Source organism: Eutrema salsugineum, unplaced genomic scaffold (genome assembly GCF_000478725.1).
Source record: "Eutrema salsugineum unplaced genomic scaffold, Eutsalg1_0 scaffold_9, whole genome shotgun sequence".
Classification (NCBI taxonomy): domain Eukaryota; kingdom Viridiplantae; phylum Streptophyta; class Magnoliopsida; order Brassicales; family Brassicaceae; genus Eutrema; species Eutrema salsugineum.
In genome coordinates, this window is record NW_006256342.1 from 9,328,222 (window position 1) to 9,399,981 (window position 71,760).

A 71,760-nucleotide genomic window follows, 5' to 3' on the forward strand; every position below is an offset into this window, starting at 1 on the left:
CAAATTTATTATGGGTTTCCAATCCTTGAATAAGTGCCTTAATACGCAAATTGATATACATGTTCAAACTTGTACAGATCGACCGGAAATCTCATGTCTGGCAATTGCAAAACATTCAGATGCGCTTAGCCCTAAGACACAACATTCTCTTGACCCCTTGCCAGAACAATTTAACACATAAAAATATCATCGTACAAATTTAATGCATGCTTAACGTAAGATCAAAAGTAAACTTACCTGATAGGCGACAATGCAGACCCAGAGGTAACATGTGGATACGAAAAATCATGTCTTTAAAGGTAAATGCCTCCTGCTATGTTCGCGAAAGCATGTGAATATTTCAGAGATAAACACTCAGTGCCTGAAATGCATGACTCCGTTTGCATCCAGGCTTGGAGTGTAGCTACGAAGTACTCACATGCTTTCACAAACAAGCCAGGAGTGATTAAAACATATCTTCTCCATCCAGAAATCTCATCATGCAAAATACTTTCTCTTGAGTTCTTTAATGTTGTCGCAGACTTGTGGTATTTGCATCTTAAAAACCAACAACAAATGACAAATCCCAGAACTCGCAAACAAACATTTTCACCAATAAAAATGATTCTGATTTCAGAAACATAAAAGCTGGGTAACAGAAATTCATATTAATGGGAAAAGGACGAGCAAACAATGGCATTATTATTTAGTAAAAGAAAGAAGCACTAATGAGCAATTGAGCATTAACTTTCCATATAGTTCACTACTTAAAACTGGAAAACAGGTAAATCCTAAAGAGGCCAATACTATTAAATCTACAACAAAGCAATAGTTTGTAGAAGAGCTTGATAACTAGAAGAGGAAATCTAACTCTAAAGTTTACGGCATTCTCTAATACTATAATAGGAAAACTATGATTCAATTCTGAGTAATAGAGCATGCATCTACACATGAAGCTCTCTTGTACAACTCTTGTGTGACTCAATCTTTAGAAAGAGCACATCTTCGAGATGTAAGGATGCAGCTCACAACCGATATAATAAATTACAACCAGCCCAAGATAGCATAAAGTAAATGATTTACCATTATTGAAGATTCATAGTGTACGTAGCCCAAAGATGTTCGACAAACTTCATTAATCTTGTCAGTTGAACACTGCTTTCAAAAACAATACTGTTTGTAATGCACGGGCTTAGCCACAACATATCTTGCAAATCCTAAAAAGAACTCATCACGTAAAATTATCATCCAGACACTATTACGGAATTCTCAATGTGATTTCACCGGGTAAGATCAAAGGCAAGCTAACTGAGAGAGTACAGGATACAGAGCAGTCTCAGAGGTACCATGTCAAAAATAAGAAAATCACAAGTGTTTCAGTAAAAAAAAAGTCCTCCTGATGTGTTCTCAAAAGCTTGTGAATTCTCTAAAGCTAGCCATAAGTATAGAACATACTCATCTCACCAACAGTTTAGGGATCTAAGAAGTAATAATAATCCAAGGCTCAAGTATACACACTTACACAGACAACAAGGATCAAATGGAAGCATTTACGTCCGATGTAAACTGGACAATAACACAAAGCTTCACTTATCAGGGTTAGGCCAAACCAAGCCAGCAAAGACCGTTAAGATTTACTACGAACGCTAGCTTCTGTGTGAGGTTGCTTCTAAGTTTTATAACGCATTAGTTTGTTCATTTCATATCCAATGTGGAGTTCTTATCACATCCACATTACGTTATGAGAACCATAGAGGTTGCACTGAGGCAGGAGATTCTATGTTAGAGATAGAACTACGTTTAAGCAATAATTATCATTTAGAGCAGGTGTTAATGATCATTAAATTTCCAGTAAACTCACTACTTAAAGAAGGAAAGAATTTTTCTTTTGAGATCAGATATTAAGTCCAAGACAAAGCTATAACTCGTGAAAGCCGCACATTTCGTAGAAGAACATGCAAACGAAAAGTGAATACTATAATAGGAAAACGAATCTAACTCTACGTAGTGGAGCATCCACTAGCAAAACCTTCCAAGTTCCAAATGTGAAATTAAGTTCAGGAGACCATAAAGATGATAACATCGTGGGTACAGTCAAAATGAAACACGGTAAGTTCAGGAGACCATAATTCCGATGCATATAGGTAAAAAGAGTTACTCATGTAGGGTAAACATAGTTGTTAGAATCCTGCACTAAAGCAAGAGCAACAAAATGCACACAAGATTCTTCTTTTTGGTTTTACCTTTTACTTGAATCTACAGGGAAATTCTCAGCAAAGACTCTCCTAATCTGAGGCAGTGGTGATATGCAATCCGTACCATAGAAAAAACGTTTTCTAAACTAAAAGATGGTCAAACTGTCATTTAATTTACTCTCATTGAACAAGGTTGTTAAGGCATGACATTTACTTTCTCGTATCCAAATAGTATACTGATTTCAAAAACAGGCGATATCTTGGTAATGTTACCAGTTAATACTACTTTAGTAACCAAATTCAACTAACAGAGAAAAGCTACTCTAAATGAAAGGCAAACAAGGCTGACAACTCGATCTTGTTAGTCTTGACGATTCATAACACATGCACATTCTATGAGTTAGAATATGTTTGTCATACAGTAGGAAGTAACTAGTGGCAACTTCTATTCACAAACTCGTCAAGAAATAGTTTTCTGCAGAGAAACCACAATTAAACTCAAAACTACAACTCATACTACCAAAAAGCCAAGAAATTTAATAAGTGATTGAAATAAAGTTGCAAAGATTTGAATAAAGTAAAAAGCTTTCACATTTTGTTGAATCTAAAAATCCATTTTCAGGTTCTCTCCTGCTTTATCCAAAAGATATATAAACAACATATCCGAAGAATTAACATCTCAAGAGTATAGAAAGAAACGAGAAGCAAACATTTTTCTTCATTCTCCTTTCATATCCAACCCTAATTATATTCCTATAATCGTATCAACCATTATTTAACATCGTTTCCATCCTTATTCCTATTGCAAATACGTTTCTTCATTCAATTACCCAGAAAAAAAAGAAAAAAAATTGACGATATTTATAAGGTATCAGATCTGTACAAACCGCTAATTATTATTACCCTTTTGGGACCTTTTGTTCTTCGCAGATCAGCGAGTGAGAAGAAGCATCCTCTCTTGATCGGTGAGTGAGTGACGGAAATGGCAACGGTGGCCGTAAGGACACGTGGCTCCGGTGACGATCATCCTGCAGACCTCGGTTTTGTAGCGTGGATGCCTTATCACCGGACGGAGCTCGTCGATCCCGTGAGCGAATTGACAGTTATCGCCGTAAGGACAAGCTCCGGTCTCTTGCCATTTGTTGCATAGCTCCGTCTTCATCATCCCTTGACGATAAACCTCAAGCTCCAATGCATCTCTCTCTCCTTTTGTTGGTACACACACTTTCTGCGATACCTTCACATAGAGATTTAAGAGGCTTTTTATAAATAAAACCAAAAAGTCGAAATTGGCTGAAATTGCAATTATAGGGAAGTTCGATGCTGAAAGTGAAAAAATATAATAATAATACTAATAAATACCGATTCGGAGCCGAGTTGACTCGTGAAGCTGAACTGACTCGCTTGACGATCCGAACCGCCACATCCTCCATGGCTTCCCTGGTTAATCATCTTGAGATATCCCGGCGAGCGGACGGAGATGCTCTTAGGCAACGAGTTTCTCTCCGGATTGGTCTTCCTCACGGGACGATGATGCTTATTATCCCCAGCCTGGCTACCGAAATCGGAGATCTGACGACGGTTTAGGTTACGGTTATGGTTATTTCCGACCGGCGGAGAGACGGAGGAGGAAGATGAAGTAGAGATGTGAATAAGCTTGAGGAGATCGACGTTTTCCTGGCGGAGACCGTCGTTTTCGCGGCGGAGCGACTCGAGTTCCGTCATGAGGGACTGAAGACGGGAGAGGCAAAGATCGTAATGCTCGTTGAGCTCGTCGTACTCGAGGATGAGCCGCGCTTGGCGGAGACGGTGCTCCGTGGTGGTGTCGACGCGAGGTGGAGGAGATGAGGAGGACGGAGGTGACGGAGAGAGGGATAAAGAGCTCGGGAACTGAGATTCCGGCGAGAAAATCGAGTTGTAAAGCGACGCGAAGCTTGCGGCGAATTCTTCCTGGTGTTGTTTGTTGTTGTTGTTGTTGTTGTTGTTGTTGCTATTGTCAGATTGCGGTGATAACGGAGGCGGCGGCGAGTTTAGCGCCGTCACGCATGCCAGATCCGTTACTGTAGACGCGACTTTCTCCATTTTTGCGATCTCGGAAAAATGCTTCCTGGAGAAGATTTGTTTCAGAAATTTGATAAATCAAATCCAGAAGAGAGAACGAACCGAAGCAAATTTCTGATCAAACTATGAAATTAAAGCGTTCGAAACTCGATTGAAACACATATATGCCGATAGATCCACAAAATCTTCAGAGAAATCAAACTAAGAAGCTAAAGAATGGATAATCTCGATGAAATCTCGTATAATTACGCTTTGGTTTGATCGGAGAAGACAAATGAAGTAAATAACAAAACAGAACGAGAAAAAAACTAGAGAGAAGGAGAAAAAGTGAGAGAGAGAGTACCTGAATATCGCTGAAGTTTTGAGGAGCGAAGAGAAAGAGCGGTGAAAAAAAAGATGAAGAATGATTTATATATATACAAACTGTCAAATACAGAACCAGAGAAGTGAGAAAGAAGAAGAATTATAGATCATATGCGGGAGAGACCACGATAAGCTTATTCCATTGCTTAATCTACACCGTACGATGAGACGATATAAGGATCTGCTTGTATATAATTGGTTAGCGAATGGTTAAGTAAAGCACAGAAGAGTATTCTACCTACTTCACTTTCCCGCCTACTCCAGAACCGTTAGAGATGTCTGTAACCGAATATTTTTTTTTTTAATTAATAGAAAAACGTTGATAACTTCAACAACAAAATTTGTGTTTGCAAATCGCATACACAAGTCACAAACAGTGAGAAATTTTATTATTATATTCGTTTTGGTGTACAATTTTTAAACGTAAGATTGTAACAATATTAACCATAAAATGTTAGCTACTTGTATATCGGTCTATAATTATAGACTATGACTTTAGAATTTAAAAATGTGACCTATATGTTTGATTGGGAAGGACTGTGATTTTAGATTTTAATTTTACACTGTAACTATTAAAATTTTGGTGGTAAAAGAAATGGTTGCGACAAAAAAAATAAAAGCCACAAATTTGGGCTTTTAAAAAAAAAGTGTCGATCATGTGAAAAATAGAGAGAGAAGGCTGTGAAAAAATTTAGGAGCAGTTTTATAACTTTAAAAACTTTTAAACCAATAAACTCTGATTGGTTGATTAATGGTTTTTAGGACTTTAATTTTTTCTAAAGCCTCTACAATTTTAAAAGTTTTTTTACTAATCAGAGTATATATAATCACCAGTATGAATAAAATTTCTGGTCACTACAAATTTTGCATTGACAATAGTAGCTTCGGTATCAGGCTCGATTATACACAAAACTAGTTTAAAATTTTACTAATACTTGTTTTGATAAATATGATGTTTAATTTAGCTAAAAACTACGGAGATTAAAAAGGTATAGTATTGCTTTAAAAGAAAAGCATCATTTAATTGCAAATAAAACTCAAAAATAGTACAAGATTAATAGCCAGTTTGATGATTGTCTTGGACCTCTCGGTCAATTTGGAGCTCATAATAGTGAATTGCAATTGATACTTGCCCTTAGAAGTTTTTTTTATATATATATGAGTTAAAGCTCGCACAATCAAAATTTATTAAAAAATTAAGAAAAAATTGACATGTCAAAGATTTATCACAAGAATACAAAATTAGAGGATGTTTTTATTGCTAGAAAAGTATTAAGTATATATCCTTAGGATTGCCAAAGATACATTATGAATGATATTCATTGACTATTATATAAGTTTTATAAACCGCCTAGCCGAAAATCTCGGAAAAATTCTTAGAAAATTTCCTAATCTCTTTACGTGATCGCTGCCTTAGACTTTTACCTAGCCGAGGATATCTCACTTGCTTTGATGGGCTTCGCATCTTCTCAGTTCATTGGCTCGGCCCACGCGATTTTATTGGGCCTGGACTCGGTCCAATCCTCCTCTTAGTGCGACTCGGCCCAATTCCTCTCTTGGCGCAGCTCGGCCCAATTCCTCTCTCGACACAGCTCGGCCCAACTTCCGCTTGATGTAGCTCGGCCGAACCGAGCCATAGCCTGGACAGAATCCTTTGTTGGGCTCGGTTCGCTTAAAATAAGGCTTGGTGAAGCCTATTTCTGATACTTAGTCGATTTTCGAGAGTTAAGCTCGAAGAAATGGAATCCGACCCCAACATTATATATATATATATATTTTTTTTTAATATTGTGAAATTAAAAATAAAATATAAGTTTCAAAAATAAATTTGAAAAAAAAACCAAATCTCTAAAACAACTTATGAAACGGGTGAAATATAAAAAAAACTTCACTTTGATGAAGTTTTCCTTGTCACTAAAGTGATTTGTAGTTCAAATAATAAAGAAATATGAAATATTTTGTAGGAAAAAACAGAGAAAAGGATTAATAATCGGAAATTCATTTTTAATGTTTGGTTGAACCAATGATGAATAAGAGAATAGTTAATTAACTGATGAATAAAAATAATCATAAATTAGATGTTTTTGTTTAGTTTCACGTTGCAAAAACGACCGTAGTAAGGTAAGGAATAGTTTGCTTCAAGAGCACAGCTTTAACTAACTTATATGGTCCCTCTTCTTCCTATGTGTATATACTTCAATCAAAATCTTTCGTTGTTGCTAACTAACTTGAAGATGTTTCCTTCCTTCTAACCCAACAACCTTGTCGAATTTACTTTCGTACCCTTTTCTCTTCAATATTATTATTATTATTTATTTTTTGATAAAGCTCTTCAATATTATTTAGCCGTTTCTTATATTAACTAATTATCACTATAAAGTTTCTTTCTCGATGTCGTTATTGCATCTGTTAATTATAAATTTTGAAGGAGTTTTGTTCCCTTTAAATTCAAAGTACCGGTTCACAAGTGTTTTTGGTAAAGTCAGTTCAGAAGTTTATGAAAAGAAAACAGTTGAAAACGTTTAACTAGGTTTTCCTCACTTGTATAAATTTTTTTTTTCTAGAAACTAATAGACTACCAACTACACATGGATTTGAATCAATAGGCAATAGCCAATTACAAAATTGGAAATGATATTATTAAATTTAGCATTATTAAGAGTAGATTTTTAAACACTAGAAAAATACAAACTATTCATCACGTACAAAGAAGGTGTAATATACTAAGTTATAGTTTATCTCTTGCGTCTTGAGTCTTGACCGTAAAATCCATTGAACTGATCAAAGAATTTGATCTCATGGTCTCTCATTTTTTTTCATCTAATGAATGGACTGAGCAAACTTAAATGGGCCACTTAAGCTAGTTTTAAGCCCAATACATCCGTAAATAACTATCCACACTCCCACAGGTGTATTATACGTACTACGTAGATCTATAATTATTCTCAATCTTATCTGGTTTTCTCACTCATATAAATTCACAATCATAAAACCATGAGATCAGATAACCTCTGGACGCGGAAACCAGAAATCAAAACCGGGAAATCCGAGTTTCCGGTTATCAGATTCCTCCGTGGGCACATCGAGAAAATCAAGGACCAAACCGGAGGTCCCGGAATCGGCGGCGGTTTAGGTTGCGGAGCTGGAATCGGCTTCGGCTTCACCGGCGGGCTCGGGTTAGTCGCTTCTGAAGGGATTAACCATTCTAATGTGGTGTTTGGCATCGGAATGGGTTGCGGTATCGGGTTCGGGTTCGGGTACGGGTTTGGAGTTGGCGGCGGATTCAATTTCGACGACATTGGTGATAAATTGACCTATGGGAAAAGCTCCGGTTAATAATCCCGGTCGGGTAATTGGATTTTTAATGGATTATTGAGACATTTTGTGTTAATTATTCATTTTCAATCAAAATACTCTTCCTTTTTGTCTTTATTAGTTCTTTAATTGCTTGAACGTTCTTACAAAACTCAACAAATCATGAAAGATAAACGTAAATGTAGTATATTACATAAATGTATAATTTACTTATTTTAAATCGAAGATACGAGCTTCTCGAAGCTCTCGAAAACATTTCTCATTATTGGTCTTTTATCTGGGCTCTTCTGTACACAAGCTAAACCGATTTTGATCACTTGAACCATACTTTCTTCCATATCTCTGTCTCGAGCTAAAACCGGGTCTAGAACATACCAAACCGGTTTATTTTTCTCGCTAGCCGATTCAACCCACATAACCAAATCCGTCTCTGAACTTTTCGTCTGCATAACCGGGGATTTTCCGGTTACCAATTCGAGTACCACTAAACCGAATGAATACACGTCCCATTTCTGAGACGGTTTAGTCATCTTGGAAGCTTCAGGAGCTTGGTAATATGATTCTCTTGAGACGATTGGTGAGCTTGCTGTCTCCATAGGAGAGATTTGATCTGGTCTGATCTCTGAAGAAGACATGTCGACGATACGTCCCAGACCAAAACCCGAAATCTTCGGTTCAAGATTCGGTCCGAGAAGTATGTTGCTGGAGTTTATATGTCCATGGACGTATCTTTTGGGACTAAACTCGTGAATATAAGTCAACCCTTTTGAGATTCCTCTCAATATTCTTAACCGGACTGGCCAAGATAGTTGCTTGCAGGACAAGCTACCAGCTCTACCTGTTATAAAGTGAAAACGCTCATCAATGTATGAAACAAACTTGAATAAAGTTCCTAACTTTATGAATATGGTCTTAATTCGTAACATTCGTTAATTTACCTTGAATTGCTGAACCAAGGTCACCATTTGGTATATAATCATAGATTAGGAGCTTCTCTTCTGGAGACCAGCAACAAGCTTGGAGATTCAAGACATTTTGGTGCTTGATTTTCGCCATTGCTTCGACATCAGCAAGAAACTCTTTGAGTCTTAACCAACCTTTATCTTCCAATCTTCTAACGGCTAACATTAACCCGTTCTCAAGAACAACTTTGTAGACAAGCCCGATCCTGCTCTTCCCTAGAAGAAAAGCTGAGGCTTTTAGAAGCTGGTCGAGGTTAAATTGGATTTCCGGATCCATTGGCATGAAAACCTGTTGAGTTTTGTTCCCATCTTGCGTTTCGGGGTCCGAGTTACCTGTCTTGAAACAGAGAAACTCCTGCTTTGTCTTCTTCTCTAAATGACATGCTTGGTTGTTTTGATCTTTGTGTGCACGTCGGAGATAGTAGATGAATAATAAAGCAAGAAAAAAGATTCCAACGACTGTGCCTCCAGTGGCTATAAGGATGATGCAAAAACTAGAACGGTGTTTGGTTTTTCTTGAATATAGTTGAGAAGGAACTATACGTGTGTTTCTTGTGGTGCAAGAAACCTTAATGGGTAATCCACAAAGGAAAGGATTCCCTTGGAAAGCATTTGGACCAGCATTCAACAAAACGTTGGATTTTGGTATCGGGCCGCTTAGATTGTTGTAAGAAAGATCGACATAAAGAAGCTCTGGGAGATCTCCAAGACTTGTTGGAATCATACCTGAGAAGAAGTTATGAGAAAGATCAAGAGTACCTTTTAAATCTCTCAGACTTCCTATATCTTCGGGGATCGATCCAGTCAAGCGGTTTAAAGAAAGATTCATCGTCCGAAGATGAACCAAGTTCGAACCAAACCCGGTTGGAAGATCACCAGAGAAACCATTGTTGCTAAGAACGAGTGTTTTCAGCTTCTTGCATCGAGTTAGCGAAAAAGGGATCGAACCGTTGAGAGAATTCTCCGAAAGATCCAAAGCCATTAGGCTCTTCAATGTCCCTATCTCTTTTGGAACTAACCCGGAAAACGAATTCCGAGAAAGTACCAAGCTTTGAAGCCCTTTTGGTCCAAAGAGTTCCACAGGCAACTTCCCTTGAAGTTCATTGTCTCTGAGGTTAATATGACGAAGGGACAAGAGGGTTCCAATGGAGGGATTAAGCGAACCCGAAAGGCGTTTGTTTGGGAGACGGATCGAGACAACTCTCAGATCATCATTACATGTAATACCTTGCCAAAAACACGGGTTTGAATCTGAGGAGTTCCAATTGGTAAAAACAGAATCTTTCTGGTTTTGAAAGGATTGCTTAAAGGAGAGAAGAGCAAGACCTTGATCGTTTAGAGAAGTAGATATGGCAAAGAAATGGGTAAGAACGAAGAAGAGGATTGGAAATAATTGAGCCATCTCCAAAGAGAAACAATTCTGATTTGAGTAAAGTTTGGCTTCTAAACATCTAAAATATGAAGAAGTGGCAAGCTTTAATCAATAGTGTTGCTAGTTCCTGGACTGGCCTAGTTTTTCCAAGTCAACAGTTGTAACTTATTTTCAATTCTAAAATTTAAAGATTTTTGTTTTCTTGTTGAAGAAAGTTACATATTAGTCGTGCATCAAAGAAAAAGATATAAAATAGAATTTCAGAGAATTGTATTGAAATGGATGGAATTAGCGGCGATTGAGGCGATGATTGGAACAGTAGGGGCACGTAATGTAATGAGGAACAGCTTTCTAGTTTCTAGTTGTTTAGTGGTGGGGAAGTGTGTTGACACTTTGCTTCCTGGTCCTAAAGTCAATTGTCCACCAGAGAAAAATAGGTGCATTTAAATGCGTTTTACCAACTTCATACTTTTTGTTTTTACCATCACGTACTTGTTTAGAGAGACAGAATAACAAAAAAAGTTATTCGTAACACTATTTATATTATCGACAAAGAAGCTGCAGCAAAGAAGCCTCATGTTTTGAGGCGGAGAAGGAAACGAGCTCGCTTGAGCAGAACATACAAGTAACCTTAAAATATTATTTTATTATTTTTTCAATAGACTAATAAAACCAACATCGTGAGACTTCATGACCCAAAAACTCATAAAACTAATTAAAAAACAAACGTCATGGTTAAATTAAAACTACTTAACTAAATAAATATTAAAAAATCTCTAAGATACTTGAAAAAAATAAAAAAAAATAAATTAGCTAAATAATACGCTGTAAATAGAATCTGCTAGAGCTACTAACCCAACAAAGTCCAATTAGATCGTTTGTTTGGAAACCATTAGTTTTGACGAGTGCAGGCCATCCTGCGCTAAGCATATAACTTCTATTGGACTTCCTTTTTAAGGTTACAATGTATTCTTCTTCGTAAATAAGAACTTTCACTTTAACACCGTTTCCCAAATTCTGGATTATATCACCTGCCATCTCTGGAATTATAAAATTTTCAAAATCCTGTCTCGGTAAATTAAGCTTACCTTGTTGGGAAACATCAGTGTCACTTAACGTCTTCTTTATGACCCGTGGATCATATGGAGTTAAATCTAATTCTAGGTTGAGTTCTTGATCTTGAGCCATAGTTTCTAACTTGTAAACACTATGAATTTTTTTTTTTTTAAATGTGAAAGATGAAAGTAAGATTGAAAAATAAAAAAAGCTCATCGCTATGTTCATATATATAGTTTTTTGATCAAAACAATTTTCCCTTTTTTTGTTTGTTTAAAAAAGCATTTTTCCTTACTGCATTTTTCTATTACATTAAAGATTCTTAATATGCTGACAAACTTTTAAGAAGTTTTCATTTTTTTTTCTTCTGTTACTCTATAAGTATTTTGTCGAAATTTACAATTCTTTTTTTTTATTAGAAAGTTAAGTTTATATGTACAAAAATCATTTGGGATATTTTACGAGTTTTACATTTTCTAGTTGTGATCACTGATTTTTTTTCCTTTTTAACAATTCTAATATATATATATATATATGTATAAGAAAGAAAGTTTACATTTAAATATTTGAAATTATTCTTATATCACGTCTAAAAATGCTTTGTACGATTCTTGTGGAAGTTTTACATTTCCTTTACGAAGGTTTTTCAAAAATTAACGCTTAAATAATTTCTCATAAGATCGGGTAACACATATCATAATAGGCTAGATGTTCACTTCTTCTTTTTTTTTTTTTTTGATGTTCACTTATTTTGTTGCTCTTCGTTGTGGAATTTGTTTAAGATTGATGATGATTTAATTTATAGTCTTTGATGGTTTAGGGTTCGTGATTTGTGGTTTCCAAAAGTTATGTGGAAATGGCTTTCTGCAAAAATCTCGGTGGTCTACTGAGACAATGGGTTGTTTCTCAGACCAGAAATGTTCCGGTTTAATTTATGCTTGGTTCTCTCTGGTACATGTCTACCAAGCTTTTCTCGGAGGTAAATAAGTCTTGTTCAAAAATGAATCTTTGAGAAATAGCTAATTGGCTACTTAGCGTTGACCACCTTTCTCTCACTCTCTTTTGTATGCATTTCCTCTTGATCTCTTTGATGCTAATGTGGGCTATCATCCATTGGACATTGCCACGAAGGCTGAATTCAAGTTCATACCGGAAGGGGTTTACAAGCAGATTTTGAAAGCTAGTGGCCTCAAGGGTAAGAGATTGGGGATTGTAATGAAGCATTAATTCTGATTCCGATCATGCTCATCTTGATCATCACATCGACATTGATGTCAAATTTCGTTATTATCTTGATTCGACCTATTTAGTAAACCGTATATCTGCGACGAAAAAAAAGAAAAAAAAAAGTAAACCATATATCTGATTATAGCTCTGTTTTCCTTGGATGGAGACGAGAAGGCCTGACCGTCATTGACAATCTATCGATACCAAACATGGAAGTCACTAGGGTTAGGACTGAGTTCAAGATGTCACTCAACACATATCTTACAGATCTTGTGGAATCACCAGTCCGGTCCTTAAGCAGATGCAATTGCCTTCTACAAGGAACTCGAGGCACGTACTTACAAAGTTTTGAAAACGAATTCGCCTTTTCGAGATCTGAAGAAATGTGATCATTGAACTGAAAAACAAAAAAAAGTACTCAGGAAAAGGTAGAAGAAACAGAGGTAAAGGTGAAAGATTGGGTACATGTTCCTTGCAGCACAAGCCACCAATGGAATGGGTGAGAAAGAAAAAGCAGCGATGCAGAATTTGGAAGAACTTTCGAGGAATGGAATTAGAGAAGCTGATGGAAGAAGAGGAGTTAGATGCAATAGTGACACAACATTTCAACTTTGCCATCCGGTTGTTTATTTGTATTTCAATCGTATTTAAAGCTTTTAACTATACTGAGTAACATGTATTTAGCCAGAATCAAATATTGTCAAATTAAACCCAATAAAGTTAGAAAATACGTATTACACATAGTAGAAAATGTTGTGGTCATGATTTGTTAGATCCACTTCAATTGTGTTTTTCATGTATTGAATTTTTTTTTTCCCTACGTCAAGTGTTAGCTTTTACATTTACATTTAGATTTTTTTTTTTATTTGAAACAATCAAGCTAATTACAGAAAATAATTACTTCCAGAAAGAGAACCTGTGGAAAACTTAATTTTCTAGAGACAAAAACCCTATGAAAAAAAGAGACAAAAGAAACTAGAATTACACAAATAACTTAGACCCAGCATAAGAAAATTGAGGATCGATGGAAAAAGACAAATAAATTATAAGCACTAAAGCTACGCTAGATCAAAAACCGTTTCCACGAGTAAATCTAAAGAAACTGAAAACGCCGAAGCTAACACTCCGATACATGAAAAACACACTTGAAGTGAATCTCACAAGTCATGACCCCAACATTTCTACTATGAGTAATACATAATTTTCTACTTTATTAGGTTTAGTCTAACAACATTTGATTCTGACTAAATGCATATTCTGTTGAGTTAAAAGCTCTAATTAAAATTGACATACAAATAAACAAAACCGGATTTTTTTTTTTATCATGATTAATATACACTTAAGTATACATAAATACATCAAGACGTAAAACAAATAAACCAATCACAAATTACAACAATGTGAAACACTGAAACTTAAAACGCAAGCAAAAAACTCAGTCGTCACTACAACAAGATAACTAACTTCTCATTGTTCTAAAGAGCTCTTATCTCTTTTCCGGCTAAAAAATTTGACCAAGTTCGGAACTTTCTTCTTCTTCTTGATTACAAAGTAATTGGGAGTCCCTCTGTTTCCCGATGAGTATCTTCTCGCCTTACCTCCATGAACCGGAGTGAATTTCCCGCTCAGCCTCATCGATTTTCTTACCGGTTTAGGAGAAATCAAGCTTTTGTTGTCTTCTGAACTCTCCTTGAACTTCTGAATCTCGTTCTGGACCAGTCTTTTTATCGATAGCGACCTCTGCATCCTAAACGATTCCCTCTCTTCTTCCACTATTGTTTTCCCACTCTCTCTCTTCAAAGTTTCCGTCTTTATCAAAATCTCCTTAGTGCTTGCCTTGAGTGCTTCCACCCACGCCAATGCCGCTTCCACTTTCTTCTCTGCGGTTTCTTCAGCGTGACAAGCTTGTCCACTCAAATACTCATACTCAAATCTTGAGATTGTGATGGTTGAACATCGCAGCGAATTCATTTCTCGTGTTTCCATTGTTTTCTCAACCATTGATTCAAGCTTCTCGAGGGCTAAAGCCTCTGATTGCTTCACTTTCTCAAGCTCATCTAACTTGGAAAGCAACTCTTTCTCCTTCCCGCTAAATCCCATTTCTGTTTTCTCTATCTCACTCTTGATGACTCTTGCTTCTTCTTTAAGGTTAAGCTCCTCTTTCTTTGCAGCTTCTTTATCGTTCTTTAGTTTCTCGAACGAACAAGTTAAATTGTCAGCGAGTGAGCTGATTCTTTCTTCAGCTGCAGATACTGCTTCTAATCTACCTTTCGCCATAAGCAGCTTCGCGTTGAGTTTCTCAATCACCACATCATCCTTTTGTATCATCTTATTAAACCGCTCTGTTTCTTGTTTGGTTTCTTCAAGTTCTTGCCTCAACGCATCCATTATATTAACGAGACAAAAGATCTCTGCGTTAATACAACCTAGCTCCTCTTTCTTCGCTTCTGTTGCTTCAGTAACTTCTTTCAAAACCGACAAATTATCTTTTCCTCTTTCGAAAAAACGATTTTTCGATCTCGACATACTGTCATTCCTCTGAACTTTCCTCTCCATGTCCTTAACAAGCTTTAACTGAGTTTCTAACATCTCTATATCTGATAAAGTCTCAGATAACACATTCTCAGTCTCCTTTGATTTCTCAATCTCTCTCACCATTTCTCTTATTCTCTTTCTCCTTTCCTCCAATGAATCAAACACTTCCTTCCTTTCCTTCTCTCTCTCCTCTTCGACCTCTTTACGTTCCTTCAAGGCCTCGATCTTCGCTAATTCAACTAAAACATGTTCTTCGTTCGCTACATCGACCTCTAACTTTAGACTCTCTAACAACTTCAGATTCTCTTCCGTTCTAATCCCTAACTCTATCACTTCCTTCTCCGCAGCAGCTTTCTCTCTCGAAACATATGCTACATCAAGCTTCAGCTTACTCAGCTCTTGCTTCACATCCTCTAATTCTCTCATGATTTGAGCGTACTGATCATTCCCATCGATCTTTAACTTCTTCACAGCTTCAACATCGATTTTCTGGGACTTTAATCTGCGATTTGACTCCTGTATCAGTAAAGTGAGCTCCTGCACCGTCTTCTTGGCCTTGAAGAGTTCAGCTTCTGCTTTTGCCTTTGCAGACTCAGAAGCTCTTCTGCTCTCTCTGTACATTCCAAGCTCTCTCCCTGACTTATGCAAGTCCTCAGCAACCGAAGGAGAAGAAGACTTTTAAACGAAAAAAATAAAAAACAGAGAACACAAAAATCATCGCCAAGAAGTTCACTGTATACTAATTATAATCTCAAAAATCAAAACTTTAGCAAACTAACAGCATTCTTGACACAAACTATAAAAGAAATTACACAACTTTTATCTAAAGATTTGTTCTTTGGTCTCACCTTAACGACCGGCAAATCAAGCTGAGGAAAGACGCTTCGAGTAGCTTTTTGTCCGTACATGTTAATGGCGGCTTTCACTGATCCGATTTTTCTTTCTCCGCCTAAATTCTCTTCGGCCATTGATCTGTTCCTTTTGTGTTTCTACTGAAACATAGAAGAATTCAGACAAAGAATCTCAAACTCGAAGACATACCCAGAAAAACAAAAACCCTAAAACTGGCAAACAAAATTCAATCTTTCCTTAGAAAATAAGAATTACAGATACAGAGTGAGTGATTCAAAATAGACCAAGAAATTTCTAGTTCAGAATTGAGTTTCTGCGTTGAACTTACAGGTGAATGAGGAAGACAAAGATTGTTGTTATGTGTAGCAGAGAATAAACGGAAGAGAAGGAGATGACTGGCTCACATCGTGTCTGCTTTCTTATCATTTTTGTTTTTTTTGTTCTCTCTGGAAAAATTAGAGAGCGAATTTATGAAAGTTTGTTTCTTCTGGCATTGATCTGAGGCCAAGGATATACCACAAGTAGCAGAAACATATATGACATGTGAAATAGCCTAAATAATTAAAAATAAGAAAAATATTGAAAACACGCAAATATGGTTAAATATGTAGGCCTACTTGCTGGAAAAAGGTCATTTAAATCCTCAACCTCCAAGTATCAAAATATGGCCAAAAATTACATAAACGTTTTTATTCTCCAAACAAACCTTCAAGTTTGAATTGACTGAGCCATATCATATATAGTAAATGCAATGGAAAAATTTTGTTTAAAGCTCTCTCATTCAATCTTAAGGTGACTAATTACACTTTACCCCTTCTTTAATTTAAAATAAAAAATCATATATATTAAATCTAAAATCTAAAATCATATATATTAAATCTAAAATCTAAAATCATATATATTAAAATATCAATTGTATTATAAAAAAAATTATAAATTGACGTTAAAAAAAATTATAAATTCACTTAGGTTTTACATTAGCCTATACCATATATATTGACAATAATCTCCTACTTTTTTCCTGAGTATTAACGATTAGGTTTCACTCTTCTTCTTCCTTTTTGCGCTTCCTTTTGTTTCTCATTGCTTATTGCTTTTTTTAAAAGGTCTTACTTCCCTTATTGCTTCTTGCTTTTTTAAAAGGTCTTACTTCCTTTAGTTGTGAGTCGCTGGTGGTTGAGTTCTACAATGGCGTTGACAGGTAAAATTATTTATTTCTATGTTTTTCTTTATTTGGTTGTGATTTCTATGTTTTTCTTTATTTGGTTGTGATCGTGTGGGTTTAATCCAATTTTTGTGTAGTCATAGTGGGTAATTGGAGAAAACAAAACACGAGAAACAATATAACACACAACCTAAATCATTCTTGAATGTGTGTTTACCATATTATAATATCATTCTTGAATGTGTTTTCAGATGACGATGACAGACCCAAATCAAATTCAAGGTATGTTAAAAATTATACTCTCTTTCATTATATTATATATGATTTAGATTTACAACATATTTGCTAACACTTATCACTTAAACATAGGCATATATCAGCAAGTGAATCAACATGGAGGGCTGTGCAATTCCCTTTTTTGAAGAAAAGCAAATTTGAAGCGTGGTTGGAATGCAATCAGCAAAGTCCCGAGGAAAGGACATTGACTTATCGTGAAATTCCTTTAAATTGGGTTTGGGATCCTCAGCAAAGGAAAATGGAGACCCGAAACCATTTAATTTTTTCTTAAACATTCCCTTAGACCATAAATGTCATTGACTCTTCTTTGTTTTCTGCTTTTTAATTATTTCTGGTTTTTCTATGTCTCTTCTTCTAACAATGGTTTTGGTCTAATAAAAGGATTCATTTTAAAAAGATATGTATTCAATACTAAATCATCGCATCGGCAAAACATAAAAACAAAACCAGACTTCTTTTCTTAATAGCTGGTGCTTTTCTTCTTTCTTATTCAGTTATGTGCAAAAAAAAGCGTACGTAAAATATGTTCTCCTAATGTCCACCACACAACCGATAATATCAACCACTAATTTAGGCGCATTATTAAAAGCGTAACCTTAATAGGAAATCCTTTGCAGATAGTATCAAAATCTTAATGGTATAATATCAACCAAAAATTTAGCCGCATTATTAGCCTGTATTAAGTTTTCAGAAGAAAAAAGGAAAAGAAAAACAATCCTTATTAGGCGATTGCTTTGCAGATAGAATCAAATCCTAATGGTATAATACAAGTTTAAATCAAATCTATATTTACGATTTTAGCTGAATTAGTTTGTATTATCTTTATAAAACCCAAAAAAGGGGCATAGCCGCATTCTAAAGTGTTCCAATTAAATAAACAAAAACCTAAACCCTCACTATACCTACCTACACTATATATATCCCATATAAAATTGGGTTCTCTTCATTCTACGAAAATGGCTAACAGAGGTAACGTCTTCCTAATTATTATATCCAAACCTAAAACAAAAAACCGAATTTTAATGTCGCCCGATAATTTGTGTTGACCTTTTTAGGTATCAATTATTTGCCTGTGCATCTCCCTTCATCGGGAGTTTCCTTCTCTGACATGCCTGACTCGAAGAAGAAAACCAAATTAGAAGCTTGGATGGAATGCAATCAGCTTTACCCCGAGGCAAGGACATTGACGTATCCAGAATTTCCGTCAAAGTGGGTTTGGGATCCTAAGCAAAGGAAGTGGAAACCCCGTCTCTGTCATACGGGTATCGGTGTATTAGAATATTGTTCACATACATCTGGTGAGCTCTACTATCTGCGACTTCTGTTGCTTGTGAGAAAAGGAGCGTTTAGTTATTCGGATATTAGGACCGTCAACAATCATCTTCATCCTACCTTCAAAAGTGCATGCTATGCTATAGGATTGATTTCTGAAGATGATGATGAGTATATTGCTGCGTTCTTAGAAGCCAGTAAGTGGTCTTCGTCTCATCATTTGCGTTTCATGTTTGCTGTTCTGAGCCACAATGAATTATTGGTGAATCCTGGGCATGTTTGGAACAGCATTTATCATCTACTGAATCCTTCCGGAGATGCTTAAATTCTATCTTATTTAGTGTTATATTTGCAACTTTCGTTTTAGGTGTTTCACATGTGTTCTTTTTAGGTTATTCTTCTTTTGTTCTGATTTCTAAATGCACGTTTTACTTTCAAGTTGACATTTATTTCATGACTTAAGTCATTCTACATTTTATATAAACCATTTGGTATGTTATTATGTTAGATGCTCCTTATGTTAGTATCTACTTGCATGTTACTTCCTCGATGATATTGTAAACAATCTAAAATGTTAGTATCTATATTACGTATAATATGTAATATTTTCCAACAATATAAATATTGTTATCGATATATATATATATATACATGTGTTCAACACCCAAAAAAAAGTAAAAACAGTAGTAATTAGTAATTACATATTCTCGTGTTTTGAAAAGAGAATTCGATATTAATTTATTAATGATAAAATAGAATATAATATCAAAAACCTTATCATTCATATAAGTGTTTATATCTGATTTGATTTCATGTTAGACGAGGAAAAATATATAAATTAGCTAAATTTACTTATATTGATTTACCTTAATAAATAAATAAAGCCAAAAAGTAAAATATATGATATATATAATCAAATCAATCAAAACATAATAAAAAGAATTAACATATATGTTACTATAGAGATAACAACGTACAGAATCTATTCTATATATTTTATTGTTAGGGGTTATTATATAGATAACGACGCTTTAAAAAAAAACAACCCAAGTAACATAAAAGGGAAAATCTTGCATAATCGTTTCAATTAAAAACCCTAATGCAATTTAGTATATAAAATCATGACTTATTCTAGATTGTAATGCGCCTAAGATTTAGCTATACAACATGGTTCTCTCTCTCTACGTCAATGGCGACGCTTCAAATATTCCATCAAGATATTCGTTTACTATATCAGACGTAAACTGTTGTATCGTGCAGACTATACCAACTTCGAAGAAAAACATGGGTCGCCACTTCTCTGATCTTATGCGTTCATACAATGTCATGTATCGCTTTCGTGAGGCAAAAGGTTTGACTATTTCAATATTCCTTTCCTTTCAAAAATATATATCAATATTTACAAAAGGTGTCAGTGTCGTCTTCCATTAGGGTGTTCTTAGTACTTTGCTTATAAGAGATTACAGAGTTTTTTAATTAAATAGATTCATGGATTGTCCAGTTTTATATACCCTTCAATCCTTCATTAATCCTTGAAATAACTTAATTTTGGATAGGACAAATGATTAAGCAATCGATATTTTGGGCCAACTATTTCTGAGATTATTATATTCTCTTGTTACGTATGTGGTGGTTTACATCTAATCTTTGAGTATAATGACTTTTTGCATATATAAGTACAAGTACTTTGGGAAAATTTAACTTACGTCACCACCACGAAAACATTATATGCTAATAGCTTTAAGCATAACTCTCACCTTTTAATTGCTTTTAAAAATAAATTCTTTAACATTTAGGTTTTAGATGTTACTAATGTTCATATTATTATGTCAATTTGCATCAATCACTTATGAGATTATTATATCTCTTATTACGAATGTGGTCGTTAACATATAATCTAAGAGTAAGATGACTTTTTCCATATTAAAGTAGCTGTAGTTTGGGTAATTTCAACATACGTAACCACCACATGCACGGAAACATTATATGCTAACGAAGTCTTTTTTTTAAAAAAAAAATAAACACACAGGTTTTGAAATGAGCGAAGCACAGAGGAAGAATCTTGGATTATTGGAAATAGAGAAGTACTTGCGCAAAAATGGAAATTCGCTGGCTAATTTTAAGAAGTCAATGCCACAACCAGACGATATTGAAGAGTACACAGATACAAATCACCTAATACTTGATGAGTTGAATTATGACTGTGATAAGCTGGCCAAAGAGCATGAGAGGTTGCTATCAACAATAACAGATGAACAGAAACATATTTACGATTCCGTAATGGATGCTGTGAATGCTAATGCAGGTGGTATGTTTTTTGTTTATGGTTATGGGGGCACAGGTAAGACGTTTTTGTGGAATGTCTTAGGGGCAGCAATTCGATCTAGAGGTCAGATAGTTCTAAATGTAGCATCGAGTGGAATAGTTGCATTGCTATTACAAGGGGGTCGAACTGCTCATTCTAGGTTTGGGATACCAATGGCGGTGAACGAATCTACATACTGTTCGATAAGTGCAGGATCACATCAGGCAGAATTACTTGAACGAGCTAGCCTTATAATATGGAACGAAGCTCCAATGATGAGTAGACATTGTTTCGAAACGCTGGACCGAACAATGCGACATATACTTAGGTGTGATAAAATTTTTGGTGGTAAAGTCGTTGTTCTAGGTGGGGATTTCAGACAAATTTTACCTGTCATACCAGGTGGCAGTAAGATAGAAACAGTGATGGCAAGTCTGAATTCATCTCCTTTATGGTTAGAATGCAAGGTGATGGAACTAACAACAAACATGAGGCTTCTTTGTGGGTCGGGAGGTGTTGAAAACCAAGAGATGGCAGATTTCGCTAAATGGATATTGGATATCGGTAATGGGAAGATAAATGAGCCAAATACAGGAGAAGTTGAAATTGATATTCCATCATATTTATTGATTACCGGTGAAGGAAATCCACTAGAAAAAATTGTCTCTGAAATTTATGGCACATCGTATAAAACCACAAGAGATGCAAATTTTTTTCAAGAGAGAGCTATATTGAGTCCCCGGAACCAAGACGTCGATGTAATAAATGAGTTTATGTTGTCGAAGCTCACAGGTAACTGTTAATACAACATTTGAATTCGAATTTTGCTGACTATATTGCTGTAAATTAAATCGCTCTTTTTATACAGGTGATGCACAAGAGTATTTAAGCTCAGACAGTATTGATACTTCATACACAAGTAAGAATGATGATATGGTTTATACTCAGGAATATCTTAACAGTATTAGAATATCTGGGTTGCCAAATCATTGTCTTAAGTTGAAGATTGGTGCTCCTATCATGCTACTTAGAAATATTGATCCTAGAGGCGGTTTGTGCAATTGAACGAGGTTATTGGTGACCAGATTGGCTAAACATGTGATTGAGGCTAGCCATTTAAGTAGTGATAGAATTGGCAAAACAGTTTTGATTCCTAGGATGTTTGTTTCCCCACCAGAAGCAAGGTTCCCTTTCAGAATGCGTCGTAAGCAATTTCCTATTGCAATCGCATTTGCTATGACGGTAAATAAAAGCCAATGTCAAACTTTGCAAAAGGTTGGTTTATTTTTACCTAAACCAGTCTTCTCTCATGGTCAGTTTTATGTTGCTGTGTCTAGGGTAACATCGAGGAAAGGACTACGTATTTTGATAACTGATAAGAAAGGAAACCCACAACAGAAGACAATGAATGTGGTTTACAAAGATATTTTTCAAAAGATATATCTAAGCACACGTTAAGTGTTATGACATTTAGTGATGTTTTTTTTTAGATTTTTAATTGGTTTGTTCAGTTATTTTAAACAATCGAATTTCCTTCTGTAAGTACAACCCTCTTATATTGCATTGCATGTTATAAAAAAATAGTAGAAACGCAGCCGATTATTCAAGTGTAAAGCGTCAGTAATGTTTTTTTTTTAAAAAAGGTCTTCGAACTAATAATCCAATGAGTCACTAATAGATAATACATATTTACATTGCATGTTATAGAAAATATAGTAACTTGAGTAAAGCTTCTCTGGATCCCAGATCTAATTTAGTATATTGTATATGAAATGTCTATGTTCTAAAAGATAAAAACTAATTTAGTACATATTTAATTTAAAGAAAACTCTCCGCCCACGCGAGTCGCGGGCTTCCCACCTAGTTTTACCCTGAAAATAGTCAATGTTATTTTACTATTAAATATTTTAAAATTACATTTAAATCGAATTTTAATTTAAAATTTATCTCAACAAAATTACTCGAAATCCGAAGAACCAAATAAACAAAGCTGAAAACAAATTGAATTAAATAATAATAAATATCTAAATAATTTTTAAAAAAATATTTTAGATTCCCGAACTAAACCAATACCCAAAATACAATTATATATGCAAAAAATTAAATATATTTATAGTTGAAATCACAAAAATATTTAAAGTTACAACTCGAAATCTATTTTTTTTTGTTTTTTAAGTTTTCAGGTAAAATTAGATTAAATAAGTTATTATTTTTTTTTTAATTCTAGGTAGTTCAAATGGTTTCACGTAAGTTGGATAGAAAAATCTGACATGAATCAGATCCGAATTAAACCTAAATATATTTTACTATTTTAGATTCAAAGCAGTTCTTTAATTCGTTATCCATACTGACCCAAACCAAAAGTTACCTAAACTGGAACCAAACCATTTTTTGCTGTTCCAGTTTCTAAACTTCTATATCTGAACTATCGAGAAGTTGAAAACCAAAGTGAACACAACTAAATATTAGAATGCCTAGTCCTAGACTTTAGCCAAGTAGAAAAGTTAAAGAATCTTTGAGTTATAAACAATTATATTTCAAGACATTAGACAAAAAAACGTGCAATTTTTTTTAATTATTTAAACATTGTTCTTTACATCAGGTGATGCCGTGTGGTGTGCACATGAGAAGTAATCTAACATTGAACTTGAGATTAATTAGTTTAGGAATAAAGATTTCACAAATCCAATACAGCCAAACAAGTGAGCTTTCATTGTTTAATTAATATGGGATATGGGATATGAGATTGCTTCAGACTTCTTCAAACGAAAATGTTCAGACTTCTTCACAAGACTATTCATAATCCATATGGGATCTGAATCAGTTTACATGCCATTATATCTAGACTAGTGGTTCTAAAAATTACCGTCTGAAAACGGTACCGGTTATAGCAGAATAAATTCAAGGCGTAAGCGGCTAAAAACTGTACTTTCCATCTCTCTGACTCTTCTACTTCTATTAATTGTAACAAATGACTCTAAAAAAAAAAGTCTGAACCGCTGATAGAACCCCTCCTTCGAATCTGATGCAGCTGCATCTATCAATACTTTGCCGACTGTGTCACACACGTCGAGACCTATGTTACACACCTTTAAACACCTTGATATGATTAAATCGTCTTATTTCCTTTTATTGGCTTTGGGGTTTTATGTTAATTTTTTATTTTTTAATTATCGCAACTAGGTTTAGCTTCTACTATTTAAACGAATGTTTTGCTTCTTTGACATTCAGTTTTGAGATTTATTAATAAAGGACTTACGATTCTTCCTTGTTTGAGAACTCTCTTTGAGTTTTGGAGTTTCGATAATGAGAAGCGGCTCTCAAATAATTATTTGCGTGAATTACACAGTTTGAACTAGGTTTCATTTTGGTATCCACTCTTCCCACTCTTCGATTTCATCCATATCTGTAATCGCTTCTTCTTCTTCTTTCTCAAACTTTTGCATCAAACCTTGAAATTATTAATCAGGGTCTTCTAGGCCTTGAGGAGTCCAGACTTGTCTAAGTGTGAAGCCCATATCTAGTTGTCCAAGGGCCAAGAGAGATTATCTCGGCAAAGATGGAGGAATAAGCTTCTGTCCGTACAATGGTCCCGGACCCATGACTAAGGAGCAGCCGATCGTTAGAGCTGTCACTATCCTTCTTGGATCCAGCATTGCGTCTACAGACTTGACTCACGTGTTTTATATGTGTGTCTAACCACTTTTATTTGTCTGTACTCTAGCTAAACCTAGTTTCCCTCTTGTAGCTCTATAAAGAGCATTTTACCGTTAATGAGAATACATACATTTCTGGAAACTATTTTCTCTTCATGTTTATTCTCTTTGTTCTTTATTCTTCTTCTCATTAATCTCTCTTATTCTGCATTTATTCTAACATGGTATCAGAGCTTCTGGTTTCGATTTCCTGAGTTTTGATTCTTTATTCTCTATTCTTAAACAAATTCTACTCTCTAAATCATCAAACTCTTTCATCTATTATCTCTTCTTCATCTCACAGTTTGTCTCTATATTCTTCTTGACTTCTGTTCTTGTTTTTAAACAAAATGAGTTCGACTGATGCTGTGACTGAGAACTCAAAGCCTGTTGTTGTTCTTGTCATCCCCAAAGGAGGAAACTACTTGCTGTGGTCAAGAACCACAAGAATCGCTTTGTGTGGATGAGGGCTCTGGAATCATGTCTTGGAAGACAAAACTCCAGCAGAAGACGACGCCAAAGAGGAAGAGAAGGATGCAGATGCCAAAGCCGCTGAGTCTAAGTGGTTCCAAGAAGATCAAACCGTTCTTGGTGTAATCTAAAACTCCCTTGAGCCGAGCATTCTTGAGGCTTACTCTTACTGTGAGACCGCCAAATCTCTTTGGGAGACCCTCAAGAATGTCTTTGGAAATGACTTGAATCTGAGCCGAGTCTTTGAGGTCAAGAAGGCGATAAACAACTTGAGCCAAGAAGACATGGAGTTCAAAATGCACTTTGGGAAGTTTAGATCGCTTTGGGCTGAGCTGGAGATGCTGAGGCCGAGCACTGTGGATCCCAAGGCGCTAAATGAAAGGCGTGAACAAGACAAGGTGTTTGCTCTCTTTCTTACATTAAATCCGATCGTTAATGATCTCATCAAATACATATTGAGGGAATACAAGCTCCCAAGCCTTGAAGAGGTGTGTTCACGGATTCAAAAGGAACAAAGGTCCATGGGTCTCTTTAGAAAGCAAGATCTCATCTCAGCTAACAAAGGTGTGTACAAAGCCGATGAGAAGAAGCCTTGGGTGTGTGACCATTGCAAAAAGAAGGGCCACATCAAAGACAAGTGCTGGATCCTCCACCCACATCTCAAGCCGAATAAGTTCAAAGATCAGAGGTCCAACCTTGCTCGTGAGGATGCCAGTACATCTGCATCAGGAGGAGAGGTGGCTATGACTGCATCAGCCGCGTATGTGAGGAAGAGTGATCTAGAGGCTCTCATCAAAGCTTTTGCCTCAAAGCACTCTGGTATCAATTTCTTATCTCATAAGCCTAGTAACTCTCTTGTTGTAGATTCAGGTGCTTCTCATCATATGATTAGTAATCCTAAGCTTCTAAACAACATAGAATCGGCTATAGGGACAATAAATATTGCTAATGGTGATGGAATTCCCATAGAAGGAACCGGTAAACTAAAACTGTTTAACAAAGATAGTGATGCCTTCTTTGTGCCTAAGTTTACTTCCAATCTGTTATCTGTTAAAAGAGCCACTAAAGACCTTAACTGTTATGCAATTTTTGGTCCTAATGATGTTTGTTTTCAGGATATTGATAATGGAAAGTTGCTTGGAAAAGGTGGAACCAGAGATGAGCTTTATGTTCTTGAGGATACTACACCAAGCAAATCTGATAATTTCTCGTTTAAGTCTTGTTATTCAGCTAGTTTAAGTTCCATTTGGCACGCTAGATTAGGACACCCACATGCTCGTGCTCTTGAATTAATGTTGCCTGATGTTTCATTTGATCACACTAGTTGTGAATCTTGTATTCTCGGTAAACATTGTAGAACCGTGTTCCCTAAATCATCTACTCTTTATGAAAAATGCTTTGATCTTGTGCACTCTGATGTTTGGACCTCACCTTCCATGTCTAGAGATAGTAACAAGTATTTTGTGACATTTATAGATGAAAAATCGAAATACACTTTAGATCACATTAATGCCATCAAAGGACCGTATATTTGAAGCTTTCACTAATTTTCAAAACTATGTCACTAACCAATTTAATGCCAAGATCAAAGTGTTTAGATCAGATAGTGGTAGGGAATACACAAGTCAAAGATTCAAAGAGAACTTATCAAAGCATGGCATTCTTCATCAAACTAGCTGTCCTTACACTCCTCAACATAATGGAGTAGCTGAGAGGAAGAACCGGCATCTAATGAAGGTGGCCAGGTCGATGATGTTCCATACAAATGTAACAAAAAGATTTTGGGGGAAGTGCTGTGCTTGCGGCTCGCTATCTCATCAATCGGATCCCAACAAAAGTCTTACAAGACTTATCACCATTTGAGGTACTTAACAAAACCAAACCCTCCCTTGATCACTTACATGTGTTTGGGTCTGTGTGTTGTGTTTTTGTACCAGGTGAGCAAAGGAATAAGCTGTAGGCTAAGAGTGTTAGATGCATGTTCCTTGGCTATTCAACAATTCAAAAGGGCTATAAATGCTATGATCCGGTCAACAGCCGCACTTATGTGTCCAGGAAGGTCAAGTTCATCGAGGGCCAAGGTACTATGACAAGAAATATTGGGAGAGTTTAAAGGATCTGTCTAGTTATCCTTCGGATCTTGCCACCAGCTTGAGATTTCTTCTTGATCATCACGGGAATCAAGACACAAAAAGACCTGTTTCAGTTCAAGCTCCTAATCCTGTTCAAGAAGAGGCAAGCTCAGAGTCACAAACTACTCAACAAGACACGACAAACGCTGAAGAGGAGGACCCGATTCAAGATCAACATCAAAACTTGAATGATGAATAAGAGGAGCCAGTTACTTTAGCCGAAGAAGGATCGGTCATTGAAGAAGCGACTCAACCGCTAAGAAGAAGCTCTCGCATCAGAAAAGATCCTTCTAATTGGGTAAATACAAGAGTCTACTACAACAGTCAAGCTGTTGCTCATCCTATTCAGGTCATGTGTTCTCTTGCCCTTTTGCCAGCCGATCATCAAGCGTTTCTTGGCAAAGTGGATCAACACTATGTTCCTAGAAGCTATGACAAGGCCAAAGATAAGAAAGAGTGGGTTAATGCCATTGGGGATGAGAATGGGGCTATGGAAAGAAACCACACTTGGGATATATCTGAGTTACCACCAGGGAAGAAAGCCGTGAGCTCCAGGTGGATATTCACAATCAAGTACAAGAGCAATGGAGACATTGAGAGGTATAAAGCTTGCTTAGTTGCCAGAGGTTTCACTCAAACTTATGGGGAAGACTACACTGATACTTTTGCTCCAGTTGTCAAGCTCCACACCGTGAGAGTGGTGCTCTCATTGGCCACCAATTTATCGTGGGACTTGTGGCAAATGGATGTCAAAACGCTTTCCTTCAGGGGGAGATTCAAGAGGAAGTGTACATGACTCCACCACCTGGTCTTGAAGACACAATTGAGCCTGGGAAAGTTCTAAGATTTTGGAAAGCCATCTATGGCTTAAAGCAATCACCAAGAACTTGGTATCACAAGCTCAGCTCAACTCTTATGGAACATGGCTTTAAAAAGTCTCACTCAGACCACACCTTGTTTACGCTTAAGGGCCATCAGGGCATTGTTGTGGTGCTTGTTTATGTCGACGATCTTATCATCTCAGGCGATGACTACAAAAGCCTTTCTTAATGCCAAATTCAACATTAAAGACCTTGGCAAGTTGAAATACTTCCTTGGCATTGAAGTTTGGAGGTCTCCAGAGGGCCTTTTCTTGTCTCAAAGGAAGTACACTGTCGATCTTCTAAGTGAGACTGGAAAACTTGGAGCTAAACCTGCTAAGACACCGCTTGAAGAAGGCTACAAGGTCAATCGAAAGGGGGAGAAGACAGATGAGATTTTCAAAGATGTATCTCGATATTGAAGGATAGTGGGTAAACTGCGGTGAATCAAGTCAGCCAACACATGCAAGCACCAACAGTGTATCATTGGAGCATGGTAGAAAGAATACTGAGGTATCTCAAAGGCACCCCGGGTCAAGGTATCTGGATGGGAAAGAACATCAGCACTGAAATCCTGGGACACTGTGACTCAGATTGGGCTGGAGATAGAGTGGATAGAAAGTCTACAACAGGATATTGCACCTTTATTGGAGGAAATTTAGTAACCTGGAAGATTAAGAAGCAAAAAGTGGTCTCATTTTCAACTGCAGAAGCCGAATATAGAGCCATGAGAAAGCTTACCAGTGAACTTACATGGCTTAAGGCTCTTTTGAAGGATCTCGGCATTGAACAAGAAGGTCCTATTACTATGCATTGTGACAATCAGGCAGCTATTCATATAGCCACCAACTCGGTTTTTCATGAGAGGACTAAGTCCATTGAGATAGATTGTCACAAGGTGCGTGAGAAGATTGAGGAAGGAACGGTTCTGTCGTGTTACACAAGAAGTGAGGTCAGCTGGCAGATATCTTCACCAAGGCCGCAAGTCTCAAGGTTTGCAACAATCTATTCAGCAAACTTAGGCTTGTGGACCTTACTCATCCTTGATCCCTGATCCATGCCCTTCATACTCTTTTTCCCTCAACAAAGTTTTGTCCCATGAAGTTTTCTTTGTTGAGGTTTTTAATGAGGTGAAGTACATGGGTCTTCAAGCTTAGTCTTCACATGTTCTACGACTAAGCTTGAGGGGGAGTATTAATCAGGGTGTTCTAGGCATTGAGGAGTCCAGACTTGTCTAAGTGTGAAGCCCATGTCTAGTTGTCCAAGGCCCCAGAGAGATTGTCTCGGAAAAGTTGGAGGAATAAGCTTCTGTCCATACAATGGTCCCCACAGTGAGTTTTGGACCCGTGACTAAGGAGCAGCCGACCGTTGGAGCTGTCACTGTCCTTCTTGGATCCAGCATTGCGTCTACAGACTTGAATCACGTGTTTTATATGTGTGTCTAACCACTTTTATTTGTCTGTACTCTAGCTAAACCTAGTTTCCCTCTTGTAGCTCTATAAAGAGCATTTTACCGCTAATGAGAATACATACATTTCTGGACACTCTTTTCTCTTCATGTTTATTCTCTTTGTTCTTTATTCTTCTTCTCATTAATCTCTCTTATTCCGCATTTATTCTAACAGAAATGTGATTTGAATAAAAAGAAGAACTTGTGATTTATCCATTGTGAGGTTTGGTATTCTACTGAAGGAGGCTGGAAACTTTTAAAGAGATAAATAATATTCACAAAAATGGATTCAAAAACAAGGATTTTTTATCTAACTGAACTTTGTTTATCCACTTAATAAGATTTAATTTTTTAGAAAAACCAAAAAAATCAAGAAATCAGAAAAAGAACGTAACAAAAATTAAACTTGTAAGTGGATTTGATCTCCTTGAAATCCTTCTCCTGTCCCTTGTGCACATCTGGATGATACTGCAATAACTATTTTTTAATGTGATCAGTTATGTTGTTTTCTTGACTAAGTTTGACAAAAATATAATAAAGTTTGGAAGTTTCTTCTCTAAAAAAAAAAAAACAAACAAAAAATACGACACAGAAAAGGGATAATTTTTTAACCTTAGGAGCAAGACGTATGAAGTCGCGTTTGACTTCAGCTTGGGAGGGTAAAATGGGTTAAACCAAGAATCGAATGGCTGAGATCTGGTGGTGAGCATCTCGTCGGAACCGAATTAACCGGTTCCTATGGTTGGTTTGGATGGCGAAACCGGGGTGATTCATCGTCGGAGCTCTAAACCATAAGTACAAATTGGGTCTTTGTGTGTACATGAATTCATTATTTATTGGCATAAAAAAACTAAGCAGTAGAAGTTTCAAAAAAAAAGAAGAGGGTAAAACATTGTCGTATAGTGAAAGAAAGGGATAAAATTATTTTTTTTTTTTAAAACACAAAATGATAATTAAAATTTTAAAATGGACATGGTAAGTAGTAAGACCGTCTCCATTAGTGAGATCCATGTTAGGGTTCTTAGGAGCTTTTTAGTATATTTTTTTGGTTTAAGAATAGTTAAGAATTTTTAATATTTTCTTCTCTATTAGTGAACACTATTTAGAAGTTCTTAAAATTAAAATAATATTAATTTTATAAAATATTTATTTTCACTTTAATTTTTTTTCAAATGTTAAAACATAAACTTAATGACCCCATTTGAAATAGATTGTATAAAAGTTTGCGTGTGCAATACGGCATAAAATATGATTAGTTATTAATAGCAAATATGCATCATCAAGCACGTTCCTTCAGTCTCAAGCTAATGATATCATCATCATAAGATGCATATATAATGTATGATATGAAGTAGATAGTTTGAAACCAGTTTCAAATTCAATGTAATAGAATTTGTTTGGTGACATCAATAGGTACCTCTTTTTCTTAATGATGTTCTCTCTATATGGATGTAGTCGAACCACCATTTTACTTTCGGAGATTGACACAGAAATTTCAGAGATTTTCTAACTCCTTACAATGGTGATCAAACACAACTAAGAAACCAGAGCAGATGATGGTTTTCATAAATCTGATGTATATTAGACCGTTTTGAAAGAGAGATATATAATCAAGCAACAAAGTCCTTTGGCCAATTTCCTTATTCTCTCTTTCTATTTCTTATCAAAATATTTATAAAAAAAAATAATACATATAATATTACTTATGTTACTAAATATTCTTGATCTCATCTTTCTGTGATTTTAATTTTGTTAAAAAATAATCACATAATCTATTTGATAATAAGAAAATCTAAAATTTTTCATACATATTATAATTTAATTTTTTTTTATATCAAAAACAAAGTATCTTAGTCTGATGTTAGACTGGTTAGATAGAGCATATTAATCCAATTTAATATATTTAATATGTAATTTCATTTATATAAAAAATACTATTAAAATTAATTATAAAACTAATATCTAGCATTTATGCAATTGTATAACAAAATAAATATAACTTTAATTATTATTTATAGGGGTTTTCGCTAAAAATGACCTAAAATTTGATTTTGAATACAAAAATAGACTCCTGATACAACATTTGACAAAAATAACCTAAATGGGTAGTGAAAAGACAATATAATCCTGTATGACCAAACAAAAAACGGATGTCCTAATTATGATTTAAACCCTGACGAAGTCTACTTAAGCTTTTAGACTTCTAACAAAGCCTATGAAGTCTACTATATAATTAAATCATAAAATTTAATTTTAAAAATAATAAAAAATAATTTTGGTTTCAAAATTGCAATCATAAATTAGATATAGTTATTTATAATGTTTATAAATTATTATTTCACATTCATAAGTTTTAATTTATAATCTCAATTAATAAGAATAAAATATTTGATTTAGGGTTTAAATTTAGTAGACTTCTAAACCGAATAAAAGAATTTAACCAATAACTAAACCAAAAAAAAATAATTTAACCAAATTTTTTATCTCACTGTATAATGAAATTAACCCTAATTTTGTCAAAAACATGAAACCCTTTCTCTTTCTAAAGGCGCTGTACTTCATCTCTCTCTGGCTTCTCTCGCTGCTTCGTCATTCCCGTCTGTCTCCGCCGCTCTATCAAGAAATATCTTCGCTGTCACTCTTAACCTTCCCTTTTTTAGTTTCTTCGATCTATTTTCAAAGGAATTCCATATTGAAAAGGTTTGCCAATTGTTTCTTGTGTTTGGTCTCTATAGTGTTCATTTGTTAGATCTGTTTATGATTTTCTTTTGGATATTGCAGGGAAAAGGAACCCCTCTCAAAGATATCCCTAATGGTATGTTCTTATTCTAAATAGCTAGAGCACATATTTCGTTCCTAATAGTAGATTTCCCTGTGTGAATCTCTTTTCTTTTTTAATAAAGTTTATGCAAGTAGACTGGTTACTTAATTAGTTCACCAGATATGTCCATAATTAAAATATCAGTTAATAATTGTCTTCGTCTTAGAGATTCCACTAGTAAGAACAGCAATGTTTTAGTGAAATTTTAGTGGGTTTGATTATAAAGTTTGTTTTTTGAAACAGCAAAAAAAAAATGAGAAGCTAATAAATTAGCGGCAGATTTCACTCTAGTAGTGTATAAACTGATTCCAAAGAACCATCTGTTTGTTTGGCGATGTATTCAAAATCAATTTGAAATTAGGCTTCTTTGAAATCTGGGTTTGTAGTTGATTTGATTTGTATTTTTATTTATGAATTAGTTATGAAAAATATTTGTTTTTCTTTGTTTTCATTCTTTTTTTTTTGCGTTAGAGAACCTAAATTCATAAATGGTCATGCTTGCATGCATGATGATCATCTATCGTTCTTGTGAATGTTTTTCTAATAATGCTTGTTGTTCGTTGCTGTTTTTGTCTTATATAGTAGTGAGTAATCTTCTATATGCAATTGATTTACAAAGGATTTATACTCTTGTGTGGTTGAAGAGTTTATATGGATTATGCTAATGCAGGATCCAATCTTTATATAGCGATCATTCCGAGAACTGTAAGAACTATTTCTCCATTGTATATTTCTCTTTCTCTTTGGATATTTGAGTCTCTTATCATTTATCAGTTGCGCTTTGGTTTGCATCTTCTTCTTCTTTTTTCAACAGCTTGTTCTTCTCGTTGGTGCCAAGTTGCAACATGTAATCGTAACTTTAGCATTGGAGAAGGCTGGGATAACAGAATATGCCTCTGGTGTAAAATTGAGACCTCTGGTTTTTTTTTGGATAATGATCATCAAGTGTAATGGTATTTATTGGTCATCAATTGTAATAAGCATAAGTGTATTGGTCATGTTATGTATTTTTATCAAGTGTGATGCTATTTTATGCATAATGTCTTGTTGTTTTTCCTGATTACAGTCATAATCAATATTTCAAATGAAGACAAGAATATCATAGTTCAGAAGAATAGTTTCATAAACTGATTAAAAAAAAACTTTTGAATCCAACAAAACTTAAATTTTTAAAATGATAAAGAAATAAAATAACTAATCTCGTGTTTATAATACATCTCATCATTCCACCTAAGGCAACACACATTATATCTAAAGCCACAATGCCATCACCTAAGACAACACATTATATCTAAAGCCACATAAGAAGCACATTAGTAGACTTCAAGATTTCATTTGAAGTCTAATCAAAAAGTTAACTCCACCAACTCATTTTTCTTGTTCAGATTATAATCATTTTGTGTCATTAAATAAGTTCCTCAAAGGTACAACCATCACTCAAAAAAGAACATTCTTCCTCCATAATCATCTTGTGTCATTTCTATATAGGAGACTTCATCTGTAGACTGGAGATGAAGTCTATTCTTCCAAGCTAACTAGCTATTAAATCAACAAATTCGATTCCACAATATATATCGACTTAAAGCAAATGATACTCATTGAGTAATTAGACCAGTTGGTAACACACATTCCAAAACCTAAAAATACAAAAAAGAATTTATATATATTCTGTAATTTTGTTTTTAAAATAATGTTACCGAGCAGACTTCGTGTGCAGACTTCATCCGTAGACTGCTGGAGAAGTCTACTTTGATAAACTAAGTAGCTTAAAAATAAAAAAAATCTGATTCCCCAATAAATATCGACTTAAATGAAATGAAAATCATTGAAGTCTACTGGAGAAGTCTACTTCATCCGTAGACTGCTGGAGAAGTCTACTTCAAACGTAGACTGGAGGAGAAGTCTACTTTTTCATAGTGAAGTCTACTAAAGAAGTCTACTAAAAAACAAGTTATTTTTGCAATTGACCAATCCGTTGACTTTTCCTTCAGTAGACTTCAGAAGTAGACTTCCGGCCAAAAATGTTACTTTAGCATTTGACCGATGCATTGACTAACAAAGTAGACTTCTATTGTAGACTTCATGTAAGAGTAGACTTCTCTGACAGTCTTTCAAGTCTACTTTTTCAATAGAAGTCTACGGAAAAAAATAGGTTATTTTTGCAATTAAATTTTTTGAGTAGACTTCACTGTGAAGTTTACTAAAAAAAAGATTCCTTCTAAGTTTGACCGAAAAATATAAGTAGACTTCCCAAAGAAGTCTACAGTTTTTAGACTTCTTTCTGAAGTGTACTGCAGCTTTCCGGAGTTTTCTGAATTTTTTATTTTTTAAAAAACTTTAGTCAAACACTAAAATGACCTATACGTTTTTGGTCAAACTACAAAAGTAACTTAAAAGTAGACTTCTTGTGCAGACGTAAACAGTAGACTTTAGAAAGAAGTCTACATTAAAAAGTCAAAATACGGTTGATAACACCGTATTTTGACCACTTTTATGGATCGTTTTGAAATACTTTTTCTATGTTTTAATTGCTTTTAAGTACTTTTATCACGTTTTTCTAGTATTTGTAGTTCCAAGACTCTTTTCAGGTAACTTAGGGAAAAGCTTAACAAAACGGATAGAAAACCAGATTTCAGCTCAGAGTCAAACCGTCAGAAGTTCACCCCTGATTGAAGGCCTTCTCACCGTCTGATCCAGCTCAAATTTGGAGACCTTAAAGATGGAAGTATCAGCTTTCCAGTGCACTTTACAGCTTGGAAATCCAACGGTTCAATCAAAAGATACGCGAAGAGCAAGATGTCCCGTAAACCAGCCGGCAAGCACTTCCACCCGCGGCCAACAAGCAATTTCCCGTGGTCAGGAGCATCCCGACCGCGGCAAACCACTCATTCCCCGCGGTCACACTTGTCCCGACCGCGGCCATCAACCTCTGAGCCCAAAAAGCCCATTTCTGAAGCCCACATTTGGAGAAACCCTAAGTGACGTCCAGAGAGGTCTTGAGCACTATAAATACATGTCTTAGGAACCCTAAATGAGAGGAACCTCAAAGAACCAAAGTATTACTTCATACTTTTATTGTTTTCGCTTTAGCTTTTAGGGAGAGAGAGATTTGTTCTCTTGAACCCTTGTTCTTTCTTTTTGAATTTCGGTTTCTATTCTACTTATTAATACTATGCTTTGATTTCATTCATTATGTCTGAGTAGTTTTATTGTTGGGATTAAGGGATTTTCGATGGGGATTTATATGTTCGATGAGGATTCCATGAGCTTTTGAGCCGAATCTTAGAACTTTTTCTTCTGAATTCGTTTTTACTGCATGAGAGTAGCGTCATGAACTACAATCTGATCCAGATGCTTGGTGACAAGAAAGTGTTCATCAGGTATCAGATCTAGTTTGGGAGAGCAAAACAAACATAGGAGTGGAAACCTACCTATGGGCGATTTGTGAATTAGGACGAGTCTTAAACATAATGCATCTCTTCTCTTCCAGGGCCAGAGTGGAAACCTACTGGTCAGGGTTGAGAGAGATAGATTTCTATGATCACGACAGTGGCGTATTCATACGTCCGTGACTCCAGTTCGAAAAGTTTAAGCTAAGATCTTATCAATTTTACTCTCTAGCAATGTTTTGAATCGTTCGTACCCCTGAGAAAACTTCCCTGAACCCCAACGCCTTCTTTCTTATTGATTTACACCGATTTTCTTTCAAGCTTTAGTTCAATATTGTCTTTCCTTTTTAGTTCATTTTCATTTAAGCAATTAGATATCCGTTTTTTACATTTTTAGTCATTTTCGTTAAGTTTAGTTATTACATCATTTAATTCCCGTATTCTCTTTAAATATTTCGTTTTTACATTTTAAACACACTACCAAACCCCCACTAAACCGTTTTTGTTCTAGACTTCCTTACTTTAATCTTATTTCAAAGGCTTTTTGCAGGAAAAGATCCTCCTTCCCTGTGGATTCGATCCCTAAGTACTACAATCGATCAGCTGTGCACTTGCGGCTATTGATTTCAATTAGGGTAAAACTTGACAACCCTCGACACCACACATCAAACCACAACATCAAGTTTTTGGCGCCGTTGCCGGAGAAGGCACGCATTTTCTTTTCTGCAAAACCCCGAGAAAGGTTAGTAAATCGACTCTAGAACCCCCTTTTCTGCAACTTTCCATTTTTCGGTTATTTTGTTTCCATTTCAGAAGATATGGATCCTATAAATCTAAATATACACTATGAGGAAGGTTTCTATAACACTCCTCAAGCCACAAGACGCAGAGAGAAACATCTACGCGATCTCTACGAAAAAAACTCAAAGCGAAGACTACAGAATGTCCCAGAAGGAACCCTACGCACCTCAAATGGCCAACCCTGAACAACCTGCTCGTCGTTTGCCTCACAAGAATGAAAACGTCCAACCCATTCACCGATTGGAACTACTAGAATTGGCGGTCTCGCACTTACTCGACGTTCAAGCAAGATCCACAGTCGACGAGAAAACTGACGACTTGTCAATGCGCTTTAACAGAAAGCTTTAAGATCTTTCAGCTCAAGTCAAGACCATCGAAAGCCAACTAACGAAGGTGCTGAAACCGTCCAGGAGAGGATGGAAGCAATCGAAGAACGAGTTGGAGCACACGAAGTTCGCATTCGCAAAGCCGGTTGGAGCATCCACACCTTAAAGATCAAACTTGGTGAAGCAGAAGAGACTATTAACTACCACAACAGCCAAACCTATTCTTGCGTGGAAGAGATTTGGGATAGAGTACAGAAGGTTCAAGAGAAAAGCAGAGGCAATAGACTCAACCGTGGACAAAGTAGTCTATACCCTCGATGAAATCGAAGAGAAGGTTGAAAAGCTTATGCAAAGACGTGAAACGAATGGTTCCACGCTTCTCATCGAAGATCTTAGCCTAAAAAAGGAGAAGACAGAGTTAGAAGGTGCAGAAATCAGTTCAGATGGCAAAGGAGCAGACGAAACGGAGGAAACAGCTCGGAGCCTCATTCCCGCGGTCGGAACTCTCGTGACCGCAGCCAACAAGCTTCCAGCCGCGGTCGTGAGCATCCTGACCGCGGCAAAACCCTCCTCACCTGCGGTCGTGAAGCCTCTACCCGCGGCAAATGCTCCGTCAGATACCTTTCAGCCCTTTTTCACTTCTACAGGTCAATGCTTATTTGATACATCTGCTGGGATGGTCCAAGCCCCCCTTCATGAGCAAACGGTGTATGCTATCAGCTCCAAAACATCTCAAGAAGAAAATGAGGTACTCCCTTGCAACATAGTTTTAGCATATGAGGATGAATATGAAAGGCACTACCTCGAAGATAAAGATTATCGTCTGTTCATAGAAGGAGGCAATCCAGACAAAATGGTGGAATTAGGAGCACCAATCTCCAGAGAAAGGCTCATTGAATTCAACAAGTTTGTGAAATCGATCCCTCTTTACACAGGTTTCGATGATATATGTCATCTTGGTTGTTTGCAAGTTTTCTTTAGGTACAGCAAAGAGACAAAGGAGGATATCCGAACCTATTTTGGGAGGGCCAGACGTATGACTTTTCCCAGAACATCACCTGATGCTGCAATCTATTCAATCCACCTTAAAAGACCTGAAAACTGCAGCCACTACACCAACAAAATCAGCAAAGAGAAGCTTGACGAATTCAATGATGTGGTTTGAAATTTGCCTGAAGGAATCACGTTTGCCAGAGCTTGCAAGGAATTCATGATAGGCCACTACTTCTGTGAGAGCAAAGAATCAATCCCTGAGATAGAAGACTTGTTCAACCATGCCAGAAGAGGTAAACCTGTTCGAACACTTCATTAAATCGAAGGTGTAGGTCAGTTTCTTATCTCTTGTTCTATTAGAGGAGAAATGTTTAAAAACGTGCTATGTGATTCTGGAGCTTGTCTTAACATGATGTCCAAGGCAATTGCTTTGAGAATTGGTATTAAACACCTGAGCAGGACTAGAGCAAAGATTAGTCTAGCTGATGATTCTAATGCAACACCTCAAGGAATAGCTCATGAAATTCCTTTGAGAATAGGAGATTGCATAGTGCCTGTCGACTTCTACATTGTCGAAACGAGAGATGCAACATATCCAGTGATTCTGGGATGGTTTTTTCTAGCAACTTCCAGAGCTATAATGGACTGGCCAAACCGGAGGATTTCATTTGCTAATATCGACAAAGATGTCTTCACAGAAGCTGTCCCATACAACAGCAAAGCAGGAAAACGTTTTGCAGCAGAAGAGTTTGAAGAAGAACTTTGGAGTGACGAAGAACCTGCTAAGCACAGAAAGGAGATGTCGAAAAAGACTTGTCTCAGGACAATGGTCTTCTTCATTGGAATAAGTCACGTCCAACACCAAAAGTCGAGCTAAACGACTTAAAACAAAAGCGCTTAATGGGAGGCAACCCATTTAAGTATTGTTTTCTTTAGAATTTTTCTTTCTTTTTCTTTTGATCTTTTTTCTTTTTCTTAGTTTCAGGTGTTTCTTATAAAACAAAAAAGCCAAAAAAATAAAAAAACCAGAAAAAACCAAAAAGAAGGATGGTACCTGACTGCTCGGCCCAGCAGGAACCAAGGAGAAGCACGAAGAGGCCGCGATATAAGCCCCCGCGGTCGCAGACGTTATGACCACGGGAAACCCATCATCGACCGCGGTCGCGTAGTCCTGACCGCGGCCAAGCGCTTGGTTGCCGCGGTCGTATGGCCCCTGACCGCGGCACCTGGTCGTTGACATCAAAACCCGACCCAAACCATCCCTTTCACCTCATTTCACCTCACCAATCACACTCCACCTCATTCATCACCCTCCACCACCTTCATCACCACCTAATCACCTTCCCAAACCTCTTCGAATGAATCCGGTTCATCTCCACCAGCATCCCGGATCCAGGTAAGTTCTCTTTGTCCTTACCAATTCGATTATCTAAGCATTTTTCTCATCCAATCTCGACTTGTTTCACACTGAGGACAGTGTTAAGTCTGGGGGAGGATTTCATCCCTTTCTAACCACTTTTCTTTCATGAGTCTTGCATTATCTACACTTTTTGCATTTTCCTTAAAGTTTTTCAAAACCGGTTTTCAAAACAAAATACGTTTTAAAAGGGAATGGTGAACATGAATCAATGATAGTTGACTGTATGCTTTTAGACTGTTCCTAGTGACATGCTCATTCATGATTTAGGACTAAACTAGGCGGTAGCTAAGCACATTTGAAACGAAGTACCCCAGAGGAATTTGAATAATTTTGATTTAGATGAAGGGATACACTTGTTCTATTTTATTTGGACTTAATTTGGACTTAATTTTCTCATTGAAGCATTAGACCAGGGAAACGAATCATATATTCAGGATTCCTTTATCCTTTTACCACTCTCTGTTGATCCTGAATGGCTAGTTCATCTTTAGCTAGTTCCCCACCTTAACCAATCCTCTTTCAAACCACATGCACTCTTGTTTTCTATTGTCTTATATGCAGATAAGTGCAAAAACGTTGGAGAGAAAGAGGAACGACGCAGTTTTCAGTCACCAAGGACAGAGACCTGCGATTTGCCGGAAAAGTTCCCTGAAGGATTCAACACAAGAGGAAGCTCAGTTTGCCTTAGAAAAATCTCAAATTTTGGTACAATCTCGTCCTCTAGTCTCTCTCTCTTTAAAAGGCATTTCCGTTCAAAAAAAAAAAATCCAAAAATAAGAAAAGAAAGGAAATAAAAGATTTGTGCGTTCCCTATTTTTGTTGTCACTTAACCAGTTTATGCTTTTGCTTTGTTTGAGGACAAACAAAGGTTTAAGTCTGGGGGAGTTGATAACACCGTATTTTAATCACTTTTATGGATCGTTTTGAAATACTTTTTCTATGTTTTTAATTGCTTTTAAGTACTTTTATCACGTTTTTCTAGTATTTGTAGTTCCAAGACTCTTTTCAGGTAACTTAGGGAAAAGCTTAACAAAACGGATAGAAAACCAGATTTCAGCTCAGAGTCAAACCGTCAGTAGTTCACCCCTGATTGAAGGCCTTCTCACCGTCTGATCCAGCTTAAATTTGGAGACCTTAAATATGGAAGTATCAGCTTTCCAGTGCACTTTACAGCTTGGCAATCCAACGGTTCAATCAAAAGATATGCGAAGAGCAAGATGTCCCGTAAACCAGCTGGCAAACACATCCACCCGCAGCCAACAAGCAATTTTCCGCGGTCAGGAGCATCCCGACCGCGGCAAACCACTCATTCCCCACGGTCACACTTGTCCCGACCGCGGCCATCAACCTCCGAGCCCAAAATGCCAATTTCTGAAGCCCACATTTGGAGAAACCCTAAGTGACGTCCAGAGAGGTCCTGAGCACTATAAATACATGTCTTAGGAACCCTAAATGAGAGGAACCTCAGAGAACCGAATTATTACTTCATACTTTTATTGTTTTCGCTTTAGCTTTTAGGGAGAGAGAGATTTGTTCTCTTGAACCCTTGTTCTTTCTTTTTCAATTTCGGTTTCTATTCTACTTATTAATACTATGCTTTTGATTTCGTTCATTATGTCTGAGTAGTTTTATTATTGGGATTAAGGGATTTTCGATGGGGATTTATATGTTCGATGAGGATTCCATGAGCTTTTGAGCCGAATCTTAGAACTTTTTCTTCTGAATTCGTTTTTACTGCATGAGAGTAGCGTCATGAACTACAATCTGATCCAGATGCTTGGTGACACGAAAGTGTTCATCAGATATCAGATCTAGTTTGGGAGAGCAAAACAAACATAGGAGTGGAAACCTACCTATGAGCGATTTGTGAATTAGGACGAGTCTTAAACATAATGCATCTCTTCTCTTCCAGGGCCAGAGTGGAAACCTACTGGTCAGGGTTGAGAGAGATAGTTGTCTATGATCACGACAGTGGCGTATTCATACGTCCGTGACTCCAGTTCGAAAAGTTTAAGCTAAGATCTTATCAATTTTACTCTCTAGCAATGTTTTGAATCGTTGTACCCCTGAGAAAACTTCCCTGAACCCCAACGCCTTCTTTCTTATTGATTTACACCGATTTTCTTTCAAGCTTTAGTTCAATATTGTCTTTCCCTTTTAGTTCATTTTCATTTAAGCAATTAGATATCCGTTTTTTATATTTTTAGTCATTTTCGTTAAGTTTAGTTATTACGTCATTTAATTCCCGTATTCTCTTTTAATATTTCGTTTTTACATTTTAAACACACTACCAAACCCCCACTAAACCGTTTTTGTTCTAGACTTCCTTACTTTAATCTTATTTCAAAGACTTTTTGCAGGAAAAGATCCTCCTTCCCTGTGGATTCGATCCCTAAGTACTACAATCGATCAGCTGTGCACTTGCGGCTATTGATTTCAATTAGGGTAAAACTTGACAACCCTCAACACCACACATCAAGTCACACATCAACGGTCAACTACAAAAATAACCTCTTTTCTTTCGTAGACTTCTTAAGCCTTCAAATGAAGTCTACTATGTTTTTTTTTGTTTTCAAAGGATATCGAGTAGACTTCTCGTGAGGTTTAATGAAGTCTACTTTTAAAAAGTCAATTGCAAAAATAACCTTATGTTGACTAGTAGACTTCAGTATACTTCACGAGAAGTCTACTTTCGCGATATGAAAAATGAAATATGGAGAAATTGAAGTGCGACGATTACCTTTAACAAAATTGAGCTCGGCTACAGTTCTTTTAAGCACCCAGAACTCAGGATTTCATCAAAAATAAGCAACCCAAATGTCAAGTAACCAGAAATCACCCAAAATGCATGACTTTTGGCATTGTAACTTAGCCCAGATGTTTTGGAGAAGAAATTATGAAAGAATGAGGAAGGTTATGAGTGAATGAGCTCAAATATTTACTTATTACAGCTTTGAAATTGGTTGAGAAGCATTTATTCTATTTTCATGGTTGTTCATGGTGGTTGAAGAAATTGAAGAAGATGGCATTCTCGTAATTAAAAGGTCTTTAGGTCCAAGGAGACTTTAGCCAAATTAAAGAAAATCGAAATAATAGATGTATAATGGCATTTTCGTTAATATTTTAAGTGGAAAGGATAAAATTGTGAGAAAATGACAAAAGTTGGAGAGAAAAAAAAAGAGATTAGTTTGGTGTTTGACTTTGAAATATGGGTTAAATCTGAAACTCTCCCTTATTTATAATTGCATAATCAGCACATATATTTACAATTGAAAATATCAGCGAACATTTTTATAGTTTTATTTATATATATTATATTTGCATTTTCGAATAAAAGAATTATGGTTAATATTTTCTCCGCATATAGTGCGGGTATTTACCTAATACTTTTCCTAAAGTAATAGATGTGCTCTGTTTAATAATTTTGAATTTTGGTAATAAAACCAAAACCATTAATAATTTCAGTCAAACAGTTTATGGTGTAAACATTGAAATATTTTTCTTATGGTAAATTTTTTTCTGGTCAACACTTTAGAAATTTTGTTTTATAAAATTAATATTGTTACTATACGAACAGGCGTTATAAACAATAAAATATTTACAAGTTCAACGGTTAGCTCAAACTGACATACTAATTAATCACACTTATTATAAACTTTACTAATTTTCTTTTTCCTATTTGTTTTGTAAACAAAATTAAAGTATTAAAATATCACTTTTTGTCTTAAGAAAATTTATAAAGTGTTATTATCTATAAAATTCTGAAAGCATTTATTTAAGAATCTGACTTCACATAAATTATTGGTTTTTTTTTATAAAGACCAAAAGGTATCACATCTCTCTTGTCATATGAATACTGAGAAGTATAAATACATAACTACATAAAACTGTAAATGTATTATGCCTCTAATATCATTTTAATTTCACAAAATTTAATCTAAGATTGATTCTTAGACAACATTAAAGAAAGGGAACAAGAACTTACGTCTCGAACATGTCAGGCCCCTCAAATCTTCGCTCTCAATCCAAACCACGATGATCTGTGGTAGATCCCAAACTTGCTATGTGAGGCAAAAATATCTCATAGTTAATTCCCATTTTTTTGTTTATATATATATATATTGTTAATTGGGTTAATTTGGGGAGACTTATTGTTGTTTCCAGGGAATAATATGATTTTCAATTGTTGTAATATATTCTAGATTATAGACCCATCAATGGATGATGATATATCTTGTATATGTTATCACATACTAATCAAACTTATCTTTTGATTTCAAAGCAAAGATGATATGCGTATGTATTAGAATCAAAATTATCATTTGATTCCTAAAAAAAGCTAGATGATGTGAAAATATATTTGGGGTGGGCATAGTGATTGGAAACATGAACACTTGTAGTATATACCTCAGTAGATGTAGACCAAGCATGACCAATTTAGAGCTTTGTAGAGTTGACATCTCAGCATGGCAGACATGTAAATAACACATGAGATAAATGTTGTTTTTAAAATGTTCTTTTCAATTCGAGTTCAATGATTGGTTCAACAAACGCTCAAATTGGTCATGCTCTCTCTACATCTATTGAGGTGTATACTTCTATGTTATAATTTTTTTTATCTATCTTTCTCTTCTGGCTTTCGTATTAATGATAAATACAATGAACGTTCACACTAGCTAGTATTATACAATATATATAATATATGTTTATGTTAGCTTGGATGTGTGAGTGTAAGTGAGCTCATTTGTACTGAAAAATCCACCCATCTAACCATCTTCTGCAAACAATATAGTGCGTTACAAATTTAAATCTCTTATTTATCCATGAATGCATAAAGTGTATGCCTGCATGAGCATTCACGCACGTATCTATCCACTTATTCTAAATATCTTCTTGATAAAAATTATGTTTGTTGAAGTAAATATGAGAGTTTTATAAAACTCTCTAAATTTATAAAACAATTCTTTTAATTAATTGTAGCAAAAATATATTTTAAATCTATTGTTCTCACCAGTTCCATCAGTTTCAGTATCACACTCTAAATTAATAATTTCGGCTTCCTGTACAGTAAAAGATTAAAATTATACATATGTATGCGTGTTAACATATATAATTATGTATTATTTTTGTCTTTTTCTGTACAGGAAGTCGAAGTTATTAATTTAGAGAGTGATACTGAAATTGATGGAACTGGTGAAAACAATAGATTTAAAATATATTTTTGTTACAATTAATTAGAAGAAGTGTTTTATAAATTTGGAGAGTTTTATAAAACTCTCATATTTACTTTTACAAACATAAACTCTAATTTTTATCAAGAAGATATTTAGAATAAGTGGATAGCTACATGCGTGAATGCTCATGCAGACATACACTTTGTGCATTCATGGATAAATAAGAGATTTAAATTTGTAATGCACCATATTGTTTGCAGAAGATGGTTGGATGGGCGGATTTTCCTGTACAAATGAGCTCACTTACACTCACACATCCAAGCTAACATAAACATATATTATATATATTGTGTAATACTAGCTAGTGTGAACGTTCATTGCATTTATCATTAATATGAAAAAATAGAAGAGAAAGATAGAAAAAAGTTATAACATAGAAGTATATACCTCAATAGATGTAGAGCGAGCATGACCAATTTGAGCGTTTGTTGAACCAATCATGGAACTCAAATTGAGAAGAACATTTTAAAAACAAAATTTGTCTCATGTGTGACTGTCATGCTGAGGTGTCAACTCTTCAAGCTCCTAATTGGTCATGCTCGCTCTACATCTACTGAGGTATATACTACAAGTCTTCTTGTTTCCGATCACTATGCCCACACCAAATATATTATCACATCATCTATCTTTTTTCAGGAATCAAATGATAATTTTGATTCTAATACATACACATATCATCTTTGCTTTGAAATCAAAAGATAATTTTGATCAGTATGTGATAACATATATAAGATATATCATCATCCATTGATGGATCTATAATCTAGAATATAGTACAACAATTCAAAATCATATTCCCTGGAAACAACAATAAGGTCTCCCCAAACAATATATATATATATATATATATATATATACACAAAAAAATGGGAATTAACTATGAGATATTTTTGCATTAATAGCAAAGTTTGGGACCTATTACAGATCATCGTGGTTTGGATTGAGAGCGAAGATTTGAGGGGCCTGACATGTTCGAGACTTAAGTTCTTGTTCCCTTTCTTTAATGTTGTCTGAGAATCAATCTTAGATGAAATTTTATGAAATCAAAATGATATTAGAAGCATAATACATTTACAGTTTTATGTAGTAATGTATTTATACTTCTCATTATTCTTATGAAAAGCGAGATGAGATACCTTTTGGTCTTTATAAAAAAACCAATAATTTATGTGAAGTTAGATTCTTAAATAAATGCTTTCAGAATTTTATAGATAATAACACTATATAAATTTTCTTAAGAAAAAGTGATATTTTAATACTTTAATTTGTTTATAAAACAAATAGGAAAAGGAAAATCAGTAAAGTTTATAATATGTTTGATTAATTAGTATGCCAGTTTGAGCTAAGCATTGAACTTGTAAATCTTTTATTGTTTGTAACGCTTGTTCGTATAGTAAACAATATTAATTTTCTAAAACAAATTTTCTAAAGTGTTGACCAGAAAAAAATTTACTATAAGAAAGTAATTCCAATGTTTACACCATAAACTGTTTGACTGAAACTATTAATGGTTTTGGTTTGAAATCCAAAATTCAAAATTATTAAACAGAGCAAATATATTACTTTAGGAAAATTACTAGGTGATTATCTGCATAATTCTTTTATTCAAAAATGCAAATATAATGTATATAAATAAAAATATAAAATGTTCGCTGATATTTTTAATTGCAAATATATGTGCTGATTATGAAATTATATATAATGATTAAAGTTATATTTATTTTGTAATACAATTGCATAAATGCTAGATATTAGTTTTATAATTGATTTTAATAATATTTTTATATGAATAAGTTACATATTAAATATATTAAATTGGATTAATATGTTCTATCTAACCTTTTTCGTGCTTTTAATCAGTTCTTGGATTTGCTCTTCGTTGGTCTCCACTAAATCTGGTGGGACACTGATCTTGAATTTTGCAAAAGGTCTTGGCTGGTGACCTTGCTTTTCCTTATCCTTCTCCTTTGGCCAATTACCCTTTGTCTAATCCTTGCAAAATATTTGAGTTTTACAGATTAAATGTTTGAGTTTTAAATATATAATTGATATAAACTAATCTCTAACAAATTGATGTTAATGGCATATGATGTAATTAATCTAATAAGTTGAACATACTTTCAAAAAATCTCTAAGAATCTTTCTGAGATTGACAACTCAACATTGCATTCATGTAAATAATACATGGGACAAAGGTTTTTGTAAGCGTCCTTATCAATTAATAATATAAGACTTGTCAATTAATAATATAAGATTACTGACCGTTTGAAAATTAGTCGACTTATTTTGTGAGTTTGTTTGACAATGATAATTAGTTGACTATGAACGCTTAATCTGATATTAGCTTATTATGAGAAATAAATGTAGGTTTTAGTTAGCTACAAATATATTGGGTATTGTAAATGAATTTGAACCTGATCCGGGCCCATGGGATCCCACCGAGTCTGCATCGTTAACATGCCTGCAGTGGAAAGAGAAGACATAATCAATAATGGAGGATAAAGAGGATTTGTTAGTCGGAGGAGGCGGTGGTGTACTACTGGTAGCTAGCTTGAAAACTGGCGAAATTACTGGTTCGAATCGTGACTTGCTTGCTCTACCATCTTCCATGAACTAACGTCATTAAGTCTCTCCCTCTCCTAATATCACTCGCTTCGGTTTTTATATTCGTCGATGGATTTTAAATGGACTTACATTTACTTGTTTTTTTTTTTACTTTCTTCTTAGTTCCCTCGATCATTTTTGAAAATCCGGTGAATATGAATCTGGTTAAGAATGAACAATTCTGAAAAATGCTCCTTTATTTAGAATCTCTCAAACAATCTCACAAGATCTGTTTGATCAATATTACACGCAGTCAACCCTGACTCGACCCTGACTGATTCTTAACTACCCGAATTTCTCTCTCAAGTGTTCTGATTACAACCTTATGCCAGTTCTCCTCACTCACCCAATTCACCTTTTTTTTTCTTAAGGCTTGATCTAAAGTGATACGACCCGCTCCTTTAAAAAAGCTCTCGCATATTCTTCAAAGATCTCTTTCCTTAGTTAGATATTCTCCAGATCTTCTTCAAAGATCTCTTTCTTTTTCTTCTGGTCCACGTCACATTCTTATTAATCTGAACGATTATGCCACATCACTCCTGATTACCTTGTTACACGAACAGAACTTCAAACTCCTTGTGCTAACAATCTCCCCTTTTTTATCTGAATGTACTCTCTCAAGCCTCCTCTTCAATACCTGTTACTCAAGCACACTAAAACCACAAGACATAGCAATATGCAGCAAGGCATAACACACTCATACGACCAAAAACAGTAACTCAATATAGATAGATAAAATATGCCTTAGGGGATAATAAGGTCTGTTACAAAAACCACAAATAAGTAAAATAAAACTGAATAAAACTCCTGAAACTCAAGCACTATTAGATGATAAAGATCGTAAAAACTTCAAAATTCCAAACACTAATAGAAAACTCCCCCTAAGTCCTTGATCACTAGTGCAGCCACAAACTTGACTCTGTGAGGAGACAGGTTCACACGGTCTGTGGTGGGAATCCAGTTAGCACAGCACAGTCTGTACACCAACTTCATCAGAGGACTGAATGCGGGCTGTTCCAGGTCATTCCAGCAATCAACTTTTCCACTAGACAGAAGAGCCGCAGCAGCATCCAACGAATAATTGTCCAGGACTTCAGAGTATTGAGGTGACTCCCGAGAAGGATTCTCCAACAGGTTGTTGATCACATAGGGTGAGAACTCGAACATTTGACCCCGGACATAAAAATAGTTGACTCCCTCACGACATACCATATCACCCAAGTTGGCGTGGAATTCACGGACGATATAAAGGATGTATCGTTGGACATCAATCACTGAGTAGATCAGACCAGTTCGCCGAAAAAAATCTTCAAGTTCCTTGAACTGAGATGCCCCTGGTGACAGAAAGATTTGGTCATGAAACCCTCGAAGTTCCAGCTGAGCATGTCTTTGCTGTCCTTCCACAGTGTAAAAGTGATGATTGAGGGGGCGACACGGCGGCAACATCAAGTGAGGATAGTTATAATCCTTGATGAGCTGCAGCTGGCGATGGATCTCGTATCAAGCAGAGAAATCAGTGTATGGAAACACTTCTTCACAATCAGAGCTGCTGATGTGGGTGCAGTGGGCAACACAAGTTTTACCCTAGACAAGCTGCAAGTGCACAACAAACGCAATAGTACTTAGGGATCGAATCCACAGGGATTTCTGTGTTTAGGACTTCTAACTGATGCTAAAAACAATCGTAAACCTAATCTAATAAAAAAGGGTTTAGATTTGTCATTAAATCTAATTATGCAGAGAAATAAAAAGCTGGAAATAAAATCGGTTGAAAACTATATGAAAAACGGCGCTGGGTTCAAGGTTCATCTTTAGGGTTCATGTTATAAAACACGAGGAATTTAGGCAAGGATTTTCTATGACTCTTAAACTAAGATAGACACATCTAAGATTAGCCAACTCTCATCACCCTAATCATCTAATCACTTGTTCATGGCAATTAACTCTCGCTCTCATGCCAGAACAAATTCATGCTTTGTAGATCGGAATCCATCTCGGCTTACTTATCCTCCGTAGGTAGCTTTCGTCTCCTACGACGGTAACGTCCATAAGATCCATTTCAGGCAACCCAGATTCAACACTCTCGTGACTCAGATTTAACCTAGAATCAGATTATGGCGCCTTTTTCGGGGATTTGCTTTGCTGTCTTTTTATTTTTTCTTGTTCTAATTTCTGTTCTAAACACCTAATCTCTAGTTTCTTCTTAAGTTTCAGATAATCTCTTTCTTTTCTTTTCTTTTTCTCTGTCTTTTGATAAGTGCATGAATACCAGACGCAAACCTGCACCAAATATTCCGATTCTAGACGAGATTGTCAAACACAAAACATAACTTCGAAGACTTAGACGAACGCAAGGGATGGCCGACGACGACCAAACTGGAGATCCCGTAAAGCGAAACCTTAATTAAGGCCATGATGATTCCGATCATGGTGATGACCAAGAGGATGATCAGTAGATGGAGACGGAAACCAAATCCCTCCAAGAAATTCCCAAAACCGAGATGTTGTAGACCAGAGGAGAGGACGTGAAGATCTTGATGCACCAGTCAACACTGCTGAAGACGAGAACTAAGGATTACAGCCGAATGGACGCAATAACCGCTCCATTCAACCCGTAAATAACCACCGAAGACAAGCCTGAAATCATCGTATAGCTGACTTTGATGCACTGACTCAGAACTTTCAGAATCGATCTGCAATTCAAGTACCATTCCAAAACCGGAATGAGTTCGAAGTCAAGCCTCAGATAATCTCTTTGGTGAAACAAAATAAATTTCATGGAGTCCCTTCTGAACATCCAATGAAGCATATTGAGCTTTTTGAAGAAAATCTGCAGCATAATGAGAACAAACCAAGTTCTAGTAGATTATCATAAGTGTAAGTTTTTCCATTTTCATTAAGTGATAAAGCTCACCGTTGATTGAAATCTTTGCCTGCAAGATCGATTACTAACTAGGAAGAATGCGAAACCGCTTTCCTGAACCATTTCAATACTAAGTCAAGGTCGAACCTACTGAGAAACAAGATCAAAAGTTTCCAGCAAGGTCCGGTCGAATCTTTCTATGAAGCCTGGAAGCGTTTTAAGGAATATGAGCGTGATTGTACACACAACGGATTTTTCGGATCAAGCCTGCTAAGCACATTCTATAGAGGATTGTAACCGAATTACAAGCTCTCACTTAACACAGCCAGCAACAGAGATTTGCTCAAGCTAATAGCAATGATTGCCCAGAGTATGATCGCTTGACAAAGCCGACAAGAACAGACAACAAGGTGATTACCAAATTGAAGAAATGATGAGCCAACTTCTCAAGATCCATAGTCGCCCAGCCCATTGATGCGAGCAAGGGTTGCTTTCGCAAAATAGTTTTAAATTTATAAACCCTAGTGTCTGCAAGTGCACAGCCGTGTGTTGTAGTACTTAAGGTGTCGATCCACAGGGAGAGTTATCTTTTCCTGCAGAAACTTCAAATTGGATTAGTAATCGAACTCAAAGACCAATTGGGGTTTTTGTGGGGTTGTGTGTCACGATTTCTAAACTAAACAGGAAATAAAAATAGATCAAAAAAAGGATGAAAAACGTGCTGGGCATAGAGTTCATCTCTAGGGTTCATGATCTAAGATACAAGGAATTTAGGTAAGGATTTTCTATGATTCTGAAACTAGGATAGACACTTGTAAGATTAGCCAACTCTCGTCACCCTAATCATCTACCACTTATTCATGGCAATTAACTCTCGCTCTCATGCCAGAACAAGATCATGCTTTGTAGCTCAGAATCCATCTCAGCTTACGTATCCTCCATAGGTAGCTTTCGTCTCCTACGACGGGGACGTCCATAAGATCCAGTTCAGGCAACCTAGATACAACACTCTCGTGGCTCGGATTTAACCTAGGATCGGACACTGGTTAGCTCCTCCAGCGTTACCGCTTTGAGATTTGGATGAATGGGAGAGTCATTTAAAATCGAAATCCTTTAACCTAAAAAACCTAGATGTCATCGATCATGGTGTCCCTTTCGATGGCCCTCTTCACCCAGCAAGGTGACTACTCAAACATGGCTGAGCTTGACAATATCATCTTTGGTTTTGAAATAGAAAAGCAGTAAAGTAAAAGAGATTGCAGAAACTGAATAGATAGATGAAAAGAAAGAACAAAGGTTCAAGAGAAAAATCTCTATCTCCCTAATCTAAACCTAAGAAACAAAAGTTTGGTGCCTCTTTATCAAGGAGAAAGGAGCACACACGAAATTAGGTCTCTAAAATACATATTTATAGGTCTCCAAGTGTTTCTGGTCGTCCTTAGGGCTTCTTATGAAAAGAGAATGAGTTGGGCTTGAAAACAGGCCATTGGGCCAAAAATGGGCTTGTCGCAGAAACAAGTCTCTCCAGGCCTGGTAAATGTTGGTACACCGTGGATGAAGGCTCTCAGGCGTGGCCAGGATGTTGCTCACCGCAGTCACGAGCTCCTGAGCCGCGGTGGTTGGTCTATGATCTCCAAACTTCATTCCTTCTCTTGCTTCTTTCGCGAGACTGCAGAATATGTCTTCAGTAAATTGGAAATAACTTATGATCCAACCGTTGGATTGCTTTGCTTCCACTTGTATTGGAACGCTGGTTGTGTCCTCTATCTTGTCTCCAAATTGAGCTTGATCAGACAGTGAGAAGATCTTCATCGGATGTGAAAATTCTGACAGTCCGAAATTGGCCAAAAGTGGATTTTTCTCCAATTTGCATTGCTTTTGCCTAAGTAATCTGAAAAGTCTTTTAAAACTCCAAAACATGGAAAACACTTATAAAACCTTCAAAAGTGATTGAAAACACCTGCATAAGATACTGAAAGTGATCCATAAAAATGGTCAAAATCAGGTGTTATCAACTCCCCCAGACTTAAACCTTTGTTTGTCCTCAAACAAAACTAAAAATCTGAATCTGGAAAAGAAGTTTGAAAATCACAGGAACTAACAAAATCTCAGAGTCCATACTTCTAAACTAGAGTTAGTCATTATGCTCAAATCAAGGATAGTGTAGAAAATTCTCACCAAAGCACAAGCATAACTAGTCCGTTGATCCGTCATGCGAAAATCTACACACTTAAACCTATCCTCCAGTCAACTAGCTCTTAACATTCGTTCAAAAGTTCAAGTGGTTCTCATCAAAGGACTTTAGTAAAGCAATCAAGGCTAGGTATTCAAAATGGCTCTTTCAGGGTGAGGTTCTTAGTGTTTAGGGTTACCTTTTTCTGGAGAGACAAGACATTTTGCAAAACAGCAAGAGATGATGGAACTGTCAATGCCCCAACAGTTTTCAGTCACATACTCCTTGCTTGAAGATTTCTAATCTGTTTTCTTCAGGTTCTCCTTATAACTTTTTCAGACTTAGATTTTTGTCCAGGATATAAAACCAATGATCACAATTGAATACTTGCGGCCTTTGCTTCAAATAGCTTTACCCTAGACTCTTTAGACTTTTAGTTTCCTTTCCCTTCATTCTTTTTCTCTTTTTCCGATTTTTTTTTTTGAAAGGGAAAACCGCCTTTGGATGTAGAGTCTTAGGAAGCACGAAATTTACCTTTAAATTAAAGCTTTTTGAGGCACCATTGAGCTTTGATAGATTCTTGATGCTCCACTTTCTCAAATTCTTTCAGTCTTCTTTTTCAGTGACTGAAAACCATGTTGTTCCTCCCTCTCCACCGTTTTTGCACATATCTGCCAAAAGAGCTAAAGAGATAATGCATGAAGTTTGAACATAAAGGTTTGGGTAAAGGGTGTGGTATCAGCTAAAGATGAACTGGCCATCTAGGACAACAAAGAGTGGTAATAATGATGTAAAGATGTCCTAGATGTGTATCATGATGCCTGCTAAAACCAATGATGAGAAATTAGATGTCAAGATTATGTTCAAGTAGAATGAGCTAGTATATCTTGGCAGAAAAGATCTCCATGAATAGAAATCCTCTGGTGGGAGTTCGTAGTGGAAATACTCTAGCTAACGCCTAGTCTAGTACTAACCACAAAAGAAACTATCATTAGAAGCACATGGGTCTTATTCATCACAGTTTTGTTTTTGGTGTTCCTGTTTTGAAATCAGTGTTCCTATTTTCGAAAAACTTATGAAAACCTAGAAAACCTTTTATGAAAGACCTTTTATGAAAAACAAACTCGAAGCAAACCAATATTTATTAGTAAAGGATGAACATCCTCCCCCAGACTTAAATCACACTGTCCTCAATGTGAAAAAAGTTGGTGAGAAGATGGTAAATAAAAGCAAAATAGTCTAAGGAAAAGAAAAGAAAATGATGTAGAACCGTGGGTATGATGAGGTGATGGATGGGCACCTATGTCTCATGGCTGCTATCTATCTCTGTGGCAGAGGAATAATCATCATACATGTGGTTCTTTGCATGAGCACTATGCTTAGTGCGAATGAGACATACTCAGGAAAGTTCCATGACCTGCAAAACAGAGTTCTCGAGACCAAGAATGAATGAAGCTGCATTTTGAATCAAGTTTTATGAGCAAAGATGTTCATACAGCTATCTCAAACACATTCAAATGACAAACAAACTGTTATTGTATCAAAATTGCAAAATCTAAGAATTTCTGGTCAAGTTCGATATATTGATGTCCAACACATGAGATTTCTGAATCAAGATGATGCTAATGCTCACTCATATGTAATTTAATCTGGTTTTCTATCAACAAGGACCAAACAATCCAGACTTGCTAAGCTGAATCAAACAATTCTTCAAATTTTGATTTTTTCAAGTGTTCAAATCTCAGATTTCGAATATCACAAATCTATGGGGTCTAGGTATTAAATCATGCAATTTAACTACCTAGAAGTCTAGTCTTGAGCTCAAAGACAATTTCCAATCATCCTAAGGTAAATTTCTACTGATTCTAAGAAAACTCTAAATTTGAGTTCATGAGAAAAAGTGAGAAATTTGGATCCATACCTTGATGAAAGTGTGATGTGATGATAGATTTGGAATCTCCTTTGAAAAAGATGAGACAGGTTTGAAATTTTGAAAAGAATTTGTCAAGTTTAAAATCTGGTCTTTTCTCAAAATCCCCAAGCTTGTTGGGAAGATGAAGAGAAAGACCCTTTTAATCTTTTAAATCCTCTTTTTTCTCTTAAAAAGATGTTTTTCCTAAGAAAAAAGTATTTTAAAAGTTTTAAGGATTTACCTGGATTCAGGATGGATTTTAGAATGGTTATGGAGTTTTTATGATGGAAAGAAATTCTTGACAAGAAGAGATGACATTGTTGGTCTTTGTGGATCTCCTTGAAGAGATTCAAGTACAGACCACTTGCACCAAAACTTACATAATTTCTTTCTCAATGGTCAGGTACCTGATTATTCAACTCCATAAGACTGGTGACTCAAGAATCTTCAACTTTGATGAAGGGTCCGACTGCATTCGGGAAGCGCAAGGCTTCCGTCTCGCCGGTTCTTTGATGTGTATCTGATTGGTCTAGCTGCGAGACATGTTCATCTTCAAACTGCCATATATTTCATCTCACAGATCCAAATCTTACGATTCTAAGTGTTCTGGAAAGTTTACATTCTCCTCTACAAAATTTATGAAGATGGAAAAGTCTGTATCGAAGTGTAAGACCTCCGTCTCAAGCAATCTTTCAGGCGCGTCGTCAGGTGAAGGTTAGGCTGGCCGCGGGTGAGAAGATGGGTCGGCCGCGGGTCAAGGGGTCGTGGCCGCGGGTCAAGAGGTCGTGGCCGCGGTACAGGTGAGGCTGGCCGCGGGTCAGGTCCTCCAGGCCGCGGTAAACACATTTTTTTTTTGATTTTTTTGTGTTTTTGTGTTTTTGTGTTTTTTTTCTTTTTTTTTTTTTGAAAACCTGAAACTAAGAAAAGGAAAACATTTTTGAAAAAAAGAAAGAAAAATTAAAAGAAAACATACCTGCAAAGGAATTTTCTCCTCCAGGATCAAAGATTAGTCTTGGAACTTCTCTGGGATATGAATCTTCAATGCTTTCCTTTTGTGACAAGTCTTGAGGGAAGAGTCTTGAAGGCTATCTATGCTTCACTTTGGCTCCATCTGAGTCTTGATCATGTCCCATATGAGCAAAGATCAAGTGTACATCAAAAGAAACATTGTTGCACATTGAACTTCTTTGGTTGATGTTTTGATGAAGTGTGAAGGGTGGACCTTCTTCTAGGACGTTTTCAGGGATCTTTGTAGCTTCTCCAAGATCAAAAACTGGTTCTTCTCCACTGCTTATAGTCAGGCAAAGAGAGTTCTTTGCATCCTTTCTAATCTCCATAACATGGAAATCATTAGGAAGAAGACAATCTTCAACTTGAAGAGGCAAACCGGTGTGAAACCTGTTCCCTCAGAGAGTTTTGGTATTTGAATCACATCAGATTTGATATCACAAAGAGAATCATGAACTTCTATTCCTTGCTCTTCTTCAGGAGCTTCAATCAGCGACTTCACCATAAGTGTATCATCCTTCATGGGATTTTTCTCACACTCAAAGTTGTGAGGAGTTGATGCAGAGGAAGGCTTTGGCTCATCAAGAACAGGAGGAAATTGATCCACTTTCTCTACTTCGAGGCACTCAAACGGTTTGGTAGTGATGAGGTCATTGCTGGGAACAGAAACAGGTTCTTCTCTTCCTTGGTCAAGGGATTCGATGATGGGAAAATTAGGATCCAAGAGATTTTCATTGGACATGGTATTCTTAACAAATTTGAAGGAGGTTTCTCCATCTAATTCATAAGCTACCCAACATCCATCATCTCTAGACTCGAATTCATTCAGCTCTTGAAGCATATTGTCTATCTCTTCAACATCTTGTTGATCCATCTCAGCAACAAGTCGACTAAGCTTGGGACTTAACCGATTTTGTTGTGGACGAAATTGATGGAGGTGAGATGGTTGATGATTCACCATGGGCGAATGCACTTCATCTCGGTAGTGATGATTCTGAAGAGAGTTCCAATCCATGTCGTCCGATTCACTGTAAGCATATGAATGAGAGTACTGAGTAACACACAGGTGATAACACCCTCTCCCAATGATCTCATCTTGCTCCCAAGGTGAATACATGTTCCAGAAACCTGAAACAAAGAAAAACAAAACGAAATTTTAAAAGAAAAAGGGTGTCTAAGAGTCGGATTTACTAACCTATGAAGTTTGCCAGAAGCAAGAGCGAATCTCTCCCCGGCAACGGTACCAAAAACTTGATGCGAGCTAGGGTTGCTATCGCAAAAGAGTTTTAAATTTATAAACCCTAGTGTCTGCAATTGCACAGCCGTGCGTTGTAGCACTTAGGGTTTCGATCCACAGGGAGAGTTGTCTTTTCCTGCAAAAACTTCAAACTGGATTAGTAATCTAATTCAAAGACCAATTGGGGTTTTTGTGGGGTTTTGTGTCACGATTTCTAAACTAAACAGGAAATAAAATAGATCAAAACAAGGATGAAAAACGTGCTGGGCATTAGGGTTCATCTCTAGGGTTCATGATCTACGACACAAGAAATTTAGGTAAGGATTTTCTATGATTCTGAAACTAGGATAGACACTTGTAAGATTAGCCAACTCTCGTCACCCTAATCATCTAATCACTTATTCATGGCAATTAACTCTCGCTCTGACGCCAGAACAAGATCATGCTTTGTAGCTCGGAATCCATCTCTGCTTACGTATCCTCTGTAGGTAGCTTTCGTCTCCTACGACGGGGACGTCTATAAGATCCAGTTCAGGCAACCCAGATACAACACTCTCGTGGCTCGGATTTAACCTAGGATCGGACACTGGTTAGCTACTCCAGCGTTACCGCTTTGAGATTTGGATGAATGGGAGAATCATTTAAAATCGAAATCCTTTAACCTAAAAAACCTAGATGTCATCGATCATGGGGTCCCTTTCGATGGCCCTCTTCACCCAGCAAGGTGACTACTCAGACATGGCTGAGCTTGACAACATCATCATTGGTTTTGAAATAGAAAAGCAGTAAAGTAAAAGAGATTGCAGAAACTGAATAGATAGATGAAAAGAAAGAACAAAGGTTCAAGAGAAAAATCTCTATCTCCCTAATCTAAACCTAAGAAACAAAAGTTTGGTGCCTCTTTATCAAGGAGAAAGGAGCACACACGAAATTAGGTCTCTAAAATACATATTTATAGGTCTCCAAGTGTTTCTGGTCGTCCTTAGGGCTTCTTGTGAAAAGAGAATGAGTTGGGCTTGAAAACAGGCCATTGGGCCAAAAATGGGCTTGTCGCAGAAACAAGTCTCTCCAGGCCTGGTAAATGTTGGTACACCGTGGATGAAGGCTCTCAGGCGTGGCCAGGATGTTGCTCACCGCAGTCACGAGCTCCTGGGCCGCGGTGGTTGGTCTATGATCTCAAAACTTCATTCCTTCTCTTGCTTCTTTCGCGAGACTGCAGAACATGTCTTCAGTAAATTGGAAATAATTTATGATCCAACCGTAGGATTGCTTTGCTTCCATTTGTATTGGAACGCTGGTTGTGTCCTCTATCTTGTCTCTAAATTGAGCTTGATCAGACGGTGAGAAGGTCTTCATCGGATGTGAAACTTCTGACGGTCCGAAATTGGCCAAAAGTGGATTTTTCTCCAATTTGCATTGCTTTTGCCTAAGTAACCTGAAAAGTCTTTTAAAACTCAAAAACATGGAAAACACTTATAAAACCTTCAAAAGTGATTGAAAACACCTGCATAAGATACTGAAAGTGATCCAAAAAAATGGGCAAAATCAGGTGTTATCACCCATGCCTGTGAAATCACCAATGGCATAGAAGATGAAGGATTTTTTGAGACCAATCACAACAATCCAGCATTTCAAGAAGAGGACGTGAAATATGTAGGAGCACAACGACCATATCCGAACCGCTTCAAAAATGGTTTCAACAACAACTTCTGAAATGCCAACGTCAACAATCTCTCTTACCGAAATCCGAATGTAGAGAATTCCCAAGATCAGTTTTACCCACCACAGCAAAAACCATTCCAAAACAAATTTCAAAATAGACATTTCGGAGGAAACAGAGGCTTTCAACCGCGACAACAATACAATTACCAAGGTGCGGATTCGAAAATCAATTTGGACAGCAGCAAGGAGTCACAACAAACCAGCTAGCTTCACAAATTAGAAGACTTGAGCAATCAATTCAGCAACTTGTCATGACAAATGAGAAGACACCCAAAGACATAAACGTGAAGGTTGATTTTATGTACAATGATCTAAACGGGAAGTTTGAAGCCCTGTCTACCTAGGTCAAGAAGCTAGCCATTCAAGTCGCACAGACAGCCGATTCCATGAAGAGACAGAATGGAGCTCTTTCTGGAAGAGTTGAGGATAATCCTAAGAGGTTCTGCAATGCTATTACCACACTGCCCGAAGAAAAAGCGTCAACCGATGAAGAAGACAAGGAGACCTTGATTTTTGTGCCCATTTATAAAGATGTCGATGCAAGGCAGCCACCCTTCAAGGTATCCCAACGTTCTCTGTTTCAAAGGCTCACCAAATCCGATGATCCGAGACGTTTCTCTTTCCAATGTTTCATTTCAGGAATCAAGTTTACAGATTGCTTATGCGACTCCGGAGCCAATGTCAACATCATGTCCAAGAATTTTGCTGAGAAGTTGGGAATAAAAGCACTCAAGAATTCTAGTGTTAAAGTAAATTTGGGAGATTCCTCTAAAAAGGATACCGAAAGGGCGATTCAAGACCTGAAAATTCTTGTTGGAAACAAGATTGTCCCAGCAGACTTCCAAGTTCTCGAGATGAATCAAGACAAAGAAAGACCACTCATTTTTGGCCGCCCATTTCTAGCAACTGTAGGAGCAATAGTCGATCATGCAAAACGGTGTGCCGTATTTTTAAATGTAGATCGCAAAAAGTTCTATCTGATCACACCGTACTTGTACCCATTTTCACCATTGATTTCAAATGCTTTTTTAAAGGTTTTAATCAGTTTGAGGAACTTTTATTATGATTTCTCTATGTTTGTAGTGTCAAGGCACTTTTCAGAAAATTTAGAGGAAAAGATGGCAAAATTGAAGAAATCCACATATTTAGCTTAGATTCAGACCATCAGAAGTTCAGCCTCAAATGAAGACTTTCTCACCGTCTGATCCAGCACAAATTTGGAGACATTCAAGAGGAGATAAACAGCTTTCTTTAACACTTTGCATCAGGACGATCCAACGGTGCAATCCAAATATACATGGAGAGCAACTTGACCAAATTCACCAGTCCCTGAATAAACTTACCCGCGGTGGATCTAAGCCGAACCATAAGGCCCAACATCAAAGCCCATTTCGTCATTTCTCTGTAGAGAAGCCCTTAATGAGACCTGAAAGACCTTAGGACCTATAAAGATATTTCTTAGCAGTCCTAATTGGGTGTGTGCTCCTGTAATGTATTTTTGAGACACCAAACTCTATTTTCTTAGGGTTAGGTGATGGAGAAGGGGATTCTTCCCTGGATCCATTGTTCTTTCTCATGTATATCTAATTAGCTTTTCTATTTCATCTTATGCATTCTTTCATGTCTTTTATCATTTCCTGCATCATGTAGATTTGTCCCAGATAGTCAAATTTCTAAAGATTCATCGATAGGATACATGTTCGACTAGGATTTTTAAGTTTCTAAAGTATATTCTGAATCTCATCTCTTCTAAGTTGTTCATACTGCATGAGGATAGATTCATGACCTATTCTCTGAACCTAGGATCGATCAGAGCCAGGAGAGTGTTGTATCAGATCATCCGTACCTAGCTTCAGAAGAACATAGTCACTAGAGGAGTCGAAAGCTACCTGTAGAGAAGATGTGAGCAAACGAATTCAGTATTAAATGCATGATATTATTCCTGGCATGATAGCAAGATTTAATTGTCAGATTTAAGTGATTAGTTGGTTAAGATGACGAGAGTTGGTTAGCCATACATATGCCTATTCGAGTTCCATGCAGATCGCAGAAATATATAAGGATAAATCGCACGGAAGCTAATTGGAAATGCTTAGACATCGATTAGAGTAAAATGGAGAAGTCCAAATCGCCCACTATGACTCTAGAGTCCTTAGTTTTAGTCGAACACCTTTCAATTATTGCTTAAGCAACTCATTTTCATTGCATTTAATTTCCGTAAATATTAGATTTAGTTCCCTTCGCTCACTAAGGGATTAGTTTTAGTTCCCGTAACCGAAAATCTCAAAACCCCATAAATTTATGACTTCGCTTACTATCCCAGTTTGGTGTTTCCTTGCAGATTAGATATCTTCCATGTTGATCGACACCCTAAATCCTACAACGTACATTTGTACACTTTCAAACATTAGGGTTTTATAAATTTATAACTCCGTACCAACGGACTTCCAAAAGACCTGCAACCCTGAGGCCCCTCACTATCCTACTGTCTGAGACGAAGTTCAAAGTGGCAAGGCTTAGACAAAGGGTAATTGGCCAAAGGAGAAGGATAAGGAAAAACAAGGTCACCAGCCAAGACCGTTTGCAAAATTCAAGATCAGTTTCCCACCATATTTAGTGGAGGCCATTGAAGAGCAAATCCAAGAACTGATTAAAGGCACGAAAAAGGTTAGATAAAAAATATTAATCCAATTTAATATATTTAATACGGAATTTTATTCATATAAAAAATATTATTAAAATCAACTATAAAACTAATATCTAGCATTTATGCAATTGTATTAGAAAATGAATATAACTTTAATCATTATATACAATTTCATAATCAGCACATATATTTGCAATTAAAAATATCAGCGAACAAATTTATATTTTATTTATATACATTATATTTGCATTTTTGAATAAAAGAATTATGCGGATAATCACCTAGTAATTTTCCGAAAGTAATAGATTTGCTCTGTTTAATAATTTTGAATTTTGGATTTAAAACCAAAACCATTAATAGTTTCATTCAAACAGTTTATAGTGTAAACATTGGAATTACTTTCTTATGGTAATTTTTTTTGGTCAATAATTTGGAAACTTTGTATAAGAAAATTAATATTGTTTACTATACGAACAGGCGTTACAAACAATAAAAGATTTACAAGTTCAACGGTTAGCTCAAACCGGCATACTAATTAATCAAACATATTATAAACTGTACTGATTTTCCTTTTCCTATTTGTTTTGTAAACAAATTAAAGTATTAAAATATCACTTTTTGTCTTAAGAAAATTTATTTAGTGTTATTATCTATAAAATTCTGAAAGCATTTATTTAAAAATCCGACTTCACATAAATTATTGGTTTTTTATAAAGACCAAAAGGTATCTCATCTCTCTTTTCATATGAATACTGAGAAGTATAAATACATAACTACATAAAACTGTAAATGTATTATGCCTCTAATATCATTTTGATTTCACAAAATTTAATCTAAGATTGATTCTCAGACAACATTAAAGAAAGGGAACAAGAACTTACGTCTCGAACATGTCAGGCCCCTCAAATCTTCGTCTCAATCCAAAACACGATGATCTGTAGTAGGCCCCTCAAATCTTCGCTCTCAATCCAAAACACGATGATCTGTAGTAGGTCCCAAACTTTTCTATGTGATGCAATAATATCTCATTGTTAATTCCCATTTTTTTTGTTTATATATATATATATATATATATATTGTTAACTGGGTTAATTTTTGGAGACCTCATTGTTGTTTTCAGGGGATAATATGATTTTCAACTGTTGTACTATATTCTAGATTATAGATCCATCAATGGATGATGATATATCTTGTATATGGTATCACATATTGATCAAAATTATCTTTTGATTTCAAAGCAAACATGATATGTGTATGTATTAGAATCAAAATTATCATTTGATTCCTGAAAGAAAAGATAGATGATGTGATAATATATTTGGGGTAGGCATAGTGATCGGAAACAAGAAGACTTGTAGTATATATCTCAGTAGATGTAGAGCGAGCATGACCAATTAGGAGCTTGTAAAGTTGACACCTCAGCATGACAGTCATGTAAATAACACATGAGAAAAATTTTGTTTTTAAAATGTTCTTCTCAATTCGAGTTCAATGATTGGTTCAACAAACCTTCAAATTGGTCATGCTCGCTCTAGATCTATTGAGGTATATACTTCTATGTTATAACTTTTTTTCTATCTTTCTCTTCTGTTTTTCGTACTAATAATAAATGCAATGAACGTTCACACTAGCTAGTATTACATAATATATATATAATATATGTTTATGTTAGCTTGGATGTGTGAGTGTAAATGAGCTCATTTGTACAGGAAAATCCGCCCATCCAACCATCTTCTGCAAACAATATGGTGCGTTACAAATTCAAATCCCTTATTTATCCATGAATGCACAAAGTGTATGGCTGCATGAGCATTCACGCACGTAGTTATCCACTTATTCTAAATATATTTTTGATAAAAATTAGAGTTTATGTTTTGTTAAAGTAAATATGAGAGTTTTATAAAACTCTCCAAATTTATAAAACACTTCTTCTAATTATTTGTAACAAAAATATATTTTAAATCTACTATTCTCACCAGTTCCATCAATCTAAATTAATAACTTCAACTTCCTGTATAGAAAAGACTAAAATAATACATAATTATATATGTTAACACGCAGACAAACCTAAATCATAGATGGGTGAGGTCAGCATCCCATGATCAAAATTGAGATCTTCCAAGCCTACAAAAATTTTACCTTCGGTTTTGGTAGCAACAAGAACTTTGCCAATTATGAGTTAAACCAATAATAATATATTTTTGTTTGTTCTATCTAATTAATTGTAACAAAAATATATTTTAAATCTATTGTTCTCACCATTTCCATCAATTTCACTATCACTTTCTAAATTAATAAGTTAGACTTCCTGTACAGAAAAATACTAAAACTATACATATTTATGCATGTTAACATATATAATTATGTATAATTTTAGTCTTTTACTGTACAGGAAGCCGAAGTTATTAATTTAGAGAGTGATACTGAAATTGATGGAACTGGTGAGAACAATAGATTTAAAATATATTTTTGTTACAATTAATTAAAAGAAGTGTTTTATAAATTTAGAGAGTTTTTTAAAACTCTCATATTTACTTCAACAAACATAAACTCTAATTTTTTTCAAGAAGAATTTAGAATAAGTGGATAGTTACGTGCGTGAATGTTCATGCAGGCATACACTTTGTGCATTCATGGATAAATAATGGATTTAAATTTGTAATGCATCATATTGTTTGCAGAAGATGGTTGGATGGGCGGATTTTCCTGTACAAATGAGCTCACTTACACTCACACATCCAAGCTAACATAAACATATATTATATATATTATGTAATACTAGCTAGTGTGAACGTTCATTGCATTTATTATTAGTACAAAAAACAGAAGAGAAAGATAAAAAAAAAGTTATAACATAGAAGTATATACCTCAATAGATGTAAAGCGAGCATGACCAGTTTGAGCGTTTGTTGAACCAATCATTGAACTCGAATTGAGAAGAACATTTTAAAAACAAAATTTGTCTCATGTGTTATTTACATGACTACCATGCTGAGGTGTCAACTCTAGAAGCTCCTAATTGGTCATGCTCACTCTACATCTACTAAGGTATATACTACAAGTGTTCATGTTTCCGATCACTATGCCCACCCCAAATATATTATCACATCATCTATCTTTTTTTCAGGAATCAAATGATAATTTTGATTCTAATACATACACATATCATCTTTGCTTTGAAATCAAAAGATAAGTTTGATTAGTATGTGATAACATATACAAGATATATCATCATACATTGATGGATCTATAATCTAGAATATATTACAACATCTAAAAATCATATTATTCCCTGGAAACAACAATAAAGTCTCCCCAAATTAACCCAATTAACAATATATATATATATAAACAATAAAAAAGGGAATCAACTATGAGATATTTTTGCATCACATAGCAAAGTTTGGGATCTACCACAGATCATCGTGGTTTGGATTCAGAGCTAAGATTTGAGGGGCCTGACATGTTCGGTCGTAAGTTCTTGTTCCCTTTCTTTAATGTTATTTGAGAATCAATCTTAGATTAAATATTTGTGAAATCAAAATGATATTAGAGGCATAATACATTTAAATTTTTATGTAGTTATGTATTTATACTTTTCAGTATTCATATGAAAAGAGAGATGAGATACCTTTTGGTCTTTATAAAAAAAACCAATAATTTATGCGAAGTCAGATTCTTAAATAAATGTTTTCAGAATTTTATAGATAATAACACTATATAAAATTTCTTAAGACAAAAAGTGATATTTTAATACTTTAATTTGTTTACAAAACAAATAGGAAAAGGAATATCAGTAAAGTTTATAATATGTGTGATTAATTAGTATGCCAGTTTTAGCTAACCGTTGAACTTGTAAATGTTTTATTGTTTGTAACACCTGTTTGTATAGTAACAATATTAATTTTCTAAAAATAATTTTCTTAAGTGTTGACCAGAAAAAAATTTACCATAAGAAAATAATTTCAATGTTTACACCATAAACTGTTTGACTGAAATTATTAATGGTTTTCGTTTTATATCCAACATTAAAAATTATTAAACAGAGCAAATCTATTACTTTAGGAAAAGTATTAGGTGAATACCATCACAATGTGCGGAGAAGATATTAACCATAATTATTTTATTAGAAAATGCAAATATACTATATATAAATAAAACTATAAAAATGTTCGTCGATATTTTTAATTGCAAATATATGTGCTGATTATGCAATTATAAATAATTATTAAAGTTATATCTATTTTGTTATACAATTGCATAAATGCTAGATATTAGTTTTATAATTGATTTTAATAGTATTTGTTATATGAATAAATTACATATTAAATATATTAAATTGGATTAATATGTTCTATCTAACCGGTCAAACATCAGACTAATATACTTTGTTTTTGATATAAAATATTTAAATTATAATATGTATGGAAATATTTAGATTTTCTTATTATCAAATAGATAATGTGATTATTTGTTTAACAAAATTAAGATCACAGAAAGATGAGATCAAGAATAAAATGTTTAGTAACATAAGTAATTTTATATGTATTAAATTTTTATAAATATTTTGATAAGAAATAGAAAGAGAGAATATCTTTACAGATTAAATGTTTGAGTGTTAAATATATAATTGATATAAACTAATCTCTAACAAATTGATGTTAATGGCATATGATGTAATTAATCTAATAAGTTGAACATACTTTCAAAAAGTCTCTAAGAATCTTTTTGAGATTGACAACTCAACATGACATTCATGTAAATAATACATGGGATACATGAGACAAAGGTTTTTTGTAAGCGTTCTTATCAATTAATAATATAAGACTTGTCAATTATAATATAAGATTACTGACCATTAGAAAATTAGTCGACTTATTTTGTGAGTTTGTTTGAAAATGAAAATTAGTTGACTATGAACGCTTAATCTGATATTAGCCCATTATGAGAAATAAATGTAGGTTTTAGTTAGCTACAAATATATTGGGTGTTGTAAATGAATTTGAACCTGATCCGGGCCCATGAGATCCCACCAAGTCTGCATCGTTAACGCGCCTACAGTGGAAAGATAAGACATAATCAATAATGGAGGATAAATAGGATTTGTTAGTCGGAGAAGGCGGTGGTGCACCACTGGTAGCTAGCTTGAAAAATGACGAAATTACTGATTCGAATCGTGACTTGCTTACTCTACCATCTTCCATGAACTCACGGCATTAAGTCTCTCCCTCTCCCAATTTCACTCGCTTCGGTTTTTATATTTGTCAATGGATTTTAAATGGACTTACATTTTTTTTTTTACTGTCTTCTTAGTTCCCTCGATCATTTTGGAAAACCGTGAATATGAATCTGGTTAAGAATGAACAATTCTGAAAAATCCGCCTTTATTAAGAATCTCTCAAACAATCTCACAAGATCTGTTTGATAAATATTACACGCAGTCAACCCTGAGTCGACCCTGACTGATTCTTAACTACCCGAATTTCTTGTTCTGATTACAACCTTATGCCAGTTCTCCTCACTCACCTAATTCACCTTTTTTTCTTAAGGCTTAACCTAAAATGATACGACCCGCTCCTTTAAAAAAGCTCTAGCATATTCTTCAAGGATCTCTTTCCTTAGTTAGATATTCTCCAGATCTTCTTCAAAGATCTCTTTATTTTTCTTCTTGTCCACGTCACATTCTTATTAATCTGAACGATTATGCCACGTCACTCCTGATTCCCTTGTTACACGAACAGAACTTCAAACTCCTTGTGCTAACAATCTCCCCCTTTTTATCTGAATGTACTCTCTCAAGCCTCTTCTTTAATACCTGTTACTCAACCACACTAAAACCACAAGACATAGCAATATGCAAGGCATAACACACTCACACGACCAAAAAAAGTAACTCAATATAGATAGATAAAATTTGCCTTAGGGGATAATAAGGCCTGTTACAAAAACAACAAATAAGTAAAGTAAAACTGAAATAAAACTCCTGAAACTCAAACACTATTAGATGATAAAGATCGCAAAAACTTCAAAATTCCAAACACTAATAGAAAACTCCCCCTAAGTCCTTGATCTGTTGCTGTTAGTTGGCAGCATCCTCATCAGGTTCATAATCTCCCCCTGCTTGAGAGAATACATTCATATAAAAAAAATTCTGATATTAACAAGTCAGGCAAAAGGAGGTTCACTTACCTTCAACTCTGAGTTTGATGACATTGATGAGTTTCCCAAGATGATCCAAACCAGCTAACAGCTTCTGTGTACTGCAGATTCTGGACTTGTGCACAAGCTGATTCAGGATGGTTGGGTAACGAGATTCCTCATCATTATCAAAACCAAACACTGGAAGTTGAAATTTCAGGACCTGACAGATCAGATTTGGGAATGGAAGAAGCTTGTGAATTGAACCAGGATAACGAGCAACACCACAAATTTGGTAATGTATCATTGCTCCAAGATTGAAGCGCCGGCCCGTCACTAGTGCAGCCACAAAGTTGACTCTGTGAGGAGACAGGTTCACACGGTCTGTGGTGGGAATCCAGTTAGCACAGCACAGTCTGTACACCAACTTCATCAGAGGAGTGAATGCGGGCCGTTCCAGTCATTCCAGCATCAACTTTTCCACTAGACAGAAGAGCCGCAGCAGCATCCAACGAATAATTTTCCAGGACTTCAGAGTATCGAGGTGACTCCCGAGAAGGATTCTCCAACAGGTTGTTGATCACATAGGGCGAGAACTCGAACATTTGACCCCGGACATAAACATAGTTGACTCCCTCATGGCATACCATATCACCCAAGTTGGCATGGCATTCCCGGACGATATAAATGATGTATGGTTGGACATCAATCACTGAGTAAATCAGACCAGCTCGCCGAAAAAAATCTTCAATTTCCTTGAACTGAGATGCCCCTGGTGACAGAAAGATTTGGTCATGAAACCCTCGAAGTTCCAGCTGAGCATGTCTTTGCTGTCCTTCCACAATGTAAAAGTGATGATTGAGGGGGCGCAACATCAAGTGAGGATAGTTGTTATCCTTGATGAGCTGCAGCTGGCGATGGATCTCGTAACAAGCAGAGAAATCAATGTATGGAAACACTCTTTACCATCAAAGCTGCTGATGTGGGTGCAGTGGGCAACACAAGTTTTATCCTAGACAAGCTGCAAGTGCACAACAAATGCAGTACTACTTAGGGATCAAATCCACAGGGATTTGTGTGTTGAGGACTTCTAACTGATGCTAAAAACAATCGTAAACCTAATCTAATAAAAATTGGTTTAGATTTGTCACTAAATCTAATTATGCAGCGAAATAAAAAGCTGGAAATAAAATCGGTTGAAAACTATATGAAAAACGGCATTGGGTTCAAGGTTTATCTTTAGGGTTCATATTCTAAAACACAAGGAATTTAGGCAGGATTTTCTATGACTCTGAAACTAGGATAGAAACATGTAAAATTAGCCAACTCTCGTCACCCTAATCATCTAATCACTTGTTCATGGCAATTAATTCTTGCTCTCATGCCAGAACAAAATCATGCTTTGTAGATCGGAATCCATCTCGGCTTACGTATCCTCCGTAGGTAGATTCCGTCTCCTACGACGGTGACGTCCATAAGATCCAGTTCAGCCAACCAAGATACAACACTCTCGTGGCTCAGATTTAACCTAGAAACGGATTCTGGGTTATCAGTCCATAATTACCGCTTTGAGATTTGGATGAATGGGAGAATCATGTTTAAAATTGAATTCCTTTTTCCTAAAAACCTAGATGTCATTCGAACGTGGAGTCCCTTTGGATTTCCCTTTCACCCAACTAGGTGACTACTCAGACATGGCTGAGATAGACATCATCATCGGTTTAGAACTAGAAAGAAGAAAAGTAAAGAAACAAAAGTTGCAGAAAAACTTCTCTTATTGAAGACAGAGTGGCGATGAAAAGCTCCTACAGATGCATAAAAGATAAAACCTAAAACTACAAATGAGTTCTCTCTCAAAGAGAAGAAAGATATTCTCTTACAAAAGACCTAAAATGAGTATTTATAGTGCTTCTCCAAGTCTTGGGCGTCTAGGGCTTGTAAATTAGGTGCAGGAAGTGTCTTGGGCCTTAGTTGGGCTCCTTAGGTTCGGACATAGGTCCACCGGGGGTGAAACCTCTTGAGCCACGGTAGAGAGAAGGATGGCCGCGGGTGAAAGCACCTGTACTTGACTGGACTTGTGTTGATCGTCCATCAGTTCATTGATGATATCTGGAGATATAACCGTTGGATTGCTTTGATTCTAAGTGTGTTGGAAAGCTGGTTGTCTCCTCTATAATGTCGCCAAGTTTGGGGATGATCGGACCGTGAAAAGTTTTTCATTGGTTGCCAAACTTCTGACGGTCTGAATTTATATAAAAATGTACTTTTGCTCCAAAATTTATTCCAAATTTCTAAGTTTCTTGAAAAGCCTTTTAAAACTACAAAACATGGAAAACACTTATAAATATTTAAAACTTAGTGAAAACACTTGCATACGTTATTGAAAGTGATCCATAAAAGTGGTTTAAATCCGTTGTTATCAACTCCCCCAGAATTAAACCTTTGTTTGTCCTCAAACAAAACCAATGATCTGAACCTGGAGAAGAGATTTGAAAATCGCAGGAACTAACAAAATCTCAGAGACCATGCTTCTAAACCTGAGTTCGTCATTATGCTCAAATCAAAGATAGTCTAGAAAATTCTCACCAAAGTACAGGCAAAACTAGTGCGTTGATCCGTCATGCGAAAGTCTAGACACTTAAACCTATATTCCAGTCAACTAGCTCTTAACATTCATTTATAAGTTCAAGTGGTTCTCATCCAGAGGACTTTAGTAAAGCACTCGAGGCTAGGTATTCAAAATGGCTGTTTAGAAGGTGAGGTTTTTAGTGTTTAGGGTTACTTTTTCTGGACAAACAAGACATTATGCAAAATAGCAAGAGAGGGTGGAGCTGTTGATATCAACAGTTTCCAGTCATATTCTTTTTGCCTTAAGATTCTTGATCTCCTTTCTTCAGGTTCTCCTCATGACTCCCCCAGACTTAGATTTTTGTCCAGGTTTTAAAACCAATGCTCACAATTGAATACTTGTAGCCTATGCTTCAGATAATTTCGGCCATCCTAGACTCTTATAGGCTTTTTGTTTTTCTTTTCCTTTCATTTTTTTTTATTTTGTTTTTGTTTTTTTTTTGCAGAAAGGGGAAAATGCCTATGGATGTAGAGTCTTAGGAGGCACAATATTTACCTTTAAGTTCAAGCATTTTTAGGCACCATTAAGCTTTGATAGATTCTTGATGCTCCACTTTCCCAAATTTCTTCAGTCCTTCTCTTGAGTGACTGAAAACCATGTTGTTCCTCCCTCTCCGGCGTTTTTGCACATATCTGCCAAAAGAACTAAAGAGAGAATGCATGAATTTTGGAATGGTGGTTTTTTGGGTAAAGGGTTTGGTACCAGCTTAAGATGAACTGGCCATCTAGGACAACAAAGAGTGGTAACAATAAGGTGAAGATGTCCTAGATGTGTATCATGATGCCTGCTAAAATCAATGATGAGAACATAAGATGTCAAGATTATGTTCAAGTGAAATGAGCTACTCTATCCTGGCAGAAAAAGTCTCCATGAATAGAAGTCTTCTGGTGGGAGTTCGTAGTGCAAGTACTCTAGCTACCGCGTAGTCTAAGTACTCTAGCTACCGCGTAGTCTAGTACTAACCACAAAAAGAACTAGCATGAAAAGTGTAGAAGCACATGGGTCTTACTCATCATAGTTTTGTGTCAAACATTCCTGAAAAATACTCATAGATTTTTTTTTTAAATTGCAGAAAAGGATAAGAAACAAAGAAAAATAGATTAGTACGGATAAACATCCTCCCCCAGACTTAAATCACACTGTCTCTAGTGTGAAAAAGTTGGTGATAAGATGGTGAAATAAAAGCAAAAGAGTCTATAATAAAAGAAAAGAAAAATGGTGATAGAACCGTGGGTATGATGTGGTGATGGATAGGCGCCTATGTCTCATGGCTGTCATCTGTCTCTGTGGCAGAGGAGTCATCATCAAACCTTTGGTTCTTCTTCAGTAGCCTCTTCATGAGCCTGTTGATCTTCTCTTGCTGGTCAAGCTTCTTCTTCAAAGCTGCAAAGTCTGCATCACTCCTAGTGGATGCTCTAATCTTAGAAGAACTTGATCTGGATGAAGATGGTGCAGGCTGAAGTCTCCTGCTGTTTTCAGCTACCTCTCTCTTGGCTTTTGCAGCCAGAAATTGCTTCATGGTCAGAGGTAAGAGTCAAAAAGATGGTAGGAAGTCGCTAGTCTCTGGTTTCCATCCTGGGTCTGAACAATCTCGGAGACGGGGCATTGAATCTGATGGTAGAAGGGCCCTGTACTCGGTGGAACTAGTGCAGAACTTGTAAGCAAATTCAATTGGGTCCATCTTGGCCCTGGTGATAGTCCTGTCTCTAAAGAACTGAGAGAGATCAAACCATTCCTCTCTAAGAGGTGTCTAAGCTAAAAAATCAACTTCTGCTGCTATCATAAGCGAAGTAATGATGCTCCCAAAAGGTGGGGAGTAGTCCTGACCATAAGATGTAAGCATCTCATGCTTAACCTTCACTAGATTCCTTGCAATGATGCAAGCAAAGCAAGCAAACCTCGGGTGATCTGCGAATGGTATCTGTAGTGTCACCAACTCTGGCTTAAGGACATTCGCTTGGTTGGTCGCGAAAACACAGTGTGTGCTAGTAGCTTATGCACATAGCGAACAGCAGGGTGAGGAAGTAATGATGCCGTGGACCTTCCTTTGTCATAAACACCATAACCCATCAGTTTCCAAAGATCCGCATCTGAATCTTTCTCCAATGCAATCTCATCACAATAAGGCAACTTCAAAGCATCACACATCTATAAGATGGTAAGAGAGTAGAGATGACCTCCAATAGAGAAAGAGAGTGTGCCATCTAGAGCTCTAGGAGAAGCTCTCTTCTTGTAGCACAAAGTTGCTGATGCAAGGAACTCCTTGGTGTGGCTCTCAT

At 36.0% G+C, this 71,760-nt stretch overlaps 7 protein-coding genes and 1 non-coding gene across 14 annotated transcripts in view; 3 read left to right on the forward strand and 5 right to left on the reverse strand.

Moving 5' to 3' along the window:
- The window catches only part of LOC18007923 (zinc finger CCCH domain-containing protein 14), a 5,205-nt gene extending 596 nt beyond the window's left edge, over positions 1-4,609 (reverse strand). Inside the window, exons 1-3 of one of the 2 annotated variants that reach the window (XM_024153549.1) lie at positions 4,579-4,609; positions 3,537-4,281; positions 1-3,411 (exon numbers count right to left, since the gene is read on the reverse strand). The exon at positions 1-3,411 is cut by the window's left edge and continues 596 nt beyond it. In XM_024153549.1, the coding sequence (XP_024009317.1) occupies positions 3,106-3,411; positions 3,537-4,256 (1,026 nt within the window). In that variant the 5' untranslated portion in view covers positions 4,257-4,281; positions 4,579-4,609 and the 3' untranslated portion in view covers positions 1-3,105. The remainder of the gene's footprint in view (positions 3,412-3,536; positions 4,282-4,578) is intronic. The other variant, XM_006391373.2, reaches the window with a different exon arrangement.
- A 2,921-nt stretch (positions 4,610-7,530) lies between these two features.
- On the forward strand, positions 7,531-8,028 carry LOC18008767 (keratin, type II cytoskeletal 68 kDa, component IB). Its single transcript, XM_006391374.2, has one exon. The coding sequence runs from the start codon at positions 7,593-7,595 to the stop codon at positions 7,932-7,934; it is 342 nt and encodes a 113-aa protein (XP_006391436.1). The 5' UTR covers positions 7,531-7,592; the 3' UTR covers positions 7,935-8,028.
- Positions 8,029-8,037: 9 nt separating this feature from the next.
- On the reverse strand, positions 8,038-10,277 carry LOC18008783 (probable inactive leucine-rich repeat receptor-like protein kinase At1g66830). Its single transcript, XM_006391375.2, has 2 exons — positions 8,852-10,277; positions 8,038-8,751 (listed from the first exon to the last, which is right to left on the reverse strand). Exons 1-2 carry the CDS (start codon positions 10,275-10,277, stop codon positions 8,129-8,131), a joined length of 2,049 nt encoding a protein of 682 aa, XP_006391437.1. The 3' UTR covers positions 8,038-8,128.
- Positions 10,278-13,837: 3,560 nt separating this feature from the next.
- On the reverse strand, positions 13,838-16,425 carry LOC18008805 (protein PLASTID MOVEMENT IMPAIRED 2). 6 transcript variants are annotated; one of them, XM_024151106.1, is made up of 3 exons: positions 16,246-16,425; positions 15,914-16,057; positions 13,838-15,704 (listed from the first exon to the last, which is right to left on the reverse strand). In XM_024151106.1, the coding sequence occupies exons 2-3, from the start codon at positions 16,031-16,033 to the stop codon at positions 13,998-14,000; spliced, it is 1,827 nt and encodes a 608-aa protein (XP_024006874.1). In that variant the 5' UTR covers positions 16,034-16,057; positions 16,246-16,425; the 3' UTR covers positions 13,838-13,997. The 6 variants fall into 6 exon arrangements, with proteins under 6 accessions (XP_024006874.1, XP_006391439.1, XP_024006876.1 ...); XM_006391377.2 differs by having other exon boundaries at positions 13,838-15,740; XM_024151108.1 differs by having other exon boundaries at positions 15,914-16,054; positions 16,246-16,415.
- A 4,263-nt stretch (positions 16,426-20,688) lies between these two features.
- On the forward strand, positions 20,689-22,021 carry LOC112085317 (ATP-dependent DNA helicase pif1-like). The gene is made up of 2 exons (XM_024154523.1): positions 20,689-21,520; positions 21,825-22,021. Exons 1-2 carry the CDS (start codon positions 20,689-20,691, stop codon positions 22,019-22,021), a joined length of 1,029 nt encoding a protein of 342 aa, XP_024010291.1.
- A 2,297-nt stretch (positions 22,022-24,318) lies between these two features.
- LOC112085319 lies at positions 24,319-30,386 on the reverse strand. The gene is given in 5 exon segments (XM_024154525.1): positions 24,319-24,407; positions 29,960-30,032; positions 30,177-30,227; positions 30,229-30,284; positions 30,287-30,386. Coding segments are annotated over 5 exon segments (369 nt in total).
- LOC112083538 lies at positions 24,794-29,651 on the forward strand. Its single transcript, XM_024151698.1, has 2 exons — positions 24,794-25,941; positions 26,238-29,651. Exons 1-2 carry the CDS (start codon positions 25,407-25,409, stop codon positions 26,243-26,245), a joined length of 543 nt encoding a protein of 180 aa, XP_024007466.1. The 5' UTR covers positions 24,794-25,406; the 3' UTR covers positions 26,246-29,651.
- A 19,776-nt stretch (positions 30,387-50,162) lies between the features above and the next one.
- LOC112087175 lies at positions 50,163-50,269 on the reverse strand. The gene has a single exon (XR_002899938.1). It is a non-coding gene; the product is annotated as a small nucleolar RNA R71 (small nucleolar RNA).
- Positions 50,270-71,760: the final 21,491 nt, after the last annotated feature.

Excerpts from the sequence above, each read along its gene's own strand:
- LOC18008767 (XM_006391374.2), top strand. The coding sequence starts at position 7,593 with ATGAGATCAGATAACCTCTGGACGCGGAAACCAGAAATCAAAACCGGG.
- LOC18008783 (XM_006391375.2), bottom strand. The coding sequence starts at position 10,277 with ATGGCTCAATTATTTCCAATCCTCTTCTTCGTTCTTACCCATTTCTTT. Across the intron at positions 8,752-8,851 it reads CCTTGGTTCAGCAATTCAAG|GTAGAGCTGGTAGCTTGTCC; the intron begins GTAAATTAACGA and ends ACTTTATAACAG.
- LOC18008805 (XM_006391377.2), bottom strand. The coding sequence starts at position 16,033 with ATGGCCGAAGAGAATTTAGGCGGAGAAAGAAAAATCGGATCAGTGAAA. Across the intron at positions 15,741-15,913 it reads TTGATTTGCCGGTCGTTAAG|TCTTCTTCTCCTTCGGTTGC; the intron begins GTGAGACCAAAG and ends TTCGTTTAAAAG.
- LOC112085317 (XM_024154523.1), top strand. The coding sequence starts at position 20,689 with ATGAGCGAAGCACAGAGGAAGAATCTTGGATTATTGGAAATAGAGAAG. Across the intron at positions 21,521-21,824 it reads TAAATGGATATTGGATATCG|GTGATGCACAAGAGTATTTA; the intron begins GTAATGGGAAGA and ends CTTTTTATACAG.
- LOC112083538 (XM_024151698.1), top strand. The coding sequence starts at position 25,407 with ATGGAGTTCAAAATGCACTTTGGGAAGTTTAGATCGCTTTGGGCTGAG.